A 70,372-nucleotide genomic window follows, 5' to 3' on the forward strand; every position below is an offset into this window, starting at 1 on the left:
TGGGACTTCCAGAAATTCACTTTGCCTACCCCTCCCCCGAATATAAATCTGGTGCCACCACTGCGTAATAGTGCGTATGTTTCGACTTCCGCTGCACGAGGAGTACCGGTATATTGTTAAATAGCTGCATGCGTTTGGCCATAGTTTCAGTAGTGTAGTGGGCATACTGTATTTTTGTTGTTCTAGTTTAAAACATCGACGATTTCTCAAATTCGCTAAATATAGTCATTTCACGATTTCAACCTGTTCTGGGAATTACTACTGTGACTACTATGACATACTGAAAAGTTACCTTAACTTAAAAAACTTATTCGTTGTTTCACATATTTAGTTCGTGCGGCAATGAGTCATTTGGCATTGTATTGTGCAATGTAAACTTAAAAACAAAATGATGCAAAATTTAAACAAATAAATTACAAAATTACGAACATCCAGGAACGAAATGTGAAATTATAGAAATCTCCTTGTCTCATTCAGATGGTTGCAAAACAAGTCTAGTGATGATAGCCATCATTGTTACTAGGCCTACTCTTATATTATTCATTTTGTTGCAAAAATTCAATGTAACTTATACAATTAACATCAGTAAAGTTTTAACAAATCCTGTGCTAAATACAAAGTTATGTAAAAATGGCACCGTCAGTATACTTACATTTTTACCGTAAGAGTATATCACTCGTATGTATTATTATCGCAACAACAAAAATGTGTTAAAGACCCATTCAGTGATCATGGTGATCCCATAACCTATAATCGAATACAGATTATTAAAAGGACTCATTTGCGTCTGACGTCATCCGCTCGCAATCAAACTCAGAAACACTGTCATAGCATGCCCTATGGTTAATTTTACACTTTTAAACATGCAAAAGTTAGGTCTTAATAATAGGAAACTTTCTTTCCTGAAGACACCATGTCAACAATAATTTTAGGAAAGTTGCTTTTGCCTTGTTAAAGTACCGTAATTTTTCGCAATTTTCTGCTATTCTGTTTTTCCGATTGAAGGAAAAAGATGAATTGACCTTCCTTTAACGCGCTACTTTAACCAATCAAGGGTCGAAGGGAGTTTGATTGATAGTGACGTCATACGCAAAACCAGTCTTTTTTAATTCTGTCTCAGATTATACCAATATACAAAGTATAGTTCTACACACCCTATGGAAGACATGACCTTAATCTTTCACTCGGGTAGTCACTCATTCAGGTAACCCCATTTGAAATCTCTTCTATAGAGGGTGTACGGATTTCAACTGGAATAGCCCATTGCATTTCCTTTGTGTAACGACACTTTTACTTATTAAGTTTTTGTTAGTACTAAGTGAAGATTGTTCTTTGTCATACTAAATTTTGAATGTAATTAATTGGTGCTTTTTCGGTTCAGAAGAAACACTGGAAAATTGTAATATATAGTATAAAATGAAAGACCAGTGGTGTGAAATACATATTCATATTATATACATAAACAGTTCAACTGGGTAAACTATAATGGTATATAGTTATTTTAAACATGTAATAGACTATAAGAGACCCTATTCTGGGTTCTGGGTTTCATATCTCCAGTAGCGTAGCCAGGATGTTTTCAGAGGGGGGGGGGAGGGAGACAAAATTGTGTTAAAAAGTACAAAACGGGACTACAAAATCTTAAATATCAGGCCGCCAGCTTGTCCAAGGTGAGGACGGGCAAGGCTTCTCACACAGGTAGGAAACTGCTCCCCTTGCCCCTACCCCCTGGCTACGCCACTCTATCCCACAGAAAGTTTATATTATCAATGCAGTACAAACTGTCAAAACGTACATCGTGTACATTACATATCCATTGCATAAGATTTCCTTATAATGTATCCCCGAATTTCGCCAATCTCACAAATTGATTCGAAACATTCAACAATATCAATATTTGTTTTGATTTTTTGCAACACTAGCACGTATGGACATGATGGACGGACGTATTTAGTGTTCAAAACTTGTTATGTGTGGAAAATAAACGTACCTTCAACTTAATTGACATTATACAATATATACACGATTGTTTCTCTGACGTATAATCGATTATGCAGCAAGATAATGACCCTTTTAATGTCAAATTATCCAATTAACCAACATTGCAAGTGCCGATAATACCAAAAGCCAGAGTGACACAAAATGGCCAGAAGCTTTGCAAAATGCTCTTTCTGACTCTGGCGTGGTACCATTTTTATTACATGCATATCTGCAACTGTCTTGAAATGGAGGTACAGTCGGCCTGCGATTATTTGCAGATTGTCTCTCAATTTCTTGCGGTTTACCACGGAAACATCCTATTATATATGGAAAGTCTTTTGTCATGTAGTATCTGTATTGTCCATTGACGACACGACCGTGGCAAACATCCAAATCCTCGTTTTTGATGGGCGGATCACCGGGTCCGTAAATAGGGTAGCCATCTAATGCTATTCCAAAGATGTCATTTGGGTCATTTTAAAGCATTCTTCATTTGGTATTTGGGTATAATAATATATACCGGAGTCACTGACTAATCCTTTGCAGAGATCAAACTCATCAGCTGCGATTTTGTTAACATCTTTACCATTGGCGTCATACGGGCTGAATATAGCAATTCCATTTGTAGCAAATCCGATGATTCCTGGTGATGGTAGGCATTCGGGTTTCACGCGATATTCCGGGATCGGAGGAATGTCACGACATACTCTTGTACTGACAGCCCCGCCCATTGTCCTGTTGCGTGATCGGGAATTCCATTGCTTACAAAGATGATCGAATCATCATCTTGAAGTATCTCCACAATTCCAATTTCTTCTGTTATTGGTTCAAAAATTTGTCTAGAGCTGAACTCCGATATTTCTGAATCTGTAACTCCTCTTGGTTCGGTGGGTTCTTCGTTAGGCCGTGTACTTTTCTTGCACGGAATTACATCACCAGTAGCGTCGATAATGATCTGGCCGTCACAGACAAACTCACAGACTTCAGAAACAGGTATCTGCGGATCACCACGGAAGCACCCTATCACGTATGGAAAGTCCTCTGTCATATAATATCTGTATTGACCATTCACAAATTTACCATGGCAAGCGTCTAGATCAGCATTTGATATTTTAGTCTCGCCTTCTCCTGGTCCGTAAATAGGAAATCCGTCCAAAGCCACGCCATATATGGAGTTTGGATCGCGCCCACGTCCTCCAAAATCAGGATCAAATGTTCCACATTTATCAGGCAATTGCGAATAGTAGTATCGACCTTCTGGATCAACAAGCCCTTGACATTTATCACCAAAGTCCTTTGTTTGATCCGCGAGATTGTCATCGAAATGACTGAAAATTGGAACACCATTGATGGCAAATCCAATGATTGAGTTTGCAGGAACACACTTTGGTTCAGTATTTATGACCGGATACCTGGGAAATGACATCTGATATGCTTGTTCTGATATGTCGTTTATCTGAGAAGTATCAACATTGTGATCTGGAATACCGTTGCTTATAAGGAGATATGAGTCGCCGCCGAAACCAGCGTAGATGGTGACGCTTCCAGGAGCAAGACCTGGTATGACTTTGGTCGTGTCTGACTTGAATAACTTTATATCTGTTTCTGACAAACCATCAGAAGTGCTTGGAGGTTTGGTTTCTGACCGCATGGTCGTGGTTATTGGCGGCTGAGGTGGTGGGACAACGTCAAAATCATCTCTACAAGTGACGGCATTTGTGTCGGAATTTTTGTTACAAGCAAATCTACAAACCGACGATCGTGAAGGAGCCCCTTGTACGTCTTGCGGGGTTCCTCGAAAGCAACCTAAAATGTAAGGCCACTCATTATTCATGTAGTACCCATATCGCCCATTGAAATCAAACCTGCCGTGGCAAGCATCCAACTGTGTATTGGGGTAATTCCAACCGGGACCGTAGATAGGAAAACCATCAAGTGCTACCCCGTAGATACCGTACGTGTCTTGCCCTCTAAACGTATCACATTGATCAGGTGTCTGTGCATAGTAATATACCCCTCCTGAACTTGTGCGGCCTTGGCAATTTGTTCCAAATTCCAGATTAAGATTATTCAGAAAATTGTCAAAAGGACTGAAGATGGCAACACCATTCCTAGCAAAGCCAATGATCGATTGTGCTGGAAGACATGAAGTATAGGGGTTCATGATTGGGTTTTGTGGAAATCGAAAAGAAAAACTTTGTTGTCTTATCATGGTAGGGTTGTCAGCGTTAGGAATGTTTCCTACCGAGTGATCTGGAATGCCATTACTCACTAACATGTATGTATTGCTGCCGTCGTTGTTTGTGATAACACTGACATCTCCATTCAAAGATGAACCAGAAATAGGATAATATGTTTCCGATTGAAATCTACTGGCTTCGTAACTGTTCAAACCAGAACTCAATGGAGGTGGTATGGGCATTGTGGTCGTTATTGGCTGTTGAGAGCCGATAGGTGGGGGAACAGGAAAGTCGTTAATACATGTGAAGGTATCTGAGAAGGAGTACCTGTTACAAGCAAACTTGCATATCTGTGATGGTGAAGGAGCTTCCTGGACATACTGCTTTGTACCTCTAAAGCAGCCTAAAATATATGGCCACTCATCATTCATGTAGTACCCATATCGACCGTTTACCTCTTTTCCATGACATGCATCTAATTGTGCGTTGGTGTAACCCGAACCCGGTCCGTAGATCGGGAATCCGTCAAGCGCTACCCCATAGATTTCTCTCGAGTTATGGCCTCGATATCCTGGAGTATACGTACTACATTGATCAGGTGTTTGCGCGTAGTAATATATACCTACACTACTTGTGCGGCCCTGGCAATTTGTTCCAAAATCCAGGTTTAAATTGTTTAGGCTATTGTCAAATGGGCTAAAAATGGCAACACCATTCGTAGTAAAACCGATGATGGACTGCGCTGGAAGACATGTCGGTTGAGCATTGATGGAAGGATTTTGTGGAAATCGTAGGGAAAAACTTTGCTGTGCTATTGGGTTCGGATTTTCGGCGTTAGGGATGTTTCCTACACCATGGTCAGGAATGCCATTACTCCGTAACGTGTACGTGCCGTCGTTATTTCTACCAATGCTGACTTCGCCAAATATATTTGAACCGGGTATGGGAAAAATTCCCTCGGACTCAAACAAACTGGCTTCGTAGCTATTCAAACCAGAATTCGTTGGCAAAGGTGGCTGTATGGTGGTGGTTACTGGCTGCTGAGGTCTTACAAGTGGTGGGATAACGTCAAAATCGTCTCTACAAGTGACGGTATTTGAGACGGAATTTTTGTTACAAGCAAATCTACAAACCGACGATCGTGTAGGAGCTCCTTGTACATATTGCGGGGTTCCTCGAAAGCAGCCTAAAATGTAAGGCCATTCATCATTCATGTAGTATCCATATCGCCCATTGGAATCATACCTTCCATGGCAAGCATCCAACTGTGTATTGGGGTAATTCCAACCGGGACCGTAGATAGGAAAACCATCAAGTGCTACCCCGTAGATACCGTACGTATCTTGCCCTCTAAACGTATCACATTGATCAGGTGTCTGTGCATAGTAATATATCCCTCCTGAACTTGTCCGGCCTTGGCAATCTGTTCCAAATTCCAGATTAAGATTATTCAGAAAATTGTCAAAAGGACTGAAGATGGCAACACCATTCCTAGCAAAGCCAATGATCGATTGTGCTGGAAGACACGAAGCATAGGGGTTCATGATTGGGTTTTGTGGAAATCGAAGAGAAAAACTTTGTTGTCTTATCATGGTAGGGTTGTCAGCGTTAGGAATGTTTCCTACTGAATGATCTGGAATACCATTACTCACTAACATGTATGTATTGCTGCCGTCGTTGTTTGTGGTAACGCTGACATCTCCATTCAAAGATGAACCAGAAATAGGATAATAATCTTTCGATTGAAATCTACTGGCTTCGTAACTGTTCAACCCAGAACTCAGTGGAGGTTGTGTCGGCATTGTGGTCGCTATTGGCTGTTGAGGTCCGATAGGTGGGGTAACAGGAAAGTCGTTAATACATGTGAAGGTATCTGAGAAGGAGTACCTGTTACAAGCAAACTTGCATATCTGTGATGGTGAAGGAGCTCCCTGGACATACTGCTTTGTACCTCTAAAGCAACCTAAAATATATGGCCACTCATCATTCATGTAGTACCCATATCGACCGTTTACCTCTTTTCCATGACATGCATCTAATTGTGCGTTGGTGTAACCTGAACCCGGTCCGTAGATTGGGAATCCGTCAAGCGCTACCCCGTAGATTTCTGATGAGACATGTCCTCGATATCCTGGAATATACGTACTACACTGATCGGGTGTTTGCGCATAGTAATATATCCCTCTACTACTTGTGCGGCCCTGGCAATTCGTTCCAAAATCCAGGTTTAAATTGTTCAGACTATTGTCAAAAGAGCTAAATATGGCAACACCATTCGTAGTAAAACCAATGATAGACTGCGCTGGAAGACATGTCGGTTGAGCATTGATTGAAGGATTTTGTGGAAACCGTAGGGTAAAACTTTGCTGTGCTATTGGGTTCGGATTTTCGGCGCTAGGGATGTTTCCTACACCATGGTCAGGAATGCCATTACTCCGTAACGTGTACGTGCCGTCGTTATTTCTACCAATGCTGACTTCGCCATAAAGATTTGAACCAGGTATAGGATAAGTTCCTTCCGAGTCAAACAAACTGACTTCGTAGATAGTCCAACCAGAACTCAGTGGAGGTGGTCGAGTGGTGGGCATATTTGGAATTGTAGGTGGGTTTACACCATTGCATGGGTAAGTTGCTGATAATGTGCCGTCACTACATAGATACCGACAGATTCCTGAAGAAGGTTGCGCACCTGTGACTGTCTTTGGTGTCCCACGAAAACAACCCAATACGTACGGCCATTCATCGGTCATATAATATCGATATTGACCGTCAACATATTTACCATGGCATTCGTCTAGTTCAGCGTTTGTTATTTTATCTATTCCTTCTCCTGGTCCGTATATTGGAAATCCGTCGATGGCAACCCCGTATATTCTACTTGGATCATGTTGACGAAAACCAGGAGTAAATGTACTGCATTCATCTGGTAGCTGTGCGTAGTAGTATATACCTCCATACATTGTCCGTCCTTGGCAAGCACCATCATGAATGCTAATATCGTTGCCACTTGAATCAAATGGGCTGTAAATAGCAACACCATTTGTGGCAAATCCGATGAGACTCGCAGCCGGCAAGCACAAAGGTTGGGGAAGAATCCCGGGAAAATTTTGTGGGTCACCAGGAAGTTTCGCTCTAAATGATTGTTCCAATATTGGATACTGGTTTCTAGTGCCAACCGCATGATCTGGGATGCCATTGCTTATAAGCGTATGTGATCCATCCCCATTTGTACCAACTAGTATGTCACCGACAAGGTCAGGATTATCAGGAATGACTGGAAGCTCCTCAGATTCAAACCATCCCTGCTCTGAACTCGTCAAACCTGCAGTGAGTTGAGAGCTTGAAAGAACACAAAATGTGACGTAGGTTATGGCGGCTATCATGATGGAGTCTGTATTGTAACATTGGTCACTGTTGGTGCGTCGTTCAGATCTGCCAATATAATACAGAAACAAGAAACGATCAGTGAGGTGTAATACCTAGTCCTACAATATCATTCTATTCCATCCAGTCAGTTTTTTAAACATTTACTTTTGTTATTTGAAGTCATTAAGGGATCTGGAATGAGCGTTTTGCGCGTTTCGACAGTATTTTTTGTGGGACATGAGAGCACATCAGACATATCGAATTGCATTCTGAATACAAAGAAAGAATGTCTTTCTGATATCAAATATTTTTCATTTTTGACATTTACGATATAATAAAATTTTATGACAAATTATTAAAATTGATATTTTTCACATTTTGATATAACAGTCCTCGAAGTAAATTTTATAAATCTAATGACATATTCTTAAAGTGTATGTAGCTGGGAGGAAAAGCCGACGATCAATTGAAATTTTGACCTTTCATATTGAAGATATGGATTGTTTTTCCTCCAAAAGACCTAATTTTTTTGGGTGTTTTGGGGAAAAAAATCCATATCTTCAATACGAAAGGTCAAAATTTTCAATTGATCGTCGGCTTTTCATCCCACCTACATACACTTTAGGTATAAATCATCAGATTTATAAAGTTTACTTCGAGTACTGTGAAATATCAAAAATATCAATTGTTAATCATTTGCCATAAAATGTGTATTAAATTGCGAATTAAAAAAAAACAAAATTATTTGATATCAGAAGGACATTCTTCGTATTCAGAATACAATTCGATATGTCTGATGTGCTCTAATGTCCCACAATAAATACTGTCCAAACGTTCATACCCCACCCCTTAAGTCCGGGCTTTTTCCAGTATCATTATAGTTATGTGCGGTTTTGTTAATATGAAAATACCTTATATTGTGCTTTAAATAAAGTTTAATGATAATGAAGTATGAAGATAACAAGTTTGCTGCATATATTGTGCCATGTAAATAGGGAATATAACATCTTAGAACAGCAATTGTGTATTAATGTAAAACTCATATAAATGTTATGTACTATATACTGGATGCATCTAAAACAAGGTGTTTTTTTTTGAGACGGAGAAATAAAGTTGAACTACGTGCGAACTTAATTATCACCGGACTGATACCCTATAACAACTATGCTAATGAGTCAGATGGAGAAGAGGGTGTATATAATTACATATTTGGGGGTCAAAGGGCTACTTCTGGTCCGAGGTAACATACTTTTAAAATGCTGCTCCTGCAACAAACAACATAGGAGGGTGACACCATGCACTTGCATTGACATTAGCCAGTGTCTATAGGGTGTTCACAGATTTGGGGTCAAGTGTCATTAAGGGGTAGTTGGTTCAGGTTAGGTTTCCAGTGGTATAAAACTCTCAACGTTTTTGAAAACAGTGGGGGATGAGGCTGTGGATACTGTACATTGATATTCGCCTATGCATATAATATGGACTGCCCACAAATTTGCCCATGTACCTTTAGGGTTAAAGGTCAAAACGAATGTCTTTGCGGTCGAATGGCCACTCCACTTCTTGTTTTGTTTTTATATTAGCAATAGAGTACGCACTCTCGAATGCATTTAATGCTGATTACAGTGAATTTCACATGTCAGCTAAACGGAGACGGTCCACGGTTGGAATGTTAAAGTTTCATCAAAACGTTTGCGTTTGCCGGCACACATACGCCTAATCCCCATCCACACCACCCTTACCACTTGAGAATCAAGTTTCGGGTGCATAATAATGACACTTGATCACAATTACTCGGGGAGCTAGGACCACTTTCTGTGCACCCCCACAGGACCAAACCAAACCAACTTTTTTAGGTTCCTGAGCAAAATAGGTCAAGTAGGCTCTACCATTGAGGCCTATTGACCTTGACCTATTTTGCTGTGTTACCTAGGTAACGAAACATCCAAGATGGTGCAATCCTATCCTTATTAGATTTGTTTCATCAAAACGAACATGTTGACACCTCTTTTGGCAAAATCGGAGCACGTTAATGTTTTCGACCCCCATATAGGCAAAAACGTGACCTTTGACCTTTTTGGTTATAACTCAAGAACGGTACATCCTAGATTTTTTGAAAATTTGACCCTATGCAAAGTTCGATGACCTTTTACCCCCCTTGGGGCCAGTTTATATTTTTGGGAACATCCTGATTATGTTTTGGGGTCATCTCAGGAACCTTAAAAAAGTTGGTTTGGTTTGGTCCTGTGGGGGTGCACAGAAAGTGGTCCTAGCTCTCCGAGTGAAAGTGGTTTAAGGCATTACATTGTACCTTTGTACAAATTCATACTGGCAATAAATTTAGTTTTGTAATTTGAGGGAAATGGGCCAAAAAACGTGCGCACAAGTCTAAGCACTCAAAAGAGTTAATGTTAATATTTTATGTTATTTTTGAAAATAATTGGTTATGAAAAGTTTAGAAAATGTATTTTCTAAATTAAAATGCTTAACTAGTTTTGTGCAAATCTTTTGGCTTGATTGTCACAGCATACGAGAAACACCCTAAAACGCATGTTTTGAAAATAATTGGTTATGAAAAGTTAAGAAGAAATAATAGACCAAATATTATTTATTTGATTTAAGGATTGGGATTAAGCTATCTTTGATTTGGCAAAACAGGATAATATTTTAACCCCCCTCAAAACAAATAGTGCTGTGCATATTTCTGGGCTGTGTGTATTGTGGTGGTTAAAGGCCGGGCGCGCGTGGTAGTTATTTCGTTTATGACCAATGATATGCATCGTTACGTTAAACGTTACAAAGTAGGCTATACATTCGAAACCATTGGCTAAAATAAATTACAAATTCATACAAGTATTACACAAGGTGGACATGTTACCTGCCTCGACTTGAAGACATTTTGCTTGTCGTTTTTTTATTAAAATATCACTGAATGTATTGTGTAGTGCTATACAAAATAAAAGCAATTTTATTTTCATTAGAATAACTTATTTTGAAATATTAATTATAAGAGTGAAGGCCCGGAGGGGGGGGGGGGGTCACTCCAATTGTGGCCTGTACACCATCCGCGATATTAAGCAACTTTTGAAAAGCACCCTAAACAAGGATATAACCCTTGGCTAAAACGATACCCTAAACAGTTAACACGCGCCTGTTTTCACACCCTAAACAGGGATTTTATTTCATACCCTAAATTTGATTTCCGCGTATTAGCAATTGCAATTTTACTACCCTTTATTTCCAATTTTTCATGTTTTTGACACCCTAAACACGATACGCGGGTATCGAGCCTGCCCACGAAAAACTACCCTTTTTACGCGGTTTTATTATCGCGGATGGTGTACAGGCCACAATGGGAGAAGGAAGAATACATAATAACGGTGCAACTTTAGGATCGGCTTCGATACGCCCTCGAATTATTTTGTATTATTATTTTTCATCAAGAATAATAACATAAACTTCTAAACCAATTCCTTGTACAAGATTATCTTTCAAATTTCGAATGTATTTCAACAATGTATGGCATAATAAGGCCAAAAAAAACCAAGTTTGTTTCCTGTAGCGCGCGAATTTCGTTTTTGACGGCTTTTGTGCGAATTTAAATTTTTTTTCACTTACAAAGAAAAAAAGAAAAAAAAACCCCAGAAAAATCGCACAAAAATAATATAAAACACTACGGGAGTAAACATTTACACATTACACAACAAACGAGCATAGTAAAAAACTACTGCAGGTTGAAAGTGGGTCATAAATATTCTTGAATATGAAGAAATATGATTTCCCATTCTAATTTGCAGCGATAAGGGTATTTTAATTTCCATTAAAGACATGGATAAAAAAACACCGCATTTCGCATTTGACTTTTTGGACCTGCTACAGGAAACAAACATGTTTTTTTTGTGCCTAATAATGAATCGCGCAAACATACTAAAATACATTGTAACACAAAACCGGATATTTATTTGGACAATTTGGACGTATTTTCCAACACAAAAATCTATGATAAGAATTCATCTAAACAACCAGAGGTGTAGCCGGGGGGAGTGGTAGTGAGAGCTGGCGGGATTGCCCCCCTCCCAGCCGAAAGTTTTCAGGGATAAAATGGGGACGGCCACCGGCTCCGCCAGCCTACGCCCCTGATTTTCTGGGGACGGAAATTTGGCTTTGCCCCTCACACATTTAAAAATCCTGGCTACGCTACTGTAAACAACACTGAAGGACAAAGCGGAGATAGAAGACAAGTTACCGGTATAGCACCTTGCAAATCACACATAGCATGATAGTATCGAAATGATTGGTACCCACCAGCTTTGTTGTCTAATGAAATTCCTGCTTCTTCTACATTATTCAACATTGGATCCTCTTGCAATGACTAGAGTTTATAGTTGTATGACTTATAGTAACATTAATCTACAAATAAGGTGGATATTAAATTGCATTTTGATGAGGCAGTCCTGACCATATCCATAACGATGGGTAAAAATCATTTTGATACACACTGTATATTCTATGAACAGTCCGTTTAGTTAAGTATATGTGGCCGTACACTACAAATGAGCCGTAAAGTCGGCAAATTGTGTTCTGAGTTACAGTGTAAAATATGCGTGAAGGTCGTATTCATAGATACCTCAATTTGGTACGACATATTTCTCATTTGATAGCGCGAGTCAAACACGTTTACACCAATCAATAATCCTATTGCTGAAGAGGATAATAGTCTTTTATAGAATCCTTAAATAACTCGAGTCTTTGTTTGCTTTGGCTAAATCCTGTTCAAGTGGTGAGTTACAAAGCATTGTATTTTGTCTAGGTATGTATAACCAATAATTTACAATGAGAGGACATTCTTGAATCTCGTTGACTTGGGGATGATTTGAAATGACCACCAATTATGACTGTTTGATATTTATTACCAGCAATGTGGAAAAAGAGACACATGTAGAACAGAAAAAGTTACCATTTTGTTGAAAGAACAGAGTTCCTGGATATCGCTTGAAATCAAATGATATGATATATATTTTCTAAACACGAAATAAAACACAAATTGACCGGGGATGACTTTACGGCTGATTCGTGGTGTACGGTCACATCTGTCAAAACTAGTTTACGAATCTCCTAGGGCAGCAGTCCAGTAATCTAAACTAAAACTGAGTTCTAAGACCACTACCCAGCAAACACAAAAATGTTCTTAATCGTTGATTCAGAACATTTTAATAACATTTAAATGTCGGGTTTTTTTTTAAGATCGTGAATATGTTTTTAAAACGTTATTGTAAAATATTTTTGGCAAACTTTTTTCCAAAATATTGTGTCAACGGTTAAATAACATTCTGTTACAATGTTTTGCATCACGTTTTCAAAAATGTTTTTAAGAATGTTATTAAAAGGTTTTTATACCCTTTATATAACCCGACATTTAAACTTTTTCTGTAAAACGTTCTGTGTTTGCTGGGTAACGCATGCAATGGAGTTGACAGAGTACAATGAAAAGCGCCACAATCATGACAATGTGGGGATGACTTGTCATGGTTGTTGTCCTGTTGCACAAGTTACAAACGAAATGTGTTATGTGTTTTTAGCAATGTGGCTAAGAATGCAATGAGTAAAATGAATTTAACATCCAACAATGCAAATGATTTATCTGTGTAACGAGGGTCATTCAATAAATTTTACCTCTTCTCGAATAACTTTGGTTCTGTAAAAGGTAGCTTCTTCAAACTTAGCATGATTGTACATCGGAATGTTACCTACAAATGATGGCAAATGTATAACTAGTGGCAAATGGTGGTCATAGACCACAAACCTAGCTGGGGCATGTTGGTGTTTTGGAGGTATCTGACCCTGCAAAATGTTCCAAAAATGTTCCCCTGGTCACGAGGTTTGTTGTCACAGAGTTTGAGTCCCATACTCCTTACAGATGTGTAGACAATTAAATTCTACGATTTGACCCCTCCCTGCACAGCGTTCCAAAGTGTTCCCCTGGTCAGTACTTTTGTTGTCACTGAGTTTGAGCCCCATACCCCATACAGATATCCAGAAAATGAAATTATATGATTTGACCCAGTTAACCTTTGACATGACCCCTGCAAAGTGTTCCAAAATATTCCCCTGGTCATTAAGTCTGTTGTCACAGAGTTTGAGCCCTGTATCCCTTACATATGTCCAGAAAATGCATTTCTAAAATTTGACCTCTGCACCTTTGACCTGACCCTGTAAAATGTTCCCCTGGTCATGGGATTTGTTGTCACTGAGTTTGAGCCCCACACCCCTTACAGATGTAGAGATAAGGCAATTGTAAGATTTTACCCCCTTAATGTTCTTTGACCCCAATTCTGTGTGCAAAGTATGGGCACTGGGTAAAGCTGATGCACATGTGTAAGTGACGTCATTGTGCTATGTAATATGTGGCAGAAGAAGCATTTTGAAGGTATTTGGTTATATACCGGTAATGCCCCCTTAATGACCTTTGACCCCAATTCTGTGTGCAAGGTATGGGCACTGGGTAAAGCCGATGCACATGTGTAAGTGACGTCATTGTGCTATGTAATATGTGGCAGAAGAAGCATTTTGAAGGTATTTGGTTATATACCGGTAATGCCCCCTTAATGACCTTTGACCCCAATTCTGTGTGCAAGGTATGGGCACTGGGTAAAGCCGATGCACATGTGTAAGTGACGTCATTGTGCTATGTAATATGTGGCAGAAGAAGTATTTTGAAGGTATTTGGTTATATACCGGTAATGCCCCCTTAATGACCTTTGACCCCAATTTTGTTTGCACCCTATGGTCACTGGATATAGCCGATACATATGTGCAAGTTACGTAATTGTAGGGTGTAACATGTAGGAGGAGAAGCATTTTGAAGTTTGTTGCCAGAAGAAGAAAGCAGAATCGGATAGCATTAGAATACCTAGCTTGGGGTGTAAACCCCCAGCTAGGTAAATATTGATATATAGTGTTCTAATTGGCTGGATGCTCCACCTTTTGTGATTTCACTTCACTACAATGGGTGTGTTGTCGCAACGCACACTGACCGTAATTATGACTTGTTATAGCATATTATTTATGTATTTTTTACATCGAATCTATTAAAAAATTAATGCATGTTGTATCAACTTAACAGAATTGCATATAGCAGGATGATGGCACTTAGTAAAAGTGCTAAAGAACTATTAACATTGCGTGTTCCCGCAGTGGTAGATGGAGATTCTGTCGCCATAGATTCTGTCGTTGCAAGGAAATCATCTGCACATGTGATATCACTAGACCGAGCATCTTTATTACATGCAAACTTGCACACGTCTGATGGATCAGGTGCGCCTGTTACTTGTGCTGGCGTTCCTCTAAAACATCCCAAGACATACGGCCATTCATCGGTCATATAGTACCGATACTGTCCATCAACCATTTTACCATGACATGCGTCCAAGTCAGCGTTGGTTATTTTTGTCGGCTCTTTTCCTGGTCCGTAGATAGGAAAACCATCTATTGCTACTCCGTATATTCTGCTTGGATCATGACCACGATATTCTGGCGTGAAAGTACTGCATTCATCAGGGACTCGGGCATAATAATAGATGCCCCCGTTTGCTGTACGACCCTGGCAGTTGACGCCATAATCGACATCATTGAGATCGTTACTGTTTTCGTCAAAAGGACTGAATATCGCGACACCATTAGTAGCAAAGCCTATTACTGAGTTCGCTGGCAGACAGGAAGGCTCATCATTCATAGTAGGGTTTTGCGGAAATGTCACCGAGAAAGTTTGTCTTGAAACTTGGTACGGTTTAATATCGCTTGGGATGGCGCCTAGAGTATGATCTGGAATGCCATTGCTCCGAAGGGTACGTGTGCCAGCATTGTTAGGGAAGGATACCCCTACAGAACCGTAGAAGTCCGGATCAGATGTAGATAGTATAAGTTCTTCAGATTCAAACCAGGATGCTTCATCGTTTGTTAAACTATTTACAGGTTGTGTGACTAACACCATGCAAAAAATACCAGCTAGGTATCCAACAATCTTCATGACGAGAATTCAGGCTCTGTTGATGATTCAGTGTAGTTCAGTTCTGTCAATGATACAACAAAAAGAAGGATACTTTTAAGTTTGCTGTGTCGTTTGTTTCGTCCTCAATATGAGTAGGTTGTATATCAGGTTGCGGTGTAACAAACTGCGTGTTTCTACTGGGGAACGGTTGGCGGGTAATGCGGTTTAGTTTAGAGTGTTACCGGTTAATGTGCTCAGTGGAAACAGATCGGTTCAGAGTGATGCGGTGTGGACACCCGGCAACCGTGATCCACCTCTTGAGGTAGATCATGTGGTGTGACACCCGGTATTTCTGCCAGTGAAAACACACCGGTAAACGGTTGCTGGGTATTGAACTTCTTTTATGTACATTTTATGTATCACATCGTGACCTTAAAAGCAGCTTGGAGGTCAGGAAAACAGTTTCGGTACTTCCGGTACACACCACATACTTTATTTTAAGCATCAGTAGAAACGTGCTGGTTGTTGCCTGAATCGGATTGTGGGTTACCAGGTAATACCGGGTAAAAATACAGAGTGCTCAGTGTAAACACGCAGAAAGTGAAGCTTGATGAGCCGATAGCAAAAAACAATATTCAGATTGAAATTTTTATGGTTTGATCAGCAAATATATGACTTGTTTCTTTTAGTTTGCCCATTGTTCATAGTGTTGCATTTTGTATCATATCATACACCATGCAGGGCACCCTACACATTTCAAAAGGTCATACTCATTTTTTAAAAGTGTGTGCTGTTTGAGTCACAAAACAGTTTAAAGTTCGCATTTTAATGACCGAAATAGATCAATTCATCATTTTACGTCTAAAAATGCTCTCTAAATGCCACTACAATGCACAGAATGAAATAAATGTTACATGCACGGTAATAAATTATAATGGATTCTATTCTCAAAGATTTTGTTACGATATTATTACGATGTACCCATTGTCATGATTCTCAAACCTATTGTTAAACGTGTTTAGTATCACATACCCATGTTTATAACCGTGAACACATGACAATATTGCGATCCCAAATACATGATCATTTTGACAACAAATCTGTGATTGCCAGAAGAGTATGGTGTTGCAGTTTTTGTTTTCACATCCACATGCTCTATTGTTATTAATTTTAAATTGAAGCAACTTTCACCAGCACTAAGATTGTGTAATAAATCATGCGTGTTTCTATACAATCGTGACGTATAATTGCAGTACGTAATGGCAAGAGGTTTTGAAGTTTTGGTAAAAATATCCATTAACCTTCTAACATTGACAACAAATGGCTACGCTTGACTACTATCTATATTCTGTATAGTAAGTTCGCAAATACTAGTATACTAAGTTCATCCTTTTATTACCTACAAAGTTACAATGATTTGATATTTTACAGAAAGTAGACACAATTTTAGAAATTATTATTTGAGAGGCAACACGAATATTATTTTGAGGTTGACGTCGCGTCGGACACAAAAAATGAGATTTTAGTTTTGCATTATTAAGCTTTAAGTGAATTGTTAACAAAGAACGTAATAAATACAATCTGGTTTATATTCAAAGAGTTTGTTCATTCTTATTTAGCGCTAATTAAAACGTTAAAATGCAATTTTATAGAGAACCTTAACAAAGCGTTTTAACGTTTTTACGCTTCAAATTTATCTTGACGCCAAGTCACCGTTTATTGATAGGCAAGATGGAATTCAAGATGGGTGCATGGTATTATGAGACAGAAAATAATATTGTTTTTCTTGGTAAAGCAAAATTATCTTCCTTTCGCAAGATGCTTTTATGCTATTCCATACCAAGGTAATTGGACACTTAAAAACCACGGACTTTATGTGTTTTTATAATTCTTTATTTCCGGTTTGTGTATTATTACAACAACAACAACAAAACACGACTTGGTAGTCCAAGTATACAGGGTTCCCATAAAACCTTAACACAAGGATGGCAAATTATTTTAGAAACACCGATTGGGTATCTTGAAAGTGTTCGATAAAGAAGAATGTCCAAGCTTCCCAGCAAACACAAAAATGTTAAACTTTGGTTTTTGGTTTAGATAAAAACGTTTTAATAACATTAATGTCGGGTTATATAAAGGTCATGGATACGTTTTAAAACGTTTTGTATGAAAACACACTACAACAATATTTAAAATATTGTTTGCCAAATATTTTGTCGACACTTAAATAACATTATGCCAGAATATTTGCAGTAGGTTATCAGCAAATGTTTTTGAATGTTATGAAAACGTTTTATACCGATATTTAAACGTTTTCTGTCGGCCTTTTCTAACCTTTTGCGAATGATGTCGAAAACGTTTTGCCTTTGTTGGGTTTATACTGTTAATATTATGAACTTAATTTCTCTTTAATAGTTAGTCTAGAATACATTTTATGCTTCAATCAAAAAATAAATATTGACCCAAAAAGTCATTTCTTTGACCTTATTTGGTCAAAAATTCAAAAAAACCAGGCCAGTATCCACAACCTAAAACGGGCTTAATGGAATAATGGAGTGTCCAAATTAAAAAAAAACCCAAAAAACCCCACAAAAGTGAAATTTTGATTTTGTCAAAAAAAAACACCACGAGGCAAAATGTTGTGTTTTTTGGGTTTTTGAAAAATATTTTCTCCAAAATGTTGGATTTTACACCAAATCTTGTATTTATATTTAAATTCCTTCACTAATTTCCTACCCAAACTACATATTTTTAACGTTGCTTATTCTTCTTGATGGTACAAAATTCCTCATAAAGGTTTCACCGTTTTTCTAATATTATTCGCCATCCGAGTTTTAAGATTTGTTTGGGACAATTTGTATAACATCTAATTCTTGCTAAGCACATTGCTAAGATAAAAAAATGAGTTTGTCGTATATATTTATACTCGTATTACTAACTTGAGGTATTTGGCCTCTTTTAGCGTGTTCTTTGGGAACTTGTTTTATATCAGCACTGTTCTATAATTCTGTTTATTATACAAATATAATACAATAATAAACTTGAGATAATAAATAATAATAGCCTATGTGATATATAAGCATAAGTTTAGGAAAATATAAGTGATATATACTTAAATAATTAAATTAGTTTAATATTTCTTGTATCAATATTATTCTATTTACTTCAATACATTTGTCATATTTGAATATAATTTGAACGTAAGGTACCCGTACAACGTTCAGTGTCCAATTAAATTAATGTACATTTATCAAGCTGCAGGAAATGTGCAAATAAAACTTGCACACACACACACACACACCCCCACACATAAAGACCTGCAACCGAGGAGCTATACAACGTTTCCCTATCAAATGAGGCCAATACATATTCAATTTTATTGGACAATATCAAAGGCCCTAGGTACAAAATATACCACTGTGCACTGTACACATGATAATTAACAGTGCACAATGGTAGATTTTGTATCTAGAGTCTTTGATATTGCCCAATAAAATTGAATGCGTATCGGTCGCATAACAGAGGACTTTGTTCACCTTAAACTAGGCTCCAAACTGGCACCCATCAGAAGTTATACTTTCCTACTCAGACATAATCGCAATTTGTTCTTATCATTTTGATATTATTTGAAACATGCTGGTAAGTAAATGGAACCGTGGATATCCTCGGTTGAGGGATGTCCTAAGTTGTTCTGCTATTTTCCCATGTGCTCTTCGTCTTTACAAACGTGGGACTTTCATTTGTGTTTATTAAAGATTGTTAAAGCTTCAGAAGATTGTTTTGGCGTTTTCTAGCTTACATATTTTACAAGTATAATATTACAGAACAATAAATATAACATAGTATTGTACGACTCAGCAAATTTCCTTTTAAGGAAAACATCACAAACCAACTGGAGGTAATTTCAATGGGTCGGGTTAGGAAGTAAACATTTACCAAAAAGTAATTACCCCTTAAAATAATGGCCATTATTCCTAAACGGTTGATTGTATGCCAGATTTGGATTATGCAGTCAAAGCAGAACTATTTCTGCGCATTCATGACACCCCATTTGTTGCAATAGTCCCAATATTGATGTCACAGCGTACATTTAAATGAAAGCATATCAAGATTTGAAAGTTGCAGCAAAGCCCTATTGACTTGTATTCAGTGTCCATGGAAGAAAATGTTTTCTGCGCTCATTAAATTAATCTTCCTGATTCGTGAATTTGGAGGAGGTCAAAACATGTAATTTAGAGGTTAATAACTGCGCATCGGTTATTTGGAGGGCATTGTGAAAAATCTAAACATTTTGCCTTTGGAAACCTATAATTAGTTACGGCACAACCTTGATTATGATGAGGACATATATATATATCACACATCAAAAATTCAATTCCTGTGATGAACGTCAGTTTCAACTTTTTTGAACTGTTTTTTTTGCCAGCACTTATGAGCTTGCATTCGAGCATTACGGTATTTCTTTTATGGTTTTCAATTTGAAAGTATAGGTATATTTTTTGCACTAGAAAGTCACGTATTTTGAAAAGTGTTTCATGTTATTTATAGAGAAGGATATTATAAATGATAATGAGATTCTTCATCATCTTCTTTGCACGAAAAACAGTCTGTACATGAAAAACATCTAATATACGAACAACAGCTTCTTTTTCTCTGGGCGCATTTTACCAGAATAAATACAAGCAGAACTATCAAGATTAAACTTAGAAACACTGCTACTCCTATAATAATATACAATAGAAAGTACTGTTGTGAATTCACACAAAACGTTCTATCCGATTCAGGCGTAGTTCCATTTGTATTGCAGGCGTATACACAGTCCGATGAACTTTGCGTTTGCGTCTTTCCGTTGATTTCTACATCCTGAGGAGCCCCACGAAAACATCCCAATATATATGGAAATTCCTTTGTCACAAAATATTTGTATTGTCCATTAGGCTCAAGTCGCCCATGACATACATCTAAATCTTTATTCGTGATGTTCGAATTCCCTGGTCCATAAATAGGAAACCCGTCCAAAGCAACGCCAAAGATTTCATTGTCTCCTGATTCTGTATTATAAAGACAGTCGGATAATTGTGTATAATGGTAAATTCCTACTTCGTTTGTTCGACCATTACAGCCGTCAAATGTACCATTTGCGTTGATGTCATTACCTTCAGCGTCAAAAGGGCTAAATATGGGCACACCATTGGTGGCAAACCCAATGATGTCATTAGATGGAATACATCTTGGTTGTGTTAGAAATTCTGGAAATCTTGGAAAAGACACTGTAAAGTTGTGTCTAACCAGTTTGTGAAAAGATCCGTTTGTGTAGTTCCTAATATAATGGTCTGGAATTCCGTTGCTTGAGAAAGTCAGCGAATCTTGACCAATGTTGATATTTACGAATCCCATTTCCATAGTATTGGATTCAAGAATTCCACGTGATGAAAATTTTGATATTTCCAGTTCTGTAAGTCCAATTTTAATTTGATTTATATCCGGATTCTTCGTTGTACTGATAACTGGAAAATCATCGTGACAGAAAATATTGTTTGATGTTACAAGTTTGTTACATGCAAACTTGCACACGGTTGATGGAGCAGGTGCGCCTGTTACTTGTTTTGGTGTTCCTCTAAAACAACCTAACACGTATGGCCATTCATCAGTCATATAGTACCGATACTGTCCATCAACCATTTTACCATGACATGCGTCCAAGTCAGCGTTGGTTATTTTTGTGTCCCCTTGTCCTGGTCCGTAGATAGGAAAACCATCTATTGCTACTCCGTATATTCTGCTTGGATCATGACCACGATAATCTGGCGTGAAAGTACTGCATTCATCAGGAACTCTCGCATAATAATAGATGCCCCCGACCGCTGTACGACCCTGGCAGTTGACGCCATAATCGACATCATTGAGATCGTTACTGTTTTCGTCAAAAGGACTGAATATTGCGACACCATTGGTAGCAAAGCCTATTATTGAGTTCGCTGGCAGACAGGTAGGCTCATCATTCATAGTAGGGTTTTGCGGAAATGTCACCGAGAAAGTTTGTCTTGAAACTTGGTACGGTTTAATATCGCTTGGGATAGCGCCTAGAGTATGATCTGGAATGCCATTGCTCCGAAGGGTACGTGTGCCAGCATTGTTAGGGAAGGATACCCTACAGAACCGTAGAAGTCCGGATCAGATGTAACTATAAGTTCTTCAGATTCAAACCAGGATGCTTCTCCGCTTGTTAAACTATTGACAGGTTGTATGACTAGCACCATGCAACAAACACTAGCTAGGTATCCAACAATCTTCATGATGAAAATTCAGGCTCCGATGGTGATTCAGTCCAGTTGAGTCACTTGTCAGTTCTGTCAATGATACAACTTAAAAAGGCAACGATTCTGTACGCGATGTATGTCAAGCTATTTCTTGATATATCAAAGCAAAGGTGGTCTGCACACTCGACAACACTTAAAGTATAACCACAGTTATTGCGATCTTCATCCGAAGAGTGTCGTCCGAATAATTGGTATCCACCGTCATTTCTGTCAAATATATAACAAATGAATGCACGGTGTGAGAACTCTGACATTGATTCCTTCAGTGAAAATAATCCAGTTTCGAAGAATCAGTTCTGCTCAGTTTAGCTTATTCAACATTTTCATGATGGACGAACTTAGCCCACAAACATCAGAATAAAGGATAATACACCAATGCATGACATGTAAACGGTGAAAAGATTATAGAAACAATAATTCCACGTAATCATGTTAATCACTGTATACATGTATTATCATATCCAAGTAATGTGTTCGAGTTCAAACACAACTTGCACATTATGAAAGAAAATACTCTAAAAGTTATTAGCAGATGAGAGTATTGACTTCAAAGGACGGAAAAACCTTACAATTTTATTCGCAATACTTCAGGCATCACAACGGGGCTGAAATTGAAAGTTGATCTATTGTTTTATTTAAGCTTTAGCCATAAGCAAAGTTTCTGTTTCCGGTTTTTGCTACAGTGTTTTTTTACATAACGCTTTTGAATTTTTCCACAGATTTGTTCTGGTTTGAAACGGAGAAACAGCAGTTTTTGTTTTCATCAGACTTCCGTTAAAAACCTGAAACATTTCCGTTTTTGTACAGAATTTTTGATAAATCTGTAGTTTTACAGCTAATACGTATATTTTGGAGGGATGTAGTAAAAACCAAAACAAAACAAACAAAAAGCCGGCAAGTTGCTGTTAAATTTAAAAAAACCCCGTAAACTGTATAAAACACGAACATGTTTTAACAATGTACAGGTGTAGGAGCAAATTTCCAAATATTGTTTGTGGATTTTATCAAAGACTGAAAACAATACAATGGAAATGCTGTAAAACACGAAGAATACTTTAGTGGGAAGGAGCAGATTAAAACATATTTGTAAAATTGCCCTTTTTACAATGCCCCCTCAAATAATGTTCACAAATGACAACTGACTATTCAAATTTGTATCGTTATAACGATTCATAATGAAAAAACAAACAATGACAAAGGTAACACAGTGCTCTAAACTTTATTTCCCCATCTAAATTTGTCAATATTAAACAATAGCTAAGCTTACTATCTCCTTCTTGTTAATGTCTTCCTGTTTTAAAGAGTATGTCTGATGAATACCGGTACGTATACACTAGATATCATAGTTAAATTCTAAGTATTTGATAATAATTTTAAATTTATATTTAAACATTAAATAAAACATTTATAAATAGTTTTCTATATCCCATAGTCATTGTTGCATATCGTTATTAAGTAATAATAATCATAATCATTATTCTCACTATACATTGGAATTATTACCAGATTACCTTGAACAAGCTTGTCAAAACTCCTTTCAATCCTCTACAAAGTATTTATTACAAAATATATTTATTTAAGTGTAAAAGGCCCGGTATTCTCGAAAACGATACAATTATACTAGTCTTGTTAGCCTTCCCAGCACGTTTTAAAACGTTTTAAATAAGTTATATTTTGGGTTTTGGTTTAGGTAAAAACGTTTTAATAACATTAAAATGTCGGGTTATATAAAGGTCATAAAATCGTTTTAAAATGTTTTGTATGAAAACACACTACAACAATATTTTTGCAATCATTTTTGGCCAAATATTTTGTCAACACTTAAATAACATTATGTTAAAATATTTGCACCCAGCAAACACAGAAATGTACTTAAAATGTTTTTTACAAAACGTTTTAATAACATTTAAATGTCGGGTTATATAAAGGTCGTGAAAACATTTTAAAAACGTTATTGTAAATATTTTGGGCAAACATTTTTTGCAAAATATTTTTCAACCCCAAAATAACATTCTGTTTAGAATGATTTGTTTTCAAAAATGTTTTTGGAATGTTATTAAAACGTTTTTATACCCTTTATATAACCCGACATTTAAATGTTTTCTGTAAAACATTTGTGTTTGCTGTGCAGTAAATTACCACCAAATGTTATTTAATGTTATGAAAACGTTTTATAACCTTTTATAACCTTTTGCGAATGATGTCGAAAACGTTTTGTGTTTGCTGGGCTAAATTCGTAGTAAGACACTTTTATTAACCGGTGTACATTAAGGTAAATACTAGTACCGTAAAGATTCGCGTAAAGGCCCATTCAGTGAGTTGCTCATCCGGACGTTCGTAAAAACTGTCAAAATTCAGTTTTTGTGCCTTTGTCATTGTCATAGATGTCTAACATAGCCTGCGAGTGGTTCAGCCAAAAGCTGTGTATTTAAGACAAAACTAGACATTTTACACGAATCTGTAATTTAGATACTGACAGTATCTAAATTAGCTACATGCTTTTGAATGGGGCTTCAACTTCGTCAGTCAGTACTGCTGTTTTCTTGCTAAATTTGTCATTCCAAAAATACCAAAGGACAATTTGAATGACTTATCCTTCACTTTTAAGCAATTTATAAATAATTTGAATTTTTTTACTCTTGCGTTGGGATCACTGAATGGGTCTGTAATGGCGCATGGACTCCCATGACCATGTTGACATAACTGGAATTTTACGCACAAACTGAAAGTGCCCCAAAATGTGTAAAAAAATGAGGCCATGTGCGCAATTAGGCGAATATTTACGGTATTGCGTTTCATATAAAATATATTTTAACTGGATCAAAGTGTTCTTGTGATCTTTTTAATTAATGGCCAGTTTTATATGTGAGTACTAAATTGTAAAAATAATGAATAACTATTACAATATAAAAAATATAAATACTGTATTTGTGTGAAATTTAATTTTATTATTAACACTCTCTCAAATTATGAGAAAAGTATAAAATTGCATATTCTAAATTTTACAGTAAAATGTAAAGTACCCATCTATAATTTACATCAACCTGTAACATTCTGTGCATAGTAATCACTTTAAAAAATGAGATTTTAGTTTACTATAAATATTTGCAGCATTTTTTTTAAGTTTCAGAATATTTGAATTAATTTAGATGCACGTCATTTTACTGTTAAGGGGGTACTACACCCCTGCCCAATTGTGTGCCTATTTTTGCATTTTTCTCAAAATTAATAGCGCATTGGTGACAAGTAAGATATGTATATTATAGGGGCAAGGACTACAATTACTGCACTGGAAATTTTTATTTCAGCACAGACAACAGTTGTGGAGTTACAGTCAAAAATGAGGGAAAACCAATATTTGATTAATAAATCAATAACTAATTGCCTTGAGTTGCTGAATTTTCAGTGCAGCAGTTGTAGTCCTTGCTCCTATAATATACATATCTTACTTGTCACTAATGCGCTATAATTTTTGAGAAAAATGCAAAAATAGGCACAAAATTGGCCAGGGGTGTAGTACCCCCTTAAATTAAAACAATGAATACATTGCCAATTCCTATATTGAAACCATATGTAGTTTTAAAACGTTAGAAAATTGTCATTTTCGATCTATTATGTTTATGCGTATTACTTGTTCAGAGTAACTTGTACAAAATAATGCACGCGAACTGAAATGTTGATGCGTCTAATGCACGACACCACATTGGGTAGTGCATTAGACGCATCAACATCTAAGTACAAGTCTTAGTTTGTACAATTTCTCGAGCAACAAGTAATACGCAGTTATTAACCTATTTCATACACGAGAAAAAGATCCCGTGGTTTTTGCTATTTTTTTTATAGAAAAAAATGCATCAACCCACAAGGAAAATGAATAAATTCTACGTAACACGAACTCGTCCGAAAGCACGGCGAGTAGTACGCAATCCAGAGGATGATTTAAGGAAGCCCCATCATGCACTGCAAACGTGTTATCACCAGAGTTTCAACTGCCACTTTACTTTTCAAATCCCATTGAATTCTGTGCAAAAGACGTTGTTTAAGAATTGTGCGTGTGTCATTATTAGTTGGTCGATTTCAGATCTGAAGTGATGTATGCATGAAGGATAATTCACACCTTCTGTAGGTAACATAAAATGTGAAATCGACCAGCATTGTGAATGCGTTTTTATTGTAAATATATCAGTCCAAATTCAAATTTAACCATGGCCGTCAATGCAAATGTGCGAGCAGTCATGTCATGTTCACTCACACAGCTGTGCTAACCGCAAGTCAACACAGTGGCGTGGTGGGAAGTGCTTAAATCATCCTCTGTACGCAATCAATATATACGTCTGTCATTGTTTAACGTTTGCCCTGATTGTTTCTCACTATCTAAGAGTGTATGAAATAAATGCAAATATTCGCTCTCAATTTAATGAAACATATTTGAAACATGTGGAGCTAACTACTAAAATTGCACCAGTGACTAGATCTGCAGCTAAAATTAATGCTTATATACTCTAATCAGCTCGTAATGGTAATAGGCGGGACTCATAACATCGTGGATTGATATAGAATGGCGTACACACAATCAGGCGCAGCACCGCGCAAACTTCACTTTGAGTATTGCATGACTGACGCGCGCTTTCGTGAATTTACGCGGGTGTAAGTTAGGACTTAATTGACTTGCGCAGTAACAAAAACAGAATAATTCTCGCCTATTACGACCTGATCATAGTATAGATGCAATTTCTAATTTCTATTCTTGAAATGTTCCAACAATGTTGTTATAGTTCTTTATGTATTATTGGAAAGTCATCCTTGCATTCGGTGTCGTTAAATTTAGAGCGTTTATTACATGCAAACTTGCATACGTTTTTTCCTGTTGGAGCACCATCTACATCTACTGGGGTTCCTCTGAAACACCCTAATATATACGGCCATTCATCGGTCATATAATACCTATATTGTCCATCAACCATTTTTCCATGACAGGGATCCAAGTCCGCATTGGTTATCTCGCCCAGGCCAGGCCCATAGATAGGGAATCCATCGGCAGCCACGCCATAGATTGAATACGGATCATGTCCTTGATATCCAGAGGTAAAAGTACTGCATCTATTAGGAAGTTGCGCGTAGAAATATACACCATCTTTACCTGTGCGACCTTGGCATGACTTCGCCTTGAGTCCAACATTCACATTCTTACTGTTTTTGTCAAAAGGACTGAAAATTGGGACACCGTTGATTGCGAATCCAACGATGGAGCTTGCGGGTAAGCATGTTGGCTTGTCATTAAGTGTAGGATTCTGTGGAAACTTCATTCTGAACTTTTGTTCCTTGATTCGATCATGTGCATCTATCGCGTGATCGGGAATGCCGTTACTTTTAAGAGTGTGGGTACCGTCGGAACCTTTGATACTGACCGCAACACGCCCATGAACATCGGATCCTCGAATAACGTTGATTTCGTGAGATTCAAACATCCCAGCTTCTTTATTAGTCAAGGCGAAATTAAGACTTACGCAGGATAACAAACATAACATCACATAGGTTGAAGATGACGCCATCATTCGTTAGCTTCTTGATGAATACCTGTCAATGATAGAATAAAGATGAACGGTCGTCAAATGCGTGCCACATCACGGACCCGGACACAGAGCCTGGAATGCCACATTGAGGTTGGGAGAAGCTTCGGGAAAGTGGGTGGTAGGTTTAAGCAGACATGAGAGAGGTAGCTAGGTAGGAAAGTTGTGCCCAATCCAGGTTCTGTAGTCAGAGGTATGTCTTGGTAGATAGAAGTGGTTTGGTGTTAGTGTTCTATCCATCCCATGAATATTTCCGTGAAAAGTCCGATTGTAAACACGTAGTATGATTGATTTTTCCATTTTTGGTAATGGTAGTCCTTGGTCATGTTGTTGAAGGATTGATGTACCGTATAGTACAACGCTCAAGATCCATTTGGTTTTAGCACGCAAAGTTTACTTTTAATTAATGCAAGTCTAGAGTTAACGCCATTGGTGAATACATCATTAGTCATGGTTACAAGGTGTTAGAAGGTTGCATTTGTTCACCCAATGAAAACGGATTGTACTGCTACAGTGTATATTTTATTGGCTCTGTGCACGTCCAAATCTGTTTTGTCGACTGGAAGCGCCAATGAAGTTTGAACGCACATGCGCTATAAATTTGTATGCGTCATTTATAAAATTACCACAAGAGAATCAGGTTTTGAAACAATAACAGCTCGGCCCGAATTTGTCTAGGATGGGATGATTTTAGGAATTATTTGGGTTTCCTGATAGTGTATGCCGGGTGATCTACGACAAAAAAATCTTACTGGTCGGACTATTCGATCCTGTAATATACCCAACTGTTATCCAAATGCAAAAGAATTAATCTACCAGTTATGTTTACCCCTGTATATCCTAAACAAAGATAAATATCGTAAAATTAAAACCAGCAGGCAATGTAATTTATGTATTCTTTAGTTCTTATTTAATACCTCATTTGTTGAAATCGGATGAGAATTAAATAAACGAAATTAACAGTTACATTAAAGACCCATTCAGTGATTTGCTCATCCGGACGATCGTAAAAATCATCAAAATTCAGATTTTTGTACCATTGTCATTGTCATAGATGTGCTAACATAGCATGCGAGTGGTTCAGCCGAAAGCCGTGTATTTAAGACAAAATAATACATTTTACACGAATCTGTAATTTAGATACTGACAGTATCTAAATTAGCTAAATGTATTTGAATGGGGCTTCAACTTCGTTAGTAGTGCTGTGTTCTTCGTTTTTTGCCAAATTTGTCATTTCAAAAATACCAAATGACCTTTTGAATGACTTATCCTTCACTTTTAAGCAATTTATAAATTTTTTAAATTTTTTTACACTTACGCTGGGATCACTGAATGGGACTTTAATTTCTAATATTCTAATCAATAGAAAGCACGGCTCGTTCTCTAACCGAGACCACTTTAGGCGTGTTTCTATTGGGACCGTTTACCGGTAAAAAGACGGTAAAGGGATTATTTCTGCTCAATAGAAACTGACCTTCCCCGCTATTTACCGGTAAACAGGGGCGAGTTTTTACCGGTAACGTTTTGCAACTTGAACTTGATTTGCATCTTCCTTGGGAATTTGGATCACTGTGTCTTTATTTCTTAACCGATATCAACAAATGAGGTCTTAAATCCGAGCTAAAAGATGCAGATATTGGCTGCTGATACTAAGATACTAATTATGACATATCTGTCTTTGTTTATGATATACAGTGATGAAAATAACTGCAATTTTGTTGGGAATTCTGAAGTTACAATACCTTAGCAGTCAGTGTACCACGAGTAACACATACCACTAGCATAAACTGCTGTCAAACATCTTTGATAAGGTCATATTGTGGCAATGATGGTATTGTGTTCGACTAACAAAGCATGATTATGACAATTGTTAAATTATTTAAAGAGTCTGTTCATTGCATTGAATAATAGTTCAAGGATAAAGCAGGAAAAATCCCGAACCTTTCCCGATGTATTGCCATTCACTAAAAATAACATTTTGCAGAGTGGAAGTAAACACGCACATTTGTGTGACCCGGACTCTGAATAAGAATAAATTGAATGACTAAATAACAATAATTCTGCCTCATGTTAAATAAGAATATATAGTACTCAATATACGTTGGTAAACATACCTTTTCCTAAAATACTGAGTTAGATTTAGTTTATAAATCTGCACATCTATTTTGCTTGATTTGTGTCATATATAGATTTAGTTTATAAATCTGCACATCTATTTTGCTTGATTTGTGTCATATAAAAAGTTTGATGTGGGGATCGTTAGGTGTCATTAATACCAGAACCCAGCTCCTTTATACCCGGGGTAGAAAGCCCGGGTAGAAAGATGACCATAGTAGCCAGAATTTCCCAAATTTGCATGGGCGCCCTCACATTATGACGTCATACCGACATTATGTGGGGAATGTTTGTACTGATTTTGGATAGGAGACCCATAGCTCTACATTAGTACCAAATATAATGGTATATGACGTTTATATGATTGTAAATTAAGGGAGGTCGCAACAACCCCCCTCTTCGTTGTTCGTGTTACAAAATATGGCTCAGTAGTAGGGTTAATGAACATTTGCGAATAATCCCTTAATAAGCAAACACCCTCACACCCATCCATCCCAAACACACCATGAATAATATGTCTTTTGTATTAAAATACATAACATTAAAAAAAAATGTCTACTTGGGCCAAGTTACATACGTTTTATTTTGTTTTGTACATATAGGTAACACGCAATTCCTTATTATATTTTGACAAGATCATTGACTGAAGGTTAAAATGCATAGACTATGTCAATAGGACCAATGTACACTACATTGGTCTCGAAAACTCCACTTTGTTTTTAAAGGCATTCACGTATGTCATATGAACGTTGTCATGCTTGTCCCTGAAGAAAGTCAACACAGTTACTGAACATATTGAATGTAATAGTCATATTTTCGGGTCAAATATGCGTTTCACTGTAAATTATGAAACCAAGCCTCCGCATTTTAACGATAATGTAAACAAAATATCTACAAAACAACAGGTATCTGCGTATCATTTCACCCATTGCATGGTTCCGCCATATTGGGTAGAATTGGCCGCAGACATTAAATGGAGAATTATATATCTTAACACAATGTTATATGACTGGTTCAATTCCCGTTTATTTATACTGCCAGTTCGAGACTCCATTATAACCTGCCGCTGAAATACATTTTTAAGCAGTTAAGGAAACCCTACCACCGTTATGCTCATTCAATAATTGCTTTGGATAAGAACGACTTCTCCACTGACACACATGTATAACCGGTTAACCGCCCCACACACGCCACCCCACCCCACCCCGACCATGATCATCTCTCTCCCCACACACTCTAAACATGAAGTTGTCCGCTCTGCTCTAGAGAGGAAAGTTACTGAAAATGGTATAGGATTTATTCCCGGATTTATTCAGGAAACGAATCCCAGGAAATGAATGTTGATTCACACATTTTTGTATGAAAACAGAAAGTACTTCTTTGTGTTACTTGATACTTTTAATTTAAATTTATTTTGTTTTGTTATTTATTGTCCTATTGTATACTGAGTAATTAGGTTTAAAGTTTGATACAGGACTGAGATTAAAAGGCATTTGAAACAGTGACCACTTTAATCTGAATATTCTATGTATATTTAAGAAATAAAGGGTAATGCATTATCCTTTATACCCAAATAATGTGTCCGAGGCAGTAAAAATGTAAATAAGGGGTGAGACGCAGCAGAACCCATTATTTAAACGTTTTAATGTCTAAATAAAGGGTTCGGCTGCAACTCACCCCTTTATTTACGTTTTTACTGCCTCGGACACATTATTTGGATGTAAAGGATACTGCATTACCCTTTATTTCTTATATAATATACATGTAGGCTATACTGTACATATTACTCTTAATATTATACACATACAACAGAAAAGGTAGTGTTGATAAATAACTACATGCAATACACCATCTGCTGAACCGTAAATTATTTCATGTTTTTTTTCTGTTTCAAATGATGCTTTGCACAAAAATGTAGGTTTTTCTCAAAAATTTAATATTTTCCCCTCTTGTATGAATTAACGTATGTGTGTAACTAAAATTTGAACTATTTTCATTAATTATGTATGATGATTATATCCGCGCCCGTCATGCGTAAACTTCATTCATTAATTAAAATAGTAATATTGGTTGCTATCGTCAGCTGGTATTAATTGATCTGACTCGACAGTCTCATTCAACAGGCCGCAGTTCCCTATATGTATGGAATAAACCGGTGTGGTGTCATTAGTATCGAAACTCGCACATTATATAGCATTGAGGCCACTTGTGAATATTACACAGATGGATATAAAGGTTATTGAACGTAGACCGTGGGTATGATGATGTTGCTTTGGCTTCTAATATAAATCAATGGTGATACACGTGTTTGGATGGTAACAGCATGTTATAGATAGATGCATCTCCGCCCTATTTTGTTCATCATGTACATTATGTATTCGTCAATATTGTTCCCCACCCTGACACACCCAATGTCTTTGTTTAAAAATGTTGATTTCTATGATTGATTTCTCGTAATTTTTTTAAAATTCCATATGGAATTAGAGAGTTATTTGTATTGTTAATAACCATATCATTGTATTTAATTGTTAACTTGGTTAAGAAATTCATATCAGCCATGTCAACTAGACATACCTTGTTGTAGCAACCAACTTTGCGACCGTAACGGTAATATACGGTCTTCAACAGTGCTGTGATGTTTATAAGTCTTGACTTTATAATCACAAACCAGCTGAAGACTGTAGGTTACGGTCGCAATGTTGGTTGCTCCAACAAGATAAAGTCTGGTTGACAAGATCAAATTACTTTATTAATCAGATTTAGTATTGAGAGTAAGAATACACAATTTGCTTTGATACCGATCTATGAATATATTCCAAATGAATGGCTAAACACTTTAATTTTCACGGTGGCAAATTACAGGTTTCAGTTTGCACTTATATTATGAATAAAAGGACAAAACTTTTGTAAGAAACGATTTGAATAGCGATATACAGAAATCTGTATCGCATAATCTGGTTCCAACTTGGAATTAACCATACACAATTGAGGAACTTGGTGAAACAATAACTTCTAGTTTCACTTTAATAAGAATGGTTTTAAGGTGGGTAGAATTTAGGTTGGTGCACTTAAATGGTTTGAATCATGGTAATGATTGTAATAATAACTGTTATTAGGGTTGGGGTAGGAGATGACAGGGTAAGTGTAAGTGTAAGGATAAAAGCGTGTATGTGCAACACTGGAAACTGCATAATAACATAAACATAAAAAGGAGCTGAAAGGGATATGCATAACTGTCTACTGTTGTACCAAAGATTGATTGTTCTGTCAACTTCCTTATTCTCCAACGTGGAATAAGGATATGTAGAAAACAGATGTAGAAAACAATTATTGTGCTGTACTTCAACTTCCTTATTCTTTTGTTCAAACGTGGAATAAGGAAATAGACAACAAAATCACTTTTTGCAAAATAGATGTACCATGACAAGGCATTCTATGAAGACAATCTTTACTTAAGGGGGTACTACACCCCTGTGGTAAATTTGTGACTATTTTTTGCATTTTTCTCAAAAAATAATAACATACTGGTAACAAAAGTTGTGTATATTATTGGGGCAAGGAACCCAATTACTACACTGAAAGTTCAGTGACTCAAGACAAGCGGTTCAGTATATATGATAGGAATTGAAGTACATCCTAGCGGTACCTTATTTCTGATCATAAATAACGAACCGCTTGTCTTGGGTCACTGAAATTCCAGTGTAGTAATTGGATTCCTTGCCCCTATAATATACATAACTTTTGTTACTACTGTGTTATTAGTTTTTGAGAACTTAAAAACGCAAAAATAGACACAAATTTATCGAGGGGTGTAGGACCCCATAACAAAGGCACTATCCAAGATTCCAGCAAAAACACAAGTGATGGATAAATCAATATTTTTCGTATATATATATCATTTATAGTCCTACCAAATTTGAGGAACTTTCATGAGGAATTATAAAAAAAAATATCAAGCAGCACTTTGAAAGTTTGCAAGTAGTTTCGTATTAAATCCTGATCTATGACTCGTACTGCCGAAGTAATAAGATTACGAGTAAAGAGAGATTAAAAAATAAGTTTTTGCCAGAATTAGTAGGTCATTTGAAAGTTGAGCAAGTGCTTTATCAGTGCGATTGGGTAGCATGGGTTGATTGGGAGAGGCAAGCAGGAATACAAGACACAAGGGAAGATTTGGAAACTAGGAGATGAAGAATACGTTGTACTTGGAATCCAGGCCTGGATCATCCAATACAAGCACACTACACACTGTGTGTCATAACATTTTCAGAGAGTAACAACATAATAATATTGACAAAATAAGTAAAAGCTAACTCGGAAATGTACCACATAATAAGGCTACCAATGATGGTACCAATAACGAGAAAGCACCTAAATCTAGAATAAGGATTTGTTTTTCTTATTTCTAATATCGCTGGGTTTCGGATGCTTCATGTGATGAGCAAAATAAACTTAAGCAAAAGTCAAAAAGAGAAAAGCAATACAATAATGACAATAATACTAAATGGAATAAAAATTAATTTTAGAAAAGAAAGAAACTCAACTCACCAGTAAAAGGAAGTAAAAAGTTGTCACCAGTTCTGTGGATGCTGCTTCATTGACAATGAAAAGTATTGTGATGCATTTCCAATATATTACCATTAACACATATGTTGAGTTGCAATTCACAGGACACCACCAGGTCAGGTTAATGGTTTTGTCTGCCAACGTGAGTCATTGGTATAATAACAGGTAGCTGGAGACAAATTGCTGTGCATTCACCCAATCAATTTTCTGCTTCAAATTTGTGTACGCCCCGAGGTATCTAATTTTGAGCTATCCCACAATACATCACGATTACACAATTATGTACAACCTATTATATTTATAATTGTATATAATTATGTTATTATCCGTGATTTTGCTCTTGGTGTTTAGATTATGTATTAGATTATAATTGCACAACTTGAAACAATAGGATTGCTTGGATTTGCTCTTTATTTAGATTAATGCCCATCTTTTAATATTGAAACAGTAGAGACTTGCATTTTAATATATTTTTTTAAATAGCTTAGATGTTTGATAGTCGTGTGTCTTTTAATTAGTATCTTGCACAGGCCGTACGCAGGATTTGTTTTTTGGGGGGGGTGCTGATTTTGAAAAAGTAGACTTTATTTCCAAGGGGGGATTTTGTGAATGGTGGACTTTCTTCCCAAAATTTGTACCTTCTTGACCAAAAAAGCGTAAAAAACATGATTTAAAAAAAATAATTTTGGGACTTTTTGTATACTTTTGCTAATTTGCGTACGGGCTTGATCTTGAACAATGAAAAAATTATAGTTATTCCGAGCAATGCTTTGTGGGAAGGTATAAATCAACCTTTGTAATTCACCTGTTGCATACACGCATAGAGGTCAACGTTAACGTGCACAGGCTATGGTTTTCTCTCATTCATTTCATTTCTATTGTTACTATTGTTACCATTATTAATCAAGCTGAACACATTGTAGTTTATTTGCAAGGTTATTGGAATCAAGGTTTTTTTAAAACGGATCCATTAATCGCGCACAATATATTTTCATATTTGGATAATAATTAGCATAATACCAACCTTGATATCACAATACTGAATCAATGAAACGTCGTGTGATCAACAATAATATTTATTGTGTAAACTGATATTTTGGTAAAAAATATTTGTCATTGAGGCAGTGTTAGGGGGGGGGGCGGACACATCGTACATTTTTGATGTTGGGTCTTTGGGAGCTGACGGCGTACCGGTAAAAGGGGGTCTTTTGGAGCTGCAAATAAGTCAAAATGTGAGGAATGAGCAATTAAAGGATATTTTAGAGCTGAAATTATCAAAATTAAGGGTCTTTCGGAGCTCTATTTTGGTAAAATTTAAGGGTTCTTTCGGAGCTGTGAAAAGGGGGTCATTAGCTGTCATTCCGGGGAGCATACCCGGGGGAACATTTGTGTTAAGTGCCCCCTGGGTATTACCTATTTTGTCTACTTAAAATACTAGTTACACGTGTACTTGACCCTGCTTACTCAAGGATAGGTAGATACAATTGTATTTTATAGTGGATACAGGAAAGCTAGAACCCGGGGATTGTTATTTTTAAATCAGAATGACGCTGTCAAAAGGTATTTCCCAGTGCATTGCTTTGCGTATTATACCTATAGCTACCTATCATGCCTATGCAGGTAAACCAAAGTGGCAATAGAGGATAAGGGACCGTTCACAAACACTTGTAAGGGGGGGGGCTGATGCAAAAGGGGGCCCTGAAATTTTTGACCCTCTTAAGGGGGGCCCTGAAAAAATGACCACAAATTTTCCTGGAAAAATTGAGTTCATATGCTTTTCTATGGGGTTGACCTATAATTTTCATGTCACAAAGGGGGCCCTAACATTTTTGAGGTCTGTAAAGGGGGGGGGGGTGAATTTTTTTTGCATCAGGCCCCCAATACAAGTGTTTGTGAACGGTCCCTAATAACTTACTACTTTACCATTTACATTAAAAGGAAATGTGTTTCAAAATTCAAGGTAACAATGTAAACAGCAACGCATTGAACACATTGTGTGGATCGACTGCCACAGAAAGCTATTTTATTTAATTTGTACTGACAAAAAATGTTGATCTTGAGTTTTGATACAACTACAGGGTGTATCAAAATGATTGGTACCGACGACTTCTCATTTGTGCAGAATTTTTAAAAACTATTTTTGCACCAGTTTGGGGTTAATTGTTTTAATATTTGAAATTATAGTAGTTTTATCTTTTCTAAGAATATTAGATCTTTACGATAGCACATTCCGTTCAGAAGTTACATGATTCTAAGTAGGTATTTTTACACTGTTCATCACAACGCTGGATCAGTAGCGCACCATTTTCAAAGCTCTATGTTACTACAAATACCTTTTACATGTTTTAAGTGAGAATGGTATGTTGAAAATCTTTTTTATTTAATTTTTTCCTTGCCTATTTCTTCATTCATAATGCATATAAATGTTCTAATAAATATTTGGTTGAGAGTAATGCCTTTTAGGACGGTAATTTAAATTGTAGTATAAGATGCATTGAGATTACTAAGTAGATGGTGTGGCAGAATGGTTATAGACTGTAGACAGTGTTAGGTTAGACCTGGTAAGAGTTATTGGAATGGCTCCACAGTATTCCACACTTCAGCGTGGTTCCATCGTGAAGAATTATTGGTTGACATGAAGCTATGGAGAAGTACAGAGAAGACTTAGAAGACAGTTTCCGAGAGCAAGGATTATCCCATGCAAACATGCTATAACTTACAATGTTTCAAAATGTGATATGGGCAGTTACAGAATGGATCCATCCCAGGTGTTCATTCAAGATGGGGCTTCACCTCACACTACCATTGCCGTAAGGCGGAGACTTCAGAACTATCTTTCTAATAGTACATGTAAAGCAATTTTATGTTATGTAGACTGAAATGAGATATTGATTGAGAGCATGTATGCAATAAATAGTTCAAGCAGTGAACCTATTCATATATCTTTTGTGTTGCGCAAGTAAAACTATATGATTACGACGATCTTCGTTTAAATGACAATAGCTTCCAGATGCATCAACCTATTATCTTCAGGTTATTAGATCAATAAGTTAACATAGGCCCTATGCCTCTTTCTATTTATAGTACAAAAACTATATTAATTAGCAATTTTATATTTTTGATATATTTTTGAAAATGTCACATATCCCGCATAATCCCGGTACCAATCATTTTGATACACCCTGTATAAAAATAAGTTTTTACAGTATTTGGTATTATTAACTTGAGCCCCGCAAATGGAGCAAACCGAAAAAGACTGATAATGTAGTATTTATTGAATTTGATATTTGCTCCTACTATACGAGACGTTGTCACCACTTTTATTTTTAAACATGCATGTCACTGAAGGATATATACTGAGTAGCGTATAATAATTATTCTTACCTTCAGCCTCAAATGGTATCTATATAAATATTCTTTTTTTTTTTGTGGCAAAAATCAGAATTAAAAAAAATCAAGGACGCCCATTCACCTCTACAATATCTCAGATTTGAGCGCAATGGCGCATGCAACTTCAATGGGAAATTTTACAATAGCATATTGCGATGAAGTTGTGGAAGGGTGAAAATTTTGGCAAGTTGGATTTTTTACGTAAATACAAATTTAAGGTCAAACTTGGTTTTATTTTGAATCACAAGTGAAACTGCACGAGTCACTCATTTCATGAATGGAAAACACAAACTCCTGAGTCATTGTTTTTAAACTTAAAAGTTTGTGGTAAATTTTGTTGTTTTTGAGCGCAATGATCTTTGTGCTTTATATTAAGTCTTTTTCGGCTGATAACGTTCCAAATTATTTTTCCAAAATGTTTGACCCCCCAAAATAATATTTTTAACGTTTTCATAACCGACAGTTATATCATATAATCCGATTTTTAAATGTTATTAAAATGTTTTGTCAAAAAAAGAAAATTATAAATTAACCTGAACACGTTCTACAATTGTTTGTATTTGCTGGGCAAGCATTATAAGGAAACAGATAACATTATTATAGGAAATATGTGGCAGGAACGATTTGTAAGCAATTTAGATCTATGACATCACGATTGACGATACACGATGCCATAATTGATTTTTAATAAATAAAAAATCTGTTATTTAATCACGATGAACTCAAAATTACACATGTTTATCACAAGTAAAGTAGGTTACAAAAAAGGTTTATATAATGTAAAGTATATACAAATGTTATCGAATGCAATATATCTAATATCTAATATGGAAAATCTATGAACAAATCAATACAAATCGCTTTTTAATGTATAAATAAAATGTAATAACTAGAGTATGCACGATGGAGAAGCATAGATGGATGGTGAAAGGGCATGACGAACAAATTTTGGTGACGACCCTTTATATACTTCCGGGGAGAAGTAATTCATTGGCGGAGCACCAGCGCAGTCACCTTCGGAGCCTTATTTCATCCTTATATAGATGAGCACTCCATTATAATGCCTCTTTGAAGGTGTCTTGGGAAGTATTTCTTGAACTGCATATCTCCTTGTCTTGGGTAGACATCAAACAATTATCTGAGGTCTCTGGACTTAGGACCAGACTCTGGTGGGTTAAACCGGTTTGAAGGGATCCCAACCGTCTCGCTTCCCTCAGAGATAGATTTAATTAAATCATCATCAGAGATTGGGCACTTAAGAAAATCAAATGTGTAAAAAAAAACCCAAAACAAAACAACAACAACAACAACAACAAAAAAACCATGCAGATAAATTTTTGGTAAGGGAATGTGTTTGGCATGTTTGGGGGAAGGGTATGTTTATACACCCGCTCGCTGTACTCTGTTACATTTTGTAAGTATTATATAATTAACATAATTCATTCATCATTTATTTGCCTATCAAATAAATACATAATTACATACATAAAAATCAGACAATATTAAATTAGCAAAATACATCAAAAATTAGTAACATAACCTAATTACAACAATTGAATACATGAATACAAAAGCCACCTAAGTCCATGCGAAGTTATTTTGAGAGAAAAACCCATGTATCATTTTAATTCCTTCAGTTAGATTTACCTGGTCAATATGGTAAGTTTTACTTGCAAATGAGTGGATTAACCTGTATTAGGTATGACGATTAGCATTTCAGGGACTTCGTGGGGTTCATTTTAAATTTTGGACTTTTTGAATCATATACAAAGACAACAATGTTAGAATGAGATTACCACTAGTAAGATAATACAAAATAAAGCACACACAGGTATGTATAATGTTGATAAGCATTCTGCCATGTAATATAAACCACACACTTTCCTTTATTAAACCCATTTTTTGTTCAAAAGTCATTCTCTAGCAATGAATGTGTTACAAGTGGACTTTTATACATACTGGATTTCAATCAATGTGTTACAAGACTCAAATCATGGAATTGGGTGATTCTTTCATACATGCTATTTTTCACATGCCCAATAGACACAGAGAATGAATTTGAGTTGTTCTTTCATGCATATGACAGGCCTATGTATAGCAACAATTTCCCATGCTTAACTCAATTTGGCCAAAGTATGGACTTAGGTGGCTTTTGTATTAATATATTCAATTAATAAGACATGTTATGGAGGAGAAGGCTGGAAGGCCAAATACGTAGGCCTGTAAAAAGCCTTCCCCTATAGGAGTAAAAAAAAAGCCAGAATAATTATTGACAACAATTTGACATTATGTTTTACTCGTATGAGTCACTATTATATTCCACATCTTCAAATGTATACAATTAGACGCAAAAAGTAAATATAACACAATGGGACTTTTTGCTATAGTTCTCACTATAGAGTCATTCCTGAACTTTAAACAAGATAATGGGAACTATTACTCAGCAATCAGCATATTACCCAAGTTTATGGCTACATTATAATTAACTCAGTCGAGTAAAACCTGTCAAGTAAACCTTAACCTACTGACTCATCTAGGCAAAGAATGACATAATTTGACAGTGGCTTTCAAATTCTTTCAACCATGACAATGGGAAACCTCTTTGTTTCATTCAATATACAAATACAGAAAGTTGTTAATAATACAAACCTCTGTTATGATTGCCAGTCTCATCATTTGTTATGTTAGTAACTTTGTAAATTCCCATCAGTGGTGGCTAATTGCACAATGTGGCCAAACATCATATATTGCAATTAGAAACTTATTTGTTACTTTTGTAAAAAATATGACAATGAATGCAAAGTATGAACCCCGTTGCAAATATTTTTGAATGACCCTCGTATTTCTATGACAAAGGCAATACAGAGCTATAATTTGGCTACTATGTCCAGAATAAAAAAACCCACATAATACAGGGTGTCCCTGAAAGAAGGGTATCGTCGGAAACTTACTTGTTTGAGTATTTTACCGCCACAACTAAACATAACTAAATAATTTGTGTGGTTGAGGAATATATAAACCATATCATATAATTTTTGTTTTTTTACAATTGACCTTCTTGAAATATAAGAAATTTACGAAACTTCTTCATTTGTTAAACCTTTCAACGGATTCTAATATCAATCGATGATCTGTATTAATTTCTTGGAGTGATAATCACTGCACATCATCAGCACACGAGGCGTCTATTGTCGTTGATAGAAATTTGACTCCGTGGAACGGACTGAAAATTAGGTAGTTTCGTAAAATTCTTTTATTTTATCAACGGAGCGGTCAATTGTCAAATTTCAAAATTTTTCAAAAAGTATGTGATAGCTCATATATTCCTCAACCACATCGGTTATTCAGTTATGTTTGGTTTATGCGTTAAAATGCCTAAAAAATCAGTTCCCGGCGATACAGTTCTTTCAGGGACACCCTGTATGTTATTGCATAAACACAAATATAAATGGCTACCACATCCTTTAAAATGTTCACTAGAAGGTATGCAAAACACGATTATAAAACGAAGTTTGGTGTTGTAGCTGTAGTTCCTCCTACTTAAAATCAGATAAAATTGTAGATATATTTAACATTATTTGTACTCCATAATCACTTTGGATATGTTTGCAAGCAAATTCAAAAAGATATCTATTGACAATCCTGATGAACTTTTTTACGGAATGACCAAGTATATAAACCCATCCCCAAAAGAAAGTATCCAGTTTAATTTTGGTCTATAAGTCAAGACCTACCAAAAGTATGTTACAGATATATTTATTCCGCACAGTTTGATACCTCATTTGTTACAGATAAATATTTATTCCACACAGTTTGATACCTCAAATCGATGCAGAATTGGTGACACAATGACCTTTTGAATGCAATCACCTCAATTTTTAAATTAAAAGTTGCAGTAATTAAGCAATAATCAATACATGAAATTAAAGCATGAGGGACTAAAATTCCTATCACCAGATGCCTTCCAGAGGATGATTTAAGGAAGCCCCATCATGCACTGCAAACGTGTTATCACCAGAGTTTCAACTGCCACTTTACTTTTCAAATCCCATTGAATTCTGTGCAAAAGATGTTGTTTAAGAATTGTGCGTGTGTCATTATTACTTGGTCGATTTCAGATCTAAAGTGATGTATGCATGAAGGATAATTCACACCTTCTGTAGGTAACATAAAATGTGAAATCGACTAGCATTGTGATCAGTCCAAATTCAAATTTAACCATGGCCGTCAATGCAATGTACCAGCAGTGGTGTCATGTTCACTCACGCAGCTGTGCTAACCGCAAGTCAGCACAGTGGTGTGGTGGGAAGTGCTTAAATCATCCTCTGGATGCCTTCCAAGTCATACTGTTTAGGCAGTTAAGAGTAACAAGGAAGCTGGCAAGGAAGGTGATCAAAAAGTGGAGAGACAGACGGCAACATGGTGCTTACCTGATCTTCCCAGAGTGAAGGGTAAAACATTCAGGAAGGAGTAAAAGAGTATCTGTATTCAATAAAACACATGAAGTGACGTCAAACAGTCTTAGTCCGTTTCTGTTATTGTGTACCTTTATGAAAAATCTTGAGAAGCAGGAAAACAACATCAATAGGAATTACTGCAACTTTAAAATCCTGGGTAGGTACATTCAAAAGGTCACTGTGTCATCAATTCTGCATCGATTTGGACAAAATGAGGTATCAAAAAAGTTCATCATGATTGTATAGTGTATAGTCCCCGGGTATACATGTAGACGTTGGGTTTCCCCCTTTTATTCAAGATTTTCGCATGGAACCCCCAAGTTAATTATTTTAAGAAAATGGAAGATTAGATTACCATAACGAAACGAACCAGTAATCTTTTTCGGGGTTCTATGTAATTTTTACATAGATTTTTAATCATCTTTTCAGCGTTCATTTTCACTAAATTAAAAAAGTATTTTGGCCTATATGAAATTGAAATAAAATTATCTGCCTCCTAAACGACATCAACTTTAGCAGGTGCAGTTAATATTCATATATTCTTTTATAAATAAGATGCTTCGGCTATTTCAAAAAGGTAATGAGGCTTCCTTTGAATGTGCAATAAATTAGCATTAAAATCAATTTTTTTAACGCATTTTAAAAACACTTGGCCAATGACGAATGCTGCTGTGGACGGGTCCATAGTTTTGAGGGCATAGCTCATTCAATGACTGCACTTTCATGAGGTATATAAATGCTACTAACCAACTGTCAATAATTATGTGAATGTAAGAAACGTTTTAACGCAAAGCTTTTGGTGTCATGCTAGTAACCAGTCGACCCATCATCATAGAAAGTGATCGTAATAAACTTTCAGCACAGCTTATTTCCCCCCAGAACTACATGAAATAGAATTCGAAATACGCCATTAAACTATGTTTATTTACACTTGAACTTCCTATTGTTTCCGCCTTTTTCCCCATCAGAGGAAACGGTGATTTCCATGTTACCATGTTCACCCCCATATAAATTCCACCGGTCACTTGGTGCATTCCACCCAATCAGCCCAATGTTAAACTACCAATTATTGCGTGAACCCCATTTAATTTTTAAGTAAAAAAGTCTTAAATAAGATGAATCGCTGCATGTGAATTCAATTATTATTAGTGTAGGTATATAGACTATGTTAGTATTTCACGGTTTTTGAGTTCGCTGACTGTCACTGTTGTGTATTCTGTCGGTCCAGCTTCTAGTCTTGGGCCCAAGCTTCACGTGGCTCACGGTTTGTAATGAACGACAGAAACCGGCTGTGAAGGAGACTAGTCACTCCAGACTGGAGTGGCAACATCGTCAATTTCGGAAAAACAACACTCGACCATGGACTTTAATTGTCGGTTTGTCATTATATAAAACGATAAATCAAGTAAGTAACTTCCACTCTGAAAACTTAGAAACTTGTTTGAATCCACTGACTATTTGTGACGTGTCATGTCAAAAGGAGACACTTTTGGGCAGGTTATCAATTTTGAGGTTTTTACATATCTTAAATATAGAGATATGTTGCTCCACAAGGCCGTTTTCCCCAATGGAATCAGACATTCCTAAGCAAAGATATTGAGTTCGTAAATTATGGTATTATAAAATTTGGAAATTGAAATATCGGCCTTTAAAAATATTATTGACAATGTTGAGAGTAGGAATTACCGTGAAAATGTCTCAAAAAATACAAAATGCCAGTTATATTTTGGTCTGAAACTATCAGACAATATTTTTAACATTAATAACATCACAAATTGGCAACAAACCCAAGTTGTGAAAAAAATCACCCCGAGCAGATTTTTGGCTATTTCTCCATTTACGATCCTGCCCAAAAGTGTCTCCTTTTGACATGACACGTCACATTTGTGATCGAAATATCAACACCAATGACAGAAATCATCAAGAAAAAAATCGAACCAAGGACTTGCTTTCACTCAAATTTGAGTCTCATCATCAACAGGAAGTGACGTGGCACGAACCGACAGAATATTTCTAGTCTTATACAGTTTCAGAAGTGAAAGGCAGTTGTTCAAGTGTTTTATAAGATTATGCTATGATAGTGGACCTCACAGACTCTTCTGGGAACCCCGCACCTGACGTCTAATGGTTCAGAAACAGTATAGTATTACCAATGCATACAACTTGTCAAGCAGGTATCCTGCTAGGATGCTGAATGACCTGGATTTTGCTGATGATATTGCCCTGTTGGAATCTTCTATAGCCCGGGCCCGTCACAACTTACTAGGACTGCAACAGCAGCAGCAGATCTAGGCCTTGTCATCAGCGCACCTAAGACAGAATATATGACTGCAAACTGTAACACTCAGCCAGCACTTGAAGTCTATGGTAGTACCATCAACCATGTCACAGACTTCAAGTACTTGGGTTCCAAGATGGGCTCTAGTGTTGGAGACCTAAAAAGAAGAAAAGCACTAGCCTGGGCCGCTTTCTGGAAACTGGAACGCCTTTGGAGAAGCCCATCCCTGCCAATCGAAACAAAAATCAAGCTATTTGAGACAACTTGTGTCACTATCCTTCTGTACGGGCATGACGGGTGCGAGTCATGGGTAATCACCAAGGACATGGAAAACAAGATCAATGCCTTTGCAACATCTTGCTAGAGAGTCATGTTAAACATCAAGCGTGTGGATCGGATCCCAAATGAAACCATCTACAATCTGACCAACACCACTCCACTGGTTGCCAGAGTCAAGATTCATCAACTCAAATTTCTCGGCCATATACTGCGTCTTGAAGATGACGAGCCTGTGAAAGAATATGCCCTTTATATTCCACCACATGGGAGGAGGAAACCGGGACGGCCGCGGACACTGTACTTACAGTATGTACAGCACCTCCTGGCAAATACTGAAGGGATGCTGCAGCCAAACAAAATTGTTTCGCTTGCCCAAAATCGCAACAGTTAGAGAAAGCTTATAGTCGCCTGCTCCGCAGCCGACTGATGATGATGATGATGACAACTTGTTTACGCCCAGACAAAAATGATCCAAACCACTCCACTGACTCCACCTCAAGAAGGTTGACATGATTGACCTGTTGACGGTGTCAAACGCCTTCTGTAAATCAAGCATAACCATTCCGGTGTACATCTAGACAAAATATGAATCAAATTTCGGACTCACCAACGATTTTTTTTAACATTGCGACCTGTTCGCCGGGTCTTTCAGACTTGACTGGTGGTTTGGTCACTTGATGGTAATCGGCGAGGAAGTTGCTTCACGGTGGGGTCCCAGGCGTGCGATAGCAGGAAATGGAGACGTCCCTTCTTGTTGAGTGTTGGCTGTTCGGCTTTTTCCCGGATGGCTTCTTAATTCCCCTCTCAAACCCCCGGGGGGTTCACTCCTATTGTGGCCTGTACACCATCCGCGATAATCAACTTTTGAAAAGCACCCTAAACAAGGATTTAACCCGTGGTTAAAACGATACCCTAAGCGCCTGATTTAACACCCTAAACAGGGTGTTAAATCAAATCAAATTTCATACCCTAAATTTCATTTCCGCGTATTAGCAATTGCAGTTTTGCTACCTTTTTTTTCAATTTTTCATGTTTTTGACACCCTAATCACGATACGCGCGTATCGTGCCTACCTACGAAAATCTACCCTTTTTACGCGTTTTCATTATCGCGGATGGTGTACAGGCCACAATGGGAGTGACCCCCGGGCTCAAACCACCTCTCCTCAAATATGCTGCATGCAAGCACCAACACAACAGAGAGCAGACCAAGGACATGATCAACACTTTGAGCAAATTCATGGAGCTCATTCTCCTTCAAAATAACTTCGAACTGGCTGGCAACCACTATCTTCAAATCCATGGAACTGCGATGGGAACACGGATGGCACCCTCAGGAGCCTGCCTTTTTATGGGCCGCCTCGAGGAGGATTTCCTGAAGTACAGATCACTCTCCAGGTACCCATTGTGCAGGCTGACCATGACATCAAGGAATGGAATCGACTCCTTAGATTGCTCAGCTGTGAACTTGATACTGGGGTGTTTGGTGTTGCAATGGATGATGAAGTTTTCAAGTTCTTCTTGGCCATGCGTCCAGATGAGGAAAATATCATCAATATATCTCAGCCAGATCAGGGGTTTGTAAGCAGAAAGAGCAGTCGGTTACTGCACCGCTAAAAGCTGTCCTTTATCGAACTCTCCTATTTAATCAATTCCATTGCAGGGCTACTGGGAATGTGACTTCAACACCAAATAACTAATTCCGATAAATTAAAGATCAGAATATATTGAAATCTCACTTTCAAAAGTCTTTAAGCTTGATTATTTGGATGTATACACTCGAATTGTAATTCTTTGGTATTCTCTTTTAAAAATTAATTAAAATGGAATTTTAACTTTAATTTATAACCCAGTTCTAATAAAATAAAATGTGCATTGCATCTACTTCCGATTCCAGAAAAGCACATCACTAATATTTTTGGATTAAAACTTACAATTTACAATTTCAGTCGGCACTAACAAATTTCAGTTGGTGCATTCATAAGTTTGTAACCCCACCCCACCCCTCGTTCCGTAACCCCACCCCACCCCTAGTTCCGTAACCCCACCCCACCCCTCGTTCCGTAACCCCACCCCACCCCTCGTTCCGTAACCCCACCCCACCCCTCGTTCCGTAACCCCACCCCACCCCTCGTTCCGTAACCCCACCCCACCCCTCGTTCCGTAACCCCACCCCACGTTCCGTAACCCCACCCCACCCTCGTTCCGTAACCCCATCCCACCCCTCGTTCCGTAACCCCACCCCACCCCTCGTTCCGTAACCCCACCCCACCCCTCGTTCCGTAACCCCACCCCACGTTCCGTAACCCCACCCCACCCCTCGTTCCGTAACCCCACCCCACCCCTCGTTCCGTGACCCCACCCCACCCCTCGTTCCGAAAACCTGACTACGCCCAGGATGTGGTCAGTGAATTCTTTCACTGGCTGTTATTTATTTGTAGAAAGTTTTGTTAAAACCATTATTCATAATAAATTCATATCCTCGCATCTGCATAGTCTACATCCTCACGAAATATCGAAGTTTAAAAAAAAAAAATGTAGATATTTATATAGCGCTTTATGCCGTAAACAGCCTCAAAGCGCTTTACATTTATTCCGCCGTCATTAGATTATGCCGGAACTAAGTTTATAGCCTACAAATGGCGCAGGGTTCATCAGTACAACGACTGTGATAACCCTAACGAATTCCCATTGCACCTGGGTGGGATGAGGCAAGCGAGGTAAAGCGCCTTTCCCAATGGCGCAACACGGTGGTGGGACGGGGACTCGAACCCACGTAACAGTTTCGTTTACGTTAATCAATTCCAAAATGTTCCGAAATGTGGTTCTGTGACAGTATGTGGTTCTCCGTCATCTATTTTTTCAATCAAAATTAACAAAACTATAGTCTAGCATTCAGTCGTTTTTTTATCCACTGTTGAACATAACTGAACACGCATCACGTGCTGAATAGTCTTATATCCTCAAATGGGTAACATTTGGCAAAAAACAATCATTTCATTGTCATCTAAACGTTCATCGTCAGAGTTAACATTATTTGCTTGATTTCATCATTTCATCGTCATCTAGTTCACGTTGTTTACTTGGTTCCAAGAATCGATGTATATTTTTAGCCTGTTATCTTCCCGCTTCCAAACGACTACTTTGCTGCAGAGAAAAAGATACATTCGGTTTATATAACATTTGTAATTTAATTAAAATGTAGATTTAATTGCTAACCTCAAAATTTACATTGGCACTAAATTCCAAGTGACGGGGAGAAATAAGTTTGATATTAATATGGATTAAAAGGTGAGTTCGAAACATCTCAACCAATTTGGTTACTAATCAATAGTTAATAACTAGGCCTCAATAAATTTGTTTGATTGGCGTAACCCGACCGACCCTAAAAGTAAGCCCCACCCTAGACTTTTTTTTACAAAAAATAAAAATAATAAAAAAGTAAAGAAATAAAAAAACTTAAAAGAAATAAAAAAAAAAGAAAAAAAAAAGATCAAATGCCAATATCAAACACAATTTACGGCTTTAAAAAGTAAAGTAAAAAATAAATAAATAATCAAACAATTTATTTTTGAGGCCTTATGGAAGAAATATGAATTTCCATAAGCCATGTATGAAATTAAACCCATCAGCTCTATCAGCCTAGCTTTGGTAAAATGAATACTAGCAATGTACAAATGACAGAATATCTCACTTTAGACAACTTTGACGATTGAATTATTTCCCAGTTTGGGTAATAACAAAAAGAAAAATAGTTACTTACTTCCCGTTAAATTTAACTATGGAATCGTGCTGTAGAAAATACTTTTCTCGATCCCATATCGTACTGCCAGTCTTATTGGCGGATCCTGGCTGGATTTCCTTAGCACTGAGTTTGACATTGGTAACCTCATATTGGGAGAACCACTGTAACAGTTTTTCTAGATCTTTTGAAACAAAAGCAAAAATATGAAATGATATCAAAAGGATGATACAATAATGATTTGATCGCAACTTCATGTTTTTAAAAGGATTATTATGTTCTATGTTTTATGATACAATATATAAATTATGCATGAAAGTCAAATGCATTTGTTGGAGAGTATAAGCAAGAAGGAAAGGATGATAAAACAACTTTAAGTTTAAACTGTAACATTCATAATATTTTGTCAATTTCACATTACGTACTAAATTAGATATGCTCTTTACATGAAATAAGTACGATCAGACCTATATCAATGGGTGCAAGGAGCCATGTGGTGGTACCATGCCCGTATTCAGACCGATTCAGACTCCTCATCGCGGCTGGTTTTTTTCAGCAATTGCAATAATTTTGGCCCAAAATTAACGAAACTAACATTCTGTTAGTTTCGTTAATTTTGGCCCAGTGTGGGTAGAGTCCAGTCAATCTAAGCAAATTAGTGTTGTCACCCACCACTAATTGCAACAGAATTTTTTTCACTTTTATACATTTTAGAGATGTCCCCTGAACATCATACCAAACATATACTAAAATATACTTGGTGGAAAGGTAGTTTTTGGCGGGAAAAGGTCATACATGTAAAATTGTTGCAATTCGGTTTTTACACTGTGATGACAATTTCTTAATAAACCTTTTATGAATGAATGAATGAATGAATACAGGGGTCAAATTTCAAAATTGCTTTATCTTTTTAAAAACTATACCAAAGCATTCCTCTAGTCTTAAGGATTCAGAAAAAGTACAGTTTGTCATATCTGTGATGTACCATTCTCAAGTTATAAGCAAAAAGGTCAAAGGTCGAATTTTTGGCTCCACGAGAGTCAACTTTGAAAAAATGCTCTGATCTCCTTAAAAATGGTCTCAATGTGTTCGTCTTTTAAAAACACTCCAAAATAAGAATAGTTTGCCATATCTTGGATGCTTCGTTACCTAGGTAGCAGTGTAAAAGAGGTCATTGACCATTGAACTCTATTGACCCCGACCTAGTTTTCGATGTTACGCATGTAATTAAACAACGTAAACAGTGCAAATATTCTTTAAATATATTATGTTTGCAAGCCGAACAATTTGAGACTATTTTGGTTTAAATCAGACAATTTTTAGTTTTTTGACCTCTATTGAACCCAACATTTGACCTTTGACCTTTTCGGCTATAACTCAAGAACCGTACATCACAGGTATGGCAAACTATATTTTTTCTGAATTTTGAAAATTTGACCCCTGTATGACCTTTTCCCGCCAAAAACTACCTTTCCACCAAGTATATTTTAGTATACTTTTTGTATGCTGTTCAGGGGACATCTCTGACATTCATAGGAGTGAAAAAAATTCTGTTGCAATTAGTGGTGAGTCAAAACCCACTTTGACTGGACTAGTAGAATGTTAGTTTCGTACAAGATACAAATGAATAGCAGTGATAATCCAATACCTTACCTTGCCTACCGGCTTCAGGTGGACAACCTGGGCAATTATAAACTTTGGCATCCTCCGTATATAAATTCTGTAAGTCTTCCAAATTATGACCTTCTAGAGCTCCACACCACTGTTTGTTTGTTTGGGCTATTTCGTCTAGAAAACAAAAGACAAGATAAATGTCATATAAACTACCAAATTACTGTACAAAAAGAAAGCCCGCCCTTCTTTCAGGGGTCATAATTCTTAACATGATTTACATTGAAATTGATGCCGTACATTTAAGATATCTGCTAATAGACTGGTATCTGCTGAATATTACCTATACTATGTGTTATATACTGCAGATTACCAAGACTACTTGATGCTATATAATACTGAAGATTGTTAAAACTTTTAGATTACTGTGATTACTACTAAATTTAATTTGATATGCAATTTACCTATACGAGAACTTATTTACACAATTGCAGGAAGTGCAGTGGCGTAGCCAGGGGGCAGAGTCCCCCCTCCCGCCCAGAAAAATTTCAGGGACAAAATGGGGACGGTAAAGAGCAAAATGTCCTTAAAATTCCCAAAAATGGGACAAAAAATTGACAAATGGGGACTAAAATCTGACATTGCTTCCTAAACATTGCCTTTCCACCTAAATGAGGACAAAAATTTGGAGTTGCCCCCTCACACCAAAATCCTGGCTACGCCACTGAGGAAGTGGTAAAGCTACGTTGTTCACTTTAACAAGTTTTTATGAAAATCAAAATCTATTTCTCGGGTTCGTCTGTAATTATTAAATAGATAACATTGAAATACATGTAATACGACCCTTATGCTTGGTGTATTTATCATTAATAGAGAATAGCTTACAAAATACAAAACTTCAATGTATCATGTACGGTAATATAACCGGGAATGATAAATGCCCAGGTGCTCAAGTACAAGCATAACATGTAACATGTTACTAATCAACTGCAGTGTCAATAATATTATGTGATTGTAAGAAACGTTTTAACGCAAACCTGCTGGTGTCATGGTAGTAGCCTGTTGACCCATCGTGGAAAGAAATCGCGATGAATATTACTGTAACAGTAGGCCTACAGCTTACACTTTTCTCAGAACTACATGTAGCAGAATTCGAAATACGCCATTAAATTATTTTTATTCACACTTTTACTATCTATAGTTAGATTCTATGTGTGTTAAGGATCACTAACCACATTATCTTCATTGACCTAGCTCGGAATTGTCTGCTTGAAGACAATTCGTTTTTTTTATTTCATTCTGTTCTGTTTTAAATCATTTTAGGCTACACCGACGGTGATTAAATAAAAAGGCTTACTGAATTAAGGTGGTAGGCCTACTACACGTACCTCTTGATAAATTTGTGACAATTTTTGCATTCTTCTCAATATGGGCATATTGGCCAATTAAAACGTACATAACATAGTCTATGGGCGTCCTGTTCTAAGAAAACGTATATTACTTTCTAGTCTATGGGCATATTGGCCAATGAAAACGTACATAACATAGTCTATGGGTGTCCTGTTCTAAGAAAACGTACATTACTTTCTGGTATATGGGCATACTGGCCAATGAAAACGTACATTACATTCTAGTCTATGGGCATATTGGCCAATGAAAACGTACATAACATAGTCTATGGGCGTCCTGTCCTAAGAAAACGTACATTACATTCTAGTCTATGGGCGTCCTGTCCTAAGAAAACGTACATTACATTCTAGTCTATGGGCATCCTGTCCTAAGAAAACGTACATTACATTCTAGTCTATGGGCATATTGGCCAATGAAAACGTACATAACATAGTCTATGGGCGTCCTGTCCTAAGAAAACGTACATTACATTCTAGTCTATGGGCGTCCTGTCCTAAGAAAACGTACATTACATTCTAGTCTATGGGCATCATGTTCTAAGAAAACGTACATTACATTCTAGTCTATGGACATATTGGCCAATGAAAACGTATAACATAGTCTATGGGCGTCCTGTCCTAAGAAAACGTACATACATTACATTCTAGTCTATGGACATATTGGCCAATGAAAACGTATAACATAGTCTATGGGCGTCCTGTCCTAAGAAAACGTACATTACGTTTTGGTATATGGGCATACTGGCCAATGAAAACGTACATAACATAGTCTATGTGCGTCCTGTCCTAAGAAAACGTACACTACATTCTAATCTATGGGCGTCCTGGCGTAGGAAAACGTACATTAGATTCTAATCTATGATCCCGGCCTATTTTGTCTATGAGTATGCCTGCTGATACTGCCCTCTATCCAGGATTCTGCAGTAATAATATTAATCCTTGATAGATGGCAGTAGTTTTTTAATTATTATTGGCCAGCAGATGGTATAAATTATAGATACCCATAAAATTACATAAATAAAAAATAAAAAATATAATATAATATAATATAATATAATATAATATAATATAATATAATATAATATAATATAATAAAATATAATGGAGTAAAACTATAAAAAAAATAGAAATAAAAAATATAAAAATAAATCAAATAAAACAAAACAAAACATATAAAAAAGGAAAGTAGGCCTATCACACAAACTTTACTTTATATTTTAAGAGGAACAATTGTACATACAGAACTGAACTGTACAATGTTAATGTATATTTGTTCTTGTTCTTAGTAGTCCAAAAGCACATTATATGTAATAATACTGCTAACATACTAAGAAAATATATGTGCACGGGTATCCTGGCCTAGGAAAACGTGCCTTACATTTAGTCTATGGGAATCCTGGCCTATGAAAACGTACATTACATACAGACCCCCCCCCCTAAATTTCAATGCTTCCGCCGCCACTGAAGTGAAATTGACCAAAAGCATCTTCCTTTGACCAAGTTGTAGGATACAATAATAAATTGTCCTCATTTGGCCAATTAATGTTAAATTGTATATTTTCGCGCGCATCTGTCGCGGTGAAGTAATTTTAGTACTCCAGCAAAATCAATCGATAAAGTCGAGCCCATCCTCCACATTGAATGGTGGACTGCACTTATGCCCAAATATGGCACTTGCCAATCAATAATCACCCACTTGAAATCCCCTGGCTCGCTCCACTGATCAAAATTATGGACAGATATGGGAGTTGTTTTTGCTGTTATCTGCCATTTACGTATCAGGGAGGTACGAACATTTGCAGATGCCCCACCTACTCAGTTTTTAGCCTACATGAAATGTATACATTATTCTTGATTGACATGACAGCAAGTACAAAAAATATCCGTCAAGTGGTTTAGCTTTAATGTCCTTCGGAAGAGAGCGGTGCACAAGTGAGTGATAGTCACTAAAAGTTGCATTCGATTTACACAGGGAATTTTGATGGCCATGCCGTTCCATTCCTTACTAAAACACAAAAGTGCAAATATTTCCAAACATCTAAATTAGCTAAAAATTTAGGACATGTTACAAAACTATATTTTCTAAAATTTCAGAGAGTAGAAAAAATATTGCCCGGTTATTTTTCACACAGTGACGTTAACTAGGCAATGCCCTATACCTCTAACATACACTGTTTGTAGAGGTCACACGTCAATGGTGAGAGCACTGTAAAAATGAACAGTAACTGCAGTATGATCGGATTAGTGGAACGATTGTGAAATTTGCCTCAGAAACTCAATGGGAACTACTCCCTCGACCCTTACTCCGAAGACCATTGCATAACCGTTATACTATACTTGCAAATGTGCAGTGACTATACTTTGATCAGCTCGTAATCGGCGGGAATTGTTAGGCTTTTACCACTACGCCGAAAAGTAGACCTTAGAGTGTTATTGTTGACCTGACTGGTCTATATTGAGCATGTTAAATAAAGTAGACAAAGTATAGGGCTTGAATTAATAATTTTTGATACTTCTGGTGAGAAGTGTCACAAGACAATTTTCGCAATAAAATATATTGATATTAATCAGCGATGTTATAAGGCCCGCCGATTACGAGCTGATCAAAGTATAATTCCGCCTAAAATAGTCCTTGGGTCTACATAATTGTACTTACACACTTTTGAGGCGTTTATGACTGATATTGTCCCGACTAGTGGCTTTCTTACTATCAATACCTTTAAGAAGCTTAAGAACATCCTCCTCAGATAGCTTATAGCCCATTGGACTCTCTTCCGGTACCGTCTCATCGGTGCAAGGTTGGTTGACATTTATAGGGGTTTGGTTGGTACATACAGCATCGGCTAGATCTTGACCTATGTTTGAAAGAAAGCATTGAAATGATCAGCATTTTCATTACCATATTCTATTGCTGTTGTTTAAAACCGTGAAGTACAGTTTTAGACCAGTCAAATTAAGAAAAATCCCCAACATCTACCATGATTCTATTGTGTCCGATTAAGCGTTGACATATTTGGAAATATGGCTAATTAATATTCATAAGATTGTACAGCGTCCAGTTTTCTCAACTGGGTGACTTAGGCAGGTGTGAAATATAGGGTGTATCAAAATAAAGTATACAGTTTGAAATATGCCGCTGGATTAGAAAGTATGAGGTCTTTGGTCAAAATTCTCTAGTTGATAACTTAATCAGGAAGCCCCACTTGGCCAGTTCACCACAGAAGAACTGACTTACACCTGTTACTTTGATGACAGACAAAACAGGAATTACATGGATAAATTTTAACCTTGACTAATTCCCTAAGGAACTTGAACCAAAAGCGGGGCTTCCACTTTAAGGCGTGGGGTATGGGCGAACTTGAAGTACAGGTATCTGGAGAGGAGCAACGAGTTACCCCAAATCACAGCGGCAGGTAGTGCCTGGGCCGCCGAGTACGAATATGTATTAAGTTTGGGAGGTTCGTGTTTGTTTTAAATTTTGGGTTTTTTTTCCCCCAAAATTTGATATTTTTGGTGTATTTCAAAAAAGCGACATGCCAAAGACAACTTTTTGGGCACATAGTTTGTTATTGTTATTGCAGTTCTTTTCCACATACCTATACGTTACCATTCGCTTTAGTGATTTACTAACATTATATATTTTGTGACTACAATTTGGCGTTTTCAATGCGTTTTAAGCTTATCATGAAATTAACGCGAATATCTAGTCACGCTCCTTTTAGAATTTTTACCTGATCGTCGGATTTTGCAGGCAACAGAATGCAGATTGGCTCACGATAGATGTCGTATTCCTCTATGTGAGTCACTTGATGATAAAATTACTTTGAATTCCTTGTAACAACATACAAATGTTCGTCTGGAAACAGGGTTTGGAATTGATTTTGGAACAGCTAAAGACTTCAGCAAACAAACCAACACCATGAACAGAGACAGATGGCAGTAGTTTTTTTTAAAATTATTACTGGCCAGCAGATGGTATAAAATTACAAAAAAATAAAAAAATAAAATAAAATAAAATAAAATAAAACATAATAAAAAAAAAAAGGGAAAATAAAACCAAAAATAAAATGAAATAAAAAATATAAATATAAATCAAATAAAATAAAATAAAAGAAAAGAAAAGAAAAGAAAAGAAAAGAAAAGAAAAGAAAAGAAAAGAAAAGAAAAGAAAAGAAAACAAAACATATAAAAAGGAAAGTATCACACAAACTTTGCTTTATATTTTACGAGGAATAATTGTACATACAGACTTGAACTGTACAAATATTAATGTGTTTTTTCTTGTTCTTAGTAGTCCAAAAGCACATTATATGTAACAATACTGCTAACATACTAAGAAAATATATGTGTACGGGTATCCTGGCCTAGGAAAACGTGCATTACATTTAGTCTATGGGTATCATGGCCTATGAAAACGTACATTACATTCAGACCCCCTCCCCCTAAATTTCAATGCTTCTGCCGCCACTGAAGTGAACAATATACAAATGTTCGTCTGGAAACAGGGTTTGGAACTAATTTTGGAACTGTGGATGTTTTTCATCATGCTCCACAGATACATGGTATTCAAAACGCTGAAATGCAAAAAAAGTTTTCTGTGACGTCATCACTTCGGTACTCTATAGCATCGATAAAGGAAACCGACAGTTTCCGAAACTATTGAAAGTAAGTGGATATCCACCAAAAAACGTTGACAACGTAAAGAAAGCAGCAAGTTTAAAAAGCCCCCACCTCGGCTCACTTTTTGAAACTTGGTCCCATTTGTAAAAGATACTGATTTAATCTTTGTCATAATTATCAACTTAAAACATTTCCAGAAGTGTTATGTATCTTTGATGTGCCGATGCGATATTAAAAGGGCATTTCGTGATCCACAGCCTCATCCCCCACTTTTCTCAAAAAAGTTGAGATTTTTATATCACTGGAAACCTCTGGCTACATAATGTTTATGTACAAAATATTTCTTGCAGATTAATTCGTTTAGCAAAGATATCGTGAAATTTGAATTTCGTTCTGGTGCACCAGAACGAAATTACAACGCATTGTCTATGGAGCAGTGTAATACACATAATCATGCATAACTCGTGAAAGCAAAATCGGAATCAACTGAAATTTTGGGAATAGGTTTTTTCGTGGATATCTAATGAAAAATGACATAAATAGAGGATGCTAGGATCACGAAATACTCCTTTAAGTTGTTAGCATTCTGGAACGATCAGAAAGGTTATTATGTTGTTCTTGGCCAATATGCTATATATGTTTTGTTTTATAATAATTATTAAGTTCATGACCAATGATTGAATTAAACGAATAACAAGTAGGCATGTTAATGGCAATGATGCTATTGTTTAAACGTTAAAACACCGATTTGCTGTTGATATTCAAAATGGGACCAAGTTTCAAAAAGTGAGCCGAGGTGGGGGCTTTTTAAACTTGCTGCTTTCTTTACGTTGTCAACGTTTTTTTGGTGGATTTTCTTTCTTTTTTATGAATGTAGCCAAGCAGCTCTAAGCTTGGAAAGTCATCGAGTTACGAAGTACTCCATAAAACGAATAAAACGAAAAATAGATGTTTGAAATTATGTTATCCTTGATTTATGACAGTAAATAATTTGATAAAACTTTATCAGCCGTTTATTTTGAAAACTTGCTGGTCACTGCTACCGCGTGACTGTAATGTTAATAGGGATACATATACATTTTAATATACTTTAATTATTCAAGGCAACTAAGAAAATGTAAATATGAAGAACACATACCCAATGTTGACGATGCCAGCGAGACACAGAGTCAGTCCGGTTTACTTCAAATTGAAACTATGTAGCAAGGCTTATACTACGGAAGCGTCTAAGTGCCACGACTTAGCAAGATAATTATGTTTTAATGATTGTGGTTTTTTAGATTTGCGGGGCAATCTAGTTGGATATCCAAATTTCGCGGTTGATAGTTCTTTGTAGCCCTTTCTAGTTGGAGTTCATTCTAGTTGGATTTCCTATTAAGCGGCGGTTGTTGGCGGTCTTTCGCGGTTTGTAGTTTTAATTTCCCTCATTCTTCATGCCCTACCCTCTATCGGGGGTTAATTTATAGTTTAAGCTCGTTGGATATCTATACTTCGCGGTGTGTGGTTCTTTGTGGCCCTGTGGATCGATCTAGTTGGATATCCAAATTTCGCGGTTGATAGTTCTTTGTAGCCCTGCGGGCAATCTAGTTGGATTTCCTATTAAGCGGCGGTTGTTGGCGGTCTTTCGCGGTTTGTAGTTTTAATTTCCTCATTCTTCATGCCCTACCCTCAATCGGGGGTTAATTTATAGTTTAAGCTTGTTGGATAACTATACTTCGTGATGTGTGGTTCGTTGTAGCCCTGCGGGGCAATCTAGTTGGATATCCAAATTTCGCAGTTGATAGTTATTTAGATTTATAGATCTAGTTGGATTTCCCTATTAAGCGGCGGTTGTTGGCGGTCTTTCGCGGTTTGTGGTTTTGATTTCCCTCATTCTTTATGCCCTGCCCTCTATCGGGGATTATTTATAGTTTAAGCTTGTTGGATAACTATACTTTACAGTGTGTGATAGCTTGATGTCTCTATTGAGCGGCGGTTGTTGGTTGTCTTTCGCAGTTTGTGGTTTTAATTTGTTGGATATCCAAATTTTTCGCGATTTGTGGTTCTTTGTAGCCCTGCGGGCTAATCCAGTTGGATATCCCTAGTGAGCGGCGGTTTTTGGCGTTTTTCGCGGTTTGTGGTTTTAATTTCTCTACTTGTTCGGGCCCTGGCCTCTATCGGTGGCTAATTTGTCTTTTAAACTGGTTGGATATCCATATTTCGCGGTTTGTGGTTCTTTGTAGCCCTGTGGGGCAATATAGTTTGACATCCCTATTGAGCGGCGGTTGTTGGCGGTCTTTCGCGATTTGTGGTTTTAATTTCCCTTATTCTTCAAGCCCTGCAGTCTCTAGGGGGGGGGGGAATTTATAGCTTAAGCTTGTTTTATAGCTTAACCATATTTCGCGGTTTGTGGTTCTTTGTAGCCCTGCGGGGTAATCTAGTTTGACATCCCTATTGAGCGGCGGTTGTTGGCGGTCTTTCGTGGTTTGTGATTTTAATTTCCCTCATTCTTCAAGCCCTGCTTTCTATCGAGGGTTGATTAAATAGCTTCAGCTTGTTAGCTATCAAAATTTCGCGGCTTGTGGTTCTTTGCAGCCCTGTGGAAAATCTTGTTGCACATTCTTATAGGCTGTGCCAAGTTGTTCTGTGTGTCTGTGGTGGGACAGTCCCTCCTTTCAATAGGCCTTTGTGTATTTTTGCCGCTTTGCTAATTTTTCTTTACGTATGACTTTAATGACCTTCCATATTTGGGTGTCTCCTCTTTTTGGATACGTTATTGTCCCTGCTGGCCTTCCATTTAGTGGAACAATTTTTCACACCTATAGAGTGCATGCAACAAACCAACCGGAACGGTATAACAATTGAAATGACAGTCATGTAGGAATACAGTTCTACGATAGCTGAAGATGACAGAGGGACAGGTCTCTACATCGATTCAACAACCATTCATACATATTACATGTTTTATTGCCCTATTATCATGCGAATCGCCCCGTGGTATGACAGAACTTTATTAAATGAGAAAATATTGGTAACCTGATCTAGTTTCTTGTGTTATTCAGATTGTTGTGTTGTTCAGATTTAAATAAAGAAAGAAAGTAATAAAGAGATTTCTTTTATTATTTGTTCTGCTAGCGGCTGCACTATAGGTTTTTTTTAAATAGGCCCTTAATATAATAAATAATAAACCTGAGAATCAAACATCTTGCTTTGATAAAAAAAAATAATATCACAATAGCACTGGATGATTAAAATTGTGTTATCCTTGATTAATGACAATAAAATTGTTTGATACAATATTGAAAAAAACAGTTGGTCCTCGGGTTTCGAACTCGGATCCCCGGATCCGGAGTCGAACGCCGAAACCATTGACCTACGGGACTCTGATATAAATTGCTGTGTCGAAGTACATTATTTATTATATGAATGGGTGCATCGTCCGGAAAGAACAAAATAATTGTGAAAACTTGATTTTTTGGCGAATGGGGCTCAGAATTTTTATGTAGGGTATCTCAGAAAATGCTAGGGTATAATTGGAAGTAAATCTGAAAAAGTAGTGTGTAGGTGATTGCCCGCTAGTGATGTAGCCTTGTCCAAAAATTCTGGATCAGCATTATTTTCCACTAATCATGCTAATTTTCGCTATGAAATACCGGGTGAAATGAAGCAAAAGTGTTTGTTTATTATTAAACAATGGTTGACTGTAGGATTGGTGTCCCTTTTTGAATTAATGAGTTGTCAAGATATTACATTTGGGACTCTAAATAACATTAAACATGGTTTTAGATACACTTTGTACCCAGCGAAAAATATCATAGAACAATAGAAGTCAAGTGTTTTAATGTTAGGTGTAAATATAGTCTCGCGGGAGCATCTTATTAGTCTTCTTTAACAGTCCTTTTTTAAAACTTGCTGGTCACGGCTACCGCGTGACTCTAATTTTATTCGACTAGTCGTATGAAATCACAACAAACAATGGGCCAAACCTATCTAGTCTACCTAATTTCTGCACTAAAAAGTGGCGTTATACCACATCAAGTTATTTATATCCATCAATACGTTAATATTTGATGGGGTGGTTAAGTGAAAAAAACACCCCAAATTGACAAATGTACATTGGAATTACACCGGGCATGAGGTAAGTGCTCCATTTGAAAAGAAAATTAATTAATTTCTAATGGGTTAAAATTTGCTATTAACAGTAATAGTAAAGCAAACAAGACCATCCAGGCTTGTTCCGTGATTTTTAAGGCTTAAAATGGTCCACTTACCCAATCCTGGTGCTTCTGCCGTCACTGAGTGTAATTTCTCGGGCTCGTCTGTAATTATCAATAACAGATTACATTAAAATACCAGGTAAAAAACAATTACATTGCGAATTTCCATACTGTCCAAGCGTTCATACCCCATCCCTTAAGATACTAAACTTCAATGTATCATGTTGGCATACTGTAGACCTAATGATAATCTATGTGCTAAATACACATACATGCACAGTGCTCAAGTATAAGCCCAATCAGCTGTCAATAACTATCTGATACTAGTAAGAAACGTTTTAACGCAAACCTGCTGGTGTCATGGTAGTAGCCTGTTGACCCATCGTGGAAGGTAATCGCGATGAATATTACACTAACAGCAGGGTATGACACTCTTCTTTTCAGGTTTATTTTACAACCCAAACCTATACAAATCCCGTTGGTTTATGAGTGACGAAATGTCCGCATTTTATTCCCAGAATCTGTGATAAATTCCTGGTATGAATTATTTATTAAGTTTGTCAAGGCAATTGCCTCGATCCATTTTGCAATAATATAAAATCACTTGCTATTCGAATAGCAGTACAGTGAGTTCAATGAACTACGCCCTGAAACCGATGGAGTCCGCGACGGGGTCATTGAGTTTAAATGCCCCATCAAAAGAATCTCTCCACACGCAAATGAACAAACACAATAGGACAAGAAATTATCATGGTTACTGAGCTCTTCTAATATCTTAAAGACCATTATTCGTTATTATCAGTTCCAATAAACACCTTATTAATTCAAATCTCTGGATGCATTGAAATGGGTATAGCATTTTGAATAACAGTGGTAGTTTTCATGCCCGTGAACATTTGCCTAATGATTCTACCAATATGTATGAGGTGTCACCGGAGTTGGAACAGATTAGTGCATATTGACTGCACATTTAAGATGAAAAATGGAAGTTATTGTAATATTATTACAAATATTGGTATTATGACATACGGTATAGAAACGACTAATAAAATCCTGCCATGGCGTCAGGTCAAAGGTTTCGATCAGTCCCGTATGTTGAACTAAATTCATTAATATTGGAGAGCAATTTATATACCTATTTAATTTTGCTCGAAAAGTCTAGCCAAGAATTTGCTCACCGATAGCTTCACATTGCACCGCAGTCCGACCGAAAAACGATAGTAACGCATTCTAGCATCGAATGCTATCGTGTGCAAATTTTAGAGTTCTCGAATAAATTTATTTATGTATACATAGCTGGATCTGTTCTGTCTTTAAATCATTAAGTACAAAGTCTTTCGGAGCTCTATTTTGGTCAACTGAAATATAGGGGGTCTTTCGGAGCTGCAAAATCCGAAAAGGGGGGTCTTTCCGGGGGAACATACCCGTGTGGTCATTTGTGTTGAGTAACTTGAGTGCCCCCCGGGTGAATAATAGAATACAAATGACGAGTTAACTACCCAGCAAACACAACACATTTTCGACATCTTGTCAGAAAACTTTAAAATGTCGGGTTATATAAAGGGTATATCAAGGGTATATAAAAGGGTAGATAAAGGGTATAAAACGTTTTCGTAACATTCAGAAACATTTTATGATAACCTACTGCAAATAATGTTATTCAAGTGTTTAAAAATATTGTTGTAGTGTGTTTTCATGCACAACGTTTTAAAATGTTTTCATGTCCTTTATATAACCCGACATTTAATGTTATCGTTTTTACCTAAACCAAAATCTGATATAACATGTATAACTTGTTTAAAATGTTTTTTGAAACATTTTTGTGTTTGCTGGGTATGTAAACAATATGGAATTGCACATTCATATAGAACTGCAGAAAAAGCCTTAAAATGTTGCCATGTGATTTGCCAAACACGTGATATGTCAACATGTGACCATAATGTTTATTGGTGCATGGCTAGTCACACAGTCGTAGTCAACTTGCATTTCTTTACCTACTTATATGCTGGGAGCAGGAGCCAAGTAACATTCTGTCTGATTATTGTACATTCATTTTTAGTTGCTGGTAAGCAGTATTTCAAAAACGGGTATTTTTATAGCTTATGATTGACGTAGTGGGACTCAATTTTATATCAATATCTATGCTGACCAACAGATCGTTCTACGATTTAAATTACTATATGACCCGAGAAGGCATTGAGACAAATAGCATGCATGTGAAATGTTCCAAATGTTAGCGATCGAGAATGAAAAGAACAGATTAAACTATGTTTGTCTCGCTATGCATAAGTGCGTATATTTACAATATTTTCGTATGTTCTTGATTGGATGTCAGGTAGGCCTATATATTAAAATCAAAAATACTATTAAATGAAATCCTAGTATAAATAAATCGTCTTCATTCAATCGTCTATCGTGTGCATATTTGTGTTCTCTTTAAGGGAAGGGGTATGAACGATTGGACAGTATTTATTGTGGGACATTAGACCCACTAACCAATGCAAATTTATTCTGTCTGGTGTCAAGATGCACCCACCTTCAAGTTTGAGTAACGTGCGATCCCTAGTCGACGAGAAAATAGGCGGTGTTAAGGGAGGTGTAATGAGCGAACCGTGGTTTGGATTCCAGAGGGAGGGTGTCTGTAAGAGGCACAGCCATCAGAAAATAAATAACTGAGATCGCGCGCCAAATAAACTTACTGCAGAAATTTTCCAAGTCTTTAAAAAAATAGGCATAGGTGGGAATTGGGATTGCCATATATAGAAAGTTTAATATAAAATGGATTATTGCTGTAGTTTGTTTAGCTATCTTTAGGTATAGAAGAAAAGCAGACCGCAAAATATTACTTTAAGGCTTGATCTCAAAATACAACGTGGAATGTTTTGTATGTTTTGTTCCCCTCATTCAATTATTATCATGGCATATGAATTATAAACACTATCATGATAATTAAGGTAGAGCATAATCAGTTATTGCTTATAACTCTCTGTAGCTCTTTCAGATTGTTTACAAAATGATCCAAAAAACCACCTGATCATGAGCTGCTCTAAAATGAAGCTAAAAATGCTTAAGGGATCTAAAATGAGCGTTTATTGCGTTTCGACAGTATTTTTGTGGGACATGAGAGCACCTCAGACCTATCAATTGCATTCTGAATACGAAGCATGTCTTTCTGATATCAAATAATTTACATTTTTGAAAATCACAATATAATACAAATTTTATGACAAATTATAAAATTTGATATTTTCAAATGTTTGTTATATAACAGTCCTCGAAGTAAATTATATAAATCTAATGACATATTCTTAAAGTGTATGTAGCAGGGAGGAAAAGCCGACAGTCAATTGAACATTTTGACCTTTCATATTGAAGATATGGATTTTTTTCTCAAAAATTCATATCTTCAATACGAAAGGTCAAAATTTTCAATTGATCGTCGGCTTTTCATCCCACCCATACATACACTTTAAGTATAAATCATCAGATTTATAAAGTTTACTTCAAGTACTGTTAAATATCAAAAATATCAATTTTAATGATTTGTCATAAAATGTGTATTAAATTGCGAATTTCAAAAAATCAAAATTATTTGATATCAGAATTACATTCTTCGTATTCAGAATGCAATTCGATATGTCTGATGTGCTCTAATGTCCCACAATAAATACTGTCCAAACGTTCATACCCCAGCCCTTAATAGACTTGGGAATTTTAAGACATCAATAATATAAACACCTCAAAAGAAATAAGTCCCCCTCTGAACATGTCGTCATAACATCGTAAGGTTTCATTTTGTACCAACAAAACTAACTTTGAAATAATTATATGACTGTTTACTAAGTGCTGTGTGAAAATGAGAGATTTCCATGACTTCAGGGCTGAATAGGCCTAAATTGAAGACAAAAAGTGCCCTTTCCAAAAGTCACAAAGTAGGCCTATGCTTGTTAAATGCAAGTCGTATTGGGACAAGGAATGGAACTGACCATCTTACAACTCACTGTGCTGAACTCTGCACCAAGGGGATTTGCATGGCTGAATGATCAAGAATCGATGCACATTACAGTAAATGTTCACTTGGTGAGGATTTTAAACTGCACTCAAACACACGGGGTTTTCCATTAGTAACAAGCCATGAATCAACTTTTGTGACAAGCATAGGCCTACTTTGTGACTTTTGAAAAGGGCAGTTTTTGCCTTTAATTTGGGCTCATTCAGCCCTGAAGTCATGGAAATCTCTCATGTTCACACAGCACTTAGTAAACAGTCATATAATTATTTCAAAGTTAGTTTTGTTGGTACAAAATGAAACCTTACGATGTTATGACGACATGTTCAGAGGGGGACTTATTTCTTTTGAGGTGTTTATCTAAATAACGAACCTAACATCTGCAAGCCTCTAGCTAGCTGATTGACTATTTTAAATCGAACATTATTTTAGTCACCAGAAATCCAGATTTTATCACCAGGTTCTGTTTTACGCGTTCATGCACGGCTAATTTCAAACCATTGTGAATGTACTTTTGAACATTAATTTTACATGTCGCACCGTGATTCTTTAAACACAATAAATCGTATTAGCCTACCTACCCATATCAAAAAATGAGACCTTTTCGGATAACTTCCCGATAGTCACTGGGTAGACACCGGCAAATTTCACATGCAAATTAGATAGGTAGCGGGTGACTACCCGATAAATTTTTGGGAAACAATAGTGGATACCTTTCAGGTAATAGGTACCGGATGACTACCCGATGACTGTTTTGGGAAACTAGCGGGTAACCACCCGATGACTTTTTTGGGGAACTAGCGGATAACTACCCGATAACTTTTCGGGGACCTAGCGGATAACTTTTGGTGACGATATACCTGGTGACCTCTTTGGAGACTTCCTGTTGACCTTTTGGGGAATGCAGAAATACAAATTCATGAGTATGCACAAATTTATTAGGCAATTTAGCTTATTATTTGAATTGTAGATTTTGGAGACTGAATATCACTCTGCAGTCATGGCAGTTGAGCTTGTGCTATCTTGCTTTAAGAAACTTGAAAGTGTACAATGTAATTTTAAATATTCCTGATTTAATTTAATTGGTTCACACCTTTATAAGGTGCATACCTTTCAATTAATGTACAACCAAATTGTTATGATATCAGCATATACATGTATTACAGTACCTAAATGTGATCACATCACTGACACAGCATAATAATTTTCATATCAAATATTATAATTTATTTACAACAAATTATAGCTTAACATAAAGCTGATCAGTTAATTGACACATCAGCTGATGATTAGTAATTTAATTGACATTAATTTACTGCTAAAATCATGTATGATTTACTAGAAAAGATATAAACTAAAACATTCAAATGTGTCATATATTAGGTACATCAGTGTATAAAGACTGCATCAATACAAATCATTTCATACAAATTTTCCTACCTGCATTGTCATATGAAATCAAGCATTCAATGCTTTATAATTCCTACAGCATGTTCCAGATTAATTAGTAAACATCTTGTAATGTCCTACATGTAAATCCATACATTTTGGACCACAAATAACTTGAATATTCTGCACAAATATATTCCAACTGCCAACAGCTAGCTACTCCATTATTTGAATTCATTCAGTGACCTTTGACCATATACTCACCCACGCATTCTTAAGATGCTTAATGCTATTTTCAAGGTCAAATTAAAAGCGGATAACCACCGGGTAACTCCTGCAAAGAATATAAGTTTCTGGGAACCTTCTGGGTAACTCATTTGAAATATTTGAGTTTTGGGAGACTTCGGATGTCTACCCGAAAACTTTTGGATAACTTCATTAGGTATCCGCAAGGTATCCGCTAGCGGGCACTTTCGGATAACTCTGGAAAAGGTACCCGAAAGGTTTCTGATGACCACCGAATGGTCATCGGGTGGTCACCGGGAAACTTTTCTTTTTGCTATGGGTATTTAACCATTAAGGCATGTGACTCGGGGTTCATTCGCTGCCTCAGTTGGTTTCAATTGAATTTGCTTCCCTTTTTTGTTACGTCTAGATTTCCATAATTTATCCTTATTATCACATAACTAGAATTCTACAATAATATTTTGTTTATTGAAATTTTGAAAATAATGAGGGCATCCTCAGAAAATGCATGAACTTGGAAAACTCTATTCGTGTTTATTATTATTACTCGATGGCCAAAATAAAATAAAATGAGAACTACCTGCCGATTGGTCAAAAAGAAGTTTTCATTATCAATTGGACCATGGAAGTAAGAGTTTACTTCCATGATTGGACCAATCAGCAACATTGTTAGAATAATTTCACCACACAAAAAATAGGGTGAATTATTAAAGCTCCATTCTGATTGGTGATTAAAGTGAGGATATTGTGTAATTGACCAATCAGAGGCAATGTTACATCGGCAGGTAGTGCTCATGGGGTTAAATTAACCTATTCTTGTCACGTTTATCTCTTTCTGCTCCAGAATTGCAGACTCATATCAGATCAGAGAGAAATCATGTCAAGTATTGCAACAGAGTTCTTCACAAGCAGGTGAGAAGATTGCACATGAATGAGGCTGCAGGATTGCACACGAACGAGATCATAATGGCAAAACTGGATAGATCACAGTGCCAGTATTGCAAAAAGAGTTTCTCACAGCCAGGTAACAAGACTGCACATGAATTTAGGGTTCATACAACAGAGAAACCATATCGATGCCAGTATTGCAACAAGAGTTTCCTATATGCAAGTACCAAGATTAAACATGAAAGGATTCACACTAAAGAGAAACCATATAGATGCCAGTATTGCAACAAGAGTTTCACATATGGAGGTACCAAGACTAAACATGAGATGATTCACACTAAAGAGAAACCATATCGATGCCAGTATTGCAACAAGAGTTTCGCATGGGCAGATACAAGGACTGTACATGAAAGGGTTCATACAAAAGAGAAGCCATATGGATGGATGTCAGTACTGCCACAAGAGTTTCTCACGGGCAAGTCAAAAGACTATACATGAAAGAGTCCATACCAAAGAGAAACCATATCGATGCCAGTATTGCAACAAGGGTTTCACATATGGAGGTACCAAGACTAAACATGAGATGATTCACACTAAAGAGAAACCATACCGATGCCAGTATTGCAACAAGAGTTTCGCATGGGCAGATACAAGGACTGTACATGAAAGGGTTCATACAAAAGAGAAGCCATATGGATGTCAGTACTGCCACAAGAGTTTCTCACGGGCAAGTCAAAAGACTATACATGAAAGAGTCCATACCAAAGAGAAACCATATCGATGCCAGTATTGCAACAAGGGTTTCTCCCACTTAGATAACAAGATTACACATGAAAGAGAAACCATTTCGATGCCAGTATTGCAACAATAGGTTCTCACATAAAAATAGTAAGATAAGACATGAAAGAATTCATACCCTTGACAAACCAAATCGATGCCGGTTGCATAAGGAGCTTCTCAGATGTAGGTGACAAGACTAAACATGAAAGGATTCACACTAAAGAGAAACCATACCGATGCCAGTATTGCAACAAGAGTTTCTCACGGCCATGTGCCAAGACAAAACATGAAAGGGTTCATACCAAAGAGAAACCATATCGATGCCAGTATTGCAACAAGAGTTTCTCACAGGTAGGTCAAAAAACTGTACATGAAAGGGTCCATACAAAAGAGAAACCATATTCATGTCAGTATTGCAACAAGAGTTTCTCACAGGTAGGTCAAAAAACTGTACATGAAAGGGTTCATACAAAAGAGAAACCATATCGATGCCAGTATTGCAACAAGAGCTTCTCAAAGGCAGGTGACAAGACAAAACATGAAAGGATTCATACTAAAGAGAAACCATATCAATGTCAATACTGCAACAAGAGTTTCTCATCATCAAGTAATAAGATTACACATGAAAAGATTCACACCAAAGTGAGGCCATATCGATACCAGAATTGCAACAAGAGTTTCTCACAGAAAATTGAAACACTGCGCATGAAATAATTCATACCAAGGGTGACCGCAGTTAGTAAAAATTGGAAGACAATTATATTATTAGTATTATGGGCAAAATAGTCACAAGGCGAGTGTGAGAGTTAATGAGTACTAAATAGAAATAATGTTTCTTTTAAGGTGACAGAACTGCAATAATAATAATGATGATGATAATAATTATTTATAAGCGCGATACACAATAAAGAAAACACACGGAATTACAACGGAACAATAACATAAAATGATTACAAAGTTACTATGGCTATGGTATGAAATCAGTTAGTTAAACATTAAAGCCTTAAAATGTACTTTCAGAATTTACCTTTATTTTTTCAAATACCAGAATAGTAATAGTGCACTGGCGTAAAAATCCAATGGTGGCTAGGTCAAAGTTTGGACTAGCAAGAGCAACCGTTGGCGGCGCATTGTATTGTGAATCGCGAGTCTGTCGCGAGAATTGAAAATGTACATTATGAATATTAATTGATTAGGAGCTGTTATTTATTACAATTTATCATGTTTATCAATACATAGCCAATTTGATCAAACATTTTTGAATTTTGAATCATTGCCCAGCCTTGTTATAAACCAATTAAACAAAAAGCAAACTGGTATGATCAATAAAGTTATTAGCAGTGTGTATACGCCGTAGAAGTGACGTCATAATCGGATTAACTACCATAGCAATAGATGAATACAATTTTTGATTATACCGCGCTGCACTGCAGCAGGTTGCACTCATCACCTGTCTTCAATCATATAATAGACTGAATACAATACAGCTCTTTAGTCTTTTCAAATAGACTAATCTTACAGGTGCAATCTATGGTTCAATGCATCGGTACCGCATGAACGTTGTAGTGCGGGGCGATATAGCCAAAATTGTATTCATCTATTGCTATGGTAGTTTTAGGGATTCAATCATGTTTCACCGTTGTTCATCACCGTTTAACAACGATGCGGCCGCGTCGTCTGCGTGGTTTACTTCGCGAGGGCAGCTTTAGCTGCCCGAGCGAAGTAAACCACGCAGACGCGCTGGACGCGAGTGTGGCAGAATAATTGTGCAGCCACTGTGACATCCCTAGTATCAGGTATCATAGACTCTCCCGATACCTATTATATTTTGATATAGCCTACCCCCTTCCCCCCAAAAAAGGTAAATCCGGCACCGAACGAAGCAGGGGAAAACCCTCCACATTTTTTATTATATATTACAATGATCTAGCACCTTTTTAATGCATTTCAAAGACACACCCCGTACGCACGCCCCACATCCCCCACGCCCCACGCACTTAAATGCCCCCCTACATCCACGCATAAGATAAAAAATAATAATACAAATTTAACCATACGTTGCACCACAAATAAAGTCTGCACAAAAAGTAACTCAGTTGTTATAAATACGCCTATAGATTCCAAACTAATACTTGTTTTCACAATATTTTAACATAGCGAGAAGGATGTTTTCCTTACACGCATTTTGAAACCCCATTCGTCAAATGTCGTTCAATATAAACAACACAGTAGTGCTTTTACAGAAAAATACCCGAATTTAAAAGTTGCAGTTTACAGCGATCAATGGTTATAATGCTAGCACTGTAAACACGTACAGCCCTCCATTATCTTCGCGCTTACTTCAAATCAATACAAATAACTGCAACTTTTAAATTGCGGTATTTTTCTTTCAAAACACTCCTGTATTGTCAATATTGAACAAAATTGGACAAATGGGGTATCAAAATGCGGGTAAATAAATCATCCTTCTTTTTATGTTGAAATATTGTGAAAACAACTATTAGTTTTGAATCTATAGGCGTATTTATAACAGCTGAGTTACTTTTTGTGCAGACTTTATAATAATAGCATTAAATTCTTCAAATCAAAGCCTAATCGCTCATAATAACCCAGGGAAGAGTTCTCCCTGGTTGAAGGTACGGGGAAGTGCCACGGTTTTGGGGTACCTTTTCAGCGATTTTCAAACTTTTCAGGTTTTTCATGGATAATCATTCTCATGCTATATGAGTTGGTTTTCAGGGGAAACTGATGCGCTCAATTGGGCGCATTTTGGCAAAAGTGCCCTTAAAAGCGACCAAATTTTGTTCGAAGACCCCCCCCCGGATAATAACATGACATCTGACATAGACGGGAACTATTTAGTTGTACTATTCCCAAAACTACACATCCAGATTCTCATTCACGGTTTACCCCGCGGCAGATTACCTTCGCGGCTACACCTGGTGTAGCCCTGAAGCTACACCTTAATAGAGCTACTCTGAAGCTATACTCCGAAGTA

General features: G+C 36.8%; 5 protein-coding genes across 5 annotated transcripts; all 5 read right to left on the bottom strand.

Moving 5' to 3' along the window:
- Positions 1–2,224: 2,224 nt before the first annotated feature.
- On the bottom strand, positions 2,225–34,256 carry LOC140171883 (uncharacterized). Its single transcript, XM_072195225.1, has 2 exons — positions 34,064–34,256; positions 2,225–7,592 (listed from the first exon to the last, which is right to left on the bottom strand). Exon 2 carries the CDS (start codon positions 7,541–7,543, stop codon positions 2,648–2,650), a length of 4,896 nt encoding a protein of 1,631 aa, XP_072051326.1. The 5' UTR covers positions 7,544–7,592; positions 34,064–34,256; the 3' UTR covers positions 2,225–2,647.
- LOC140171067 (uncharacterized) lies at positions 14,635–15,549 on the bottom strand. The gene has a single exon (XM_072194242.1). The coding sequence runs from the start codon at positions 15,547–15,549 to the stop codon at positions 14,635–14,637; it is 915 nt and encodes a 304-aa protein (XP_072050343.1).
- On the bottom strand, positions 20,068–21,516 carry LOC140171069 (uncharacterized). The gene has a single exon (XM_072194243.1). It carries the CDS (start codon positions 21,514–21,516, stop codon positions 20,068–20,070), a length of 1,449 nt encoding a protein of 482 aa, XP_072050344.1.
- Positions 26,149–29,215, bottom strand: LOC140171884 (uncharacterized). Its single transcript, XM_072195226.1, has 2 exons — positions 29,143–29,215; positions 26,149–27,407 (listed from the first exon to the last, which is right to left on the bottom strand). Exon 2 carries the CDS (start codon positions 27,383–27,385, stop codon positions 26,600–26,602), a length of 786 nt encoding a protein of 261 aa, XP_072051327.1. The 5' UTR covers positions 27,386–27,407; positions 29,143–29,215; the 3' UTR covers positions 26,149–26,599.
- A 12,600-nt stretch (positions 34,257–46,856) lies between the features above and the next one.
- LOC140170676 (uncharacterized) lies at positions 46,857–60,481 on the bottom strand. Its single transcript, XM_072193921.1, has 6 exons — positions 60,412–60,481; positions 60,117–60,164; positions 53,964–54,101; positions 49,880–50,014; positions 48,248–48,410; positions 46,857–47,631 (listed from the first exon to the last, which is right to left on the bottom strand). Exons 1-6 carry the CDS (start codon positions 60,443–60,445, stop codon positions 47,550–47,552), a joined length of 600 nt encoding a protein of 199 aa, XP_072050022.1. The 5' UTR covers positions 60,446–60,481; the 3' UTR covers positions 46,857–47,549.
- Positions 60,482–70,372: the final 9,891 nt, after the last annotated feature.

This window comes from Amphiura filiformis, chromosome 15, assembly GCF_039555335.1.
Source record: "Amphiura filiformis chromosome 15, Afil_fr2py, whole genome shotgun sequence".
NCBI classification, from domain to species: domain Eukaryota; kingdom Metazoa; phylum Echinodermata; class Ophiuroidea; order Amphilepidida; family Amphiuridae; genus Amphiura; species Amphiura filiformis.

Excerpts from the sequence above, each read along its gene's own strand:
- LOC140170676 (XM_072193921.1), bottom strand. The coding sequence starts at position 60,445 with ATGGGTCAACAGGCTACTACCATGACACCAGCAG. Across the intron at positions 60,165-60,411 it reads TACTACCATGACACCAGCAG|ACGAGCCCGAGAAATTACAC; the intron begins GTTTGCGTTAAA and ends TGATAATTACAG. Across the intron at positions 50,015-53,963 it reads TGTTCTTAAGCTTCTTAAAG|ACGAAATAGCCCAAACAAAC; the intron begins GTATTGATAGTA and ends TTTGTTTTCTAG.
- LOC140171069 (XM_072194243.1), bottom strand. The coding sequence starts at position 21,516 with ATGAATGATGAGCCTACCTGTCTGCCAGCGAACTCAATAATAGGCTTT.
- LOC140171884 (XM_072195226.1), bottom strand. The coding sequence starts at position 27,385 with ATGATGGCGTCATCTTCAACCTATGTGATGTTATGTTTGTTATCCTGC.
- LOC140171883 (XM_072195225.1), bottom strand. The coding sequence starts at position 7,543 with ATGATAGCCGCCATAACCTACGTCACATTTTGTGTTCTTTCAAGCTCT.
- LOC140171067 (XM_072194242.1), bottom strand. The coding sequence starts at position 15,549 with ATGAAGATTGTTGGATACCTAGCTGGTATTTTTTGCATGGTGTTAGTC.